General features: G+C 43.1%; 2 protein-coding genes and 1 pseudogene across 3 annotated transcripts; all 3 read left to right on the top strand.

The window, feature by feature from the left end:
• Positions 1–10661: 10661 nt before the first annotated feature.
• Positions 10662–37651, top strand: CLSPN (claspin). Its single transcript, XM_037827747.1, has 25 exons — positions 10662–10813; positions 13796–13904; positions 14414–14862; positions 15416–15577; positions 16265–16342; positions 16648–16720; positions 17276–17384; positions 17575–18149; positions 22372–22563; positions 27512–27747; positions 28714–28892; positions 28988–29052; positions 29597–29796; positions 30134–30288; positions 30863–31089; positions 31634–31745; positions 32063–32138; positions 32338–32438; positions 34810–34974; positions 35082–35203; positions 35452–35579; positions 36041–36146; positions 36736–36818; positions 37064–37225; positions 37541–37651. Exons 1-25 carry the CDS (start codon positions 10790–10792, stop codon positions 37649–37651), a joined length of 3999 nt encoding a protein of 1332 aa, XP_037683675.1. The 5' UTR covers positions 10662–10789.
• Positions 37652–37657: 6 nt separating this feature from the next.
• Positions 37658–48682, top strand: LOC119514253 (annotated as a pseudogene).
• Positions 48396–53976, top strand: C2H1orf216 (chromosome 2 C1orf216 homolog). 2 transcript variants are annotated; one of them, XM_037817682.1, is made up of 3 exons: positions 48396–48586; positions 51572–52292; positions 52893–53976. In XM_037817682.1, the coding sequence occupies exon 2, from the start codon at positions 51577–51579 to the stop codon at positions 52264–52266; it is 690 nt and encodes a 229-aa protein (XP_037673610.1). In that variant the 5' UTR covers positions 48396–48586; positions 51572–51576; the 3' UTR covers positions 52267–52292; positions 52893–53976. The 2 variants fall into 2 exon arrangements, with proteins under 2 accessions (XP_037673610.1, XP_037673620.1); XM_037817692.1 differs by having other exon boundaries at positions 51572–52282.
• Positions 53977–71525: the final 17549 nt, after the last annotated feature.

Consider the following 71525-nt stretch of genomic DNA (forward strand, 5'->3'; position numbering starts at 1 on the left):
TAGAGTGTCTTTAGCAATTCGAGGCATCTTCCCTTTCCAAATAAATTTGATAACTAGCTTTTCCAAGTCTGCAAAGTAGGTTGTTGGGATTTTGATTGGGATTGCATTGAATCTGTAGATGAGTTTGGGTAGAATTGACATCTTAATGACATTTAGCCTTCCTATCCATGAACATGGAATATTTTTCCATCTTTTAAGGTCCCCTTCTATTTCTTTTAGTAGAGTTATGTAGTTTTCTTTGTATAGGTCTTTTACATCTTTGGTTAAGTTTATTCCTAGGTACTTGATTTTTTTTAGTTGCTATTGAAAATGGTATCTTTTTCTTGAGTGTCTCTTCAGTTTGTTCATTTCTAGCATATAGAAACATTACTGACTTATGTGCATTAACCTTGTATCCCGCTACTTTGCTAAATTTGTTTATTAGCTCTAGTAGCTGCATCGTCGATTTCTCAGGGTTTTCTAGATATAAGATCATATCATCTGCAAACAATGACAGTTTTACTTCTTCTTTTCCAATTTGGATGCCTTTTATTTCTTTGTCTTGCCGGATTGCCCTGGCTAGCACTTCCAGCACAATGTTGAATAACAGTGGTGATAGCGGGCATCCTTGTCTTGTTCCTGATCTTAGAGGGAAGGCTTTCAGTCTGTCACCATTGAGTACTATGCTGGCTGTGGGTTTTTCATACATGCTCTTTATCATGTTGAGGAAGTTTCCTTCAATTCCTACCTTTTGAAGTGTTTTTATCAAAAACGGATGTTGGATTTTGTCAAATGCTTTTTCAGCATCTATTGAGATGATCAATTGATTTTTCCCTTTTGACTTGTTAATGTGTTGTAATACATTGATTGATTTTCTTATGTTGAACCATCCTTGCATGCCTGGAATGAACCCCACTTGGTCATGGTGTATGATTTTTTTAATGTGTCTTTGGATTCGATTTGCAAGTATTTTGTTGAGGATTTTTGCATCTATATTCATTAGGGAGATTGGCCGGTAGTTTTCCTTTTTTGTAGCATCTTTGCCTGGTTTTGGTATTAGATTGATGTTAGCTTCATAAAATGAGTTAGGTAGTGTTCCATTTTCTTCAATGTTTTGAAAGAGTTTGAGTAAGATTGGTGTCAGTTCTTTCTGGAAAGTTTGGTAGAATTCCCCTGTGAAGCCATCTGGCCCTGGGCATTTATTTGTGGGAAGATTTTTGATGACTGATTGGATCTCTTTGCTTGTGATGGGTTGGTTGAGGTCTTCTATTTCTTCTCTGGTCAGTCTAGGTTGTTCATATGTTTCCAGGAAATTGTCCATTTCCTCTACATTATCCAGTTTGTTGCCATACAGTTGTTCATAGTATCCTCTTATAATTTTTTTAATTTCTTCAGGATCTGCAGTTATGTCACCTTTTTCATTCATTATTTTGTTTATATGGGTCTTCTCTCTTTTTGATTTTGTCAGTCTAGCTAGGGGCTTGTCAATCTTGTTGATCTTCTCAAAGAACCAACTTTTGGTGGTATTTATCCTCTCTATTGTTTTTTTGTTCTCTATGTCATTTATTTCTGGTTTAATCCTTGTTATTTCTTTTCTTGTACTTGGTTTAGGATTGGTTTGCTGTTCATTTTCTAGCTTCTTAAGTTGATCCATTAGTTCTTTGATTTTGGCTCTTTCTTCCTTTTTAATATATGCGTTTAGTGCTATAAATTTCCCCCTTAGCACTGCTTTTGCTGCATCCCATAGGTTTTGGTATGTTGTGTTCTCATTTTCATTCGTCTCTATATATTTAGCAATTTCTCTTGCTATTTCTTCTTTAACCCACTGATTGTTTAGGAGTGTGTTGTTTAACCTCCAGGTATTTGTGAATTTTCTAAGTCTCTGATGGTTATTGACTTCTAATTGTATTCCATTGTGGTCAGAGAATGTGCTTTGAATAATTTCAATCTTTTTAAATTTATTGAGGCTTGTTTTATGTCCCAGCATATGATCTATTCTGGAGAAAGTTCCATGAGCACTAGAAAAGTATGTGTATCCTGGTGATTTGGGATGTAATGTCCTGTATATGTCTGTTAAATCTAATTCATTTATCAGATTGTTTAGGTTTTCAATTTCCTTATTGGTCTTCTGTCTGGTTGATCTATCTATAGGAGAGAGTGATGTGTTGAAGTCTCCCACAATTATTGTGGAAACATCAATTGCTTCCTTTAGTTTTGCCAGTGTTTCTCTCATGTATTTTGTGGCACCTTGGTTGGGTGTGTAGACATTTACGATTGTTATTTCTTCTTGCTGAATTGCCCCTTTAATTAGTACGTAGTGTCCTTCTTTGTCTCTCAAAACATCCCTGCATTTGAAGTCTATTTTATCTGAGATTAATATTGCTACACCTGCTTTCTTTTGGCTGTAGCTTGCATGAAATATTTTTTCCATCCTTTCACTTTCAGTTTCTTTGTGTCCCTGTGTCTAAGATGAGTCTCTTGTATGCAACATATTGATGGTTCATTTTTTTTGATCCATTCTGCGAATCTATATCTTTTAATTGGGGAGTTTAATCCATTTACATTCAACGTTATAACCGTGAAGGCATTTCTTGAATCAGCCATCTTATCCTTTGGTTTATGTTTGTCATATTTTTCCCCTCTGTCTATTAATATCCTTTATTGTACCCATACCGAATCTCTTTAGTACTGAACCTTTCTCCAAGTCTCTCTGTCCTTTCTTTGTTTCTCTGTCTGTAGGGCTCCCTTTAGTATCTCCAGTAGGGCAGGTCTCTTGTTAGCAAATTCTCTCAGCATTTGTTTGTCTGTGAAAAATTTAAGCTCTCCCTCAAATTTGAAGGAGAGCTTTGCTGGATAAAGTATTCTTGGCTGGAAATGTTTCTCACTCAGAATTTTAAATATATCGTGCCACTGCCTTCTTGCCTCCATGGTGGCTGCTGAGTAGTCACTACTTAGTCTTATGCTGTTTCCTTTGTATGTGGTGAATTGCTTTTTTCTTGCTGCTTTCAGAACTTGCTCCTTCTCTTCTGTGTTTGATAGTGTGATCAGTATATGTCTCGGAGTGGGTTTATTTGGATTTATTCTATTTGGAGTTCACTGAGCATTTATGATTTGTGTATTTATGTTGTTTAGAAGATTTGGGAAGTTTTCCCCAACAATTTCTTTGAATACTCTTCCTAGACCTTTGTCCTTTTCTTCCCCTTCTGGGACACCAATGAGTCTTATATTTGGACGTTTCATATTATCTATCATATCCCTGAGGTCCCTTTCGATTTTTTCAATTTTTTTCCCCATTCTTTCTTTTATGCTTTCATTTTCCATTCTGTCATCTTCCAGGTCACTGATTCGTTGTTCAACTTCCTCTAGTCTTGTACTATGAGTGTCCAGAATCTTTTTAATTTGGTCAACAGTTTCTTTAATTTCCATAAGATCATCCATTTTTTTATTTAGTCTTGCAATGTCTTCTTTATGCTCTTCTAGGGTCTTCTTGATTTCCTTTATCTCCCGTACTATGGTCTCATTGTTCATCTTTAGTTCTTTGAGTAGCTGCTCTAGGTGCTGTGTCTCTTCTGGTCTTTTGATTTGGGTGCTTGGGCTTGGGTTATCCATATCGTCTGGTTTTTTCATATGCTTTATAATTTTCTGTTGTTTTTGGCCTCGTGGCATTTGCTGAACTTGATAGGGTTCTTTTAGGATTTGTAGACCAATTGAAGTCCTTATCTCTAATTTATCAGCTCTACAGCTTCGTGGAGTACACTTTCTCTAACTAACCAGCAGGTGGCGTCCACGAGCCACCTGTTCTCCACAAGCCAGTTCTCCCCTGCTTAGCCTTTTTGGTGAGTGGGGGAGTGAGTCTTGTGGGGTCCAATTGGTGTACCAAGCTTGCGTGTGTAGTTGGTGTTGCCTGCCCTGTATATGGGGCGTGTTTCTGGGCAGTCAGGGAGGGGGGCGTGGCTCTAACAATCAAATCTCCCTGGTGATCCTAGATTTTTAAAGCTGCTGCAATAGTCTAATCCTTCCGTTCAGTCCCGCCACAGTTTGTCTCTGCCACTGACCCACAAGTCCTTGGTATTGGCGTATGGCTCCTGAGACTTGCAAGTGGGCCCCTCTTCCAGGCCGTGCACCCCGGGTCCTCTGTTGAGGGATGACTGTGCTATGTCACAGGTGAGTGCCGTCCCCCCAGGGCAGTTCTGGGCTGCTGGGCTGTGTAGGGAGGCTCCCAGTCTGCTGAAATGATAGCTGAATGGGGCTTTGTTAATTCACACTGCTCTACCTTCCCAACTCTGGGACAATCAGCTGAGGTTGCAGGGAAGGCTAATGTCCATGCCCAGTTTTGTGGTGTGTGCCTGTTATTTGAAGCACTTCCGTCACACTGGGTTGTCTGGGGCAGTTCTGGGCTATGGGGCTGGTGATGGGCAGGAGTGTTTCCTGTCCACCAGGATGATGGCTGTGAGCGGACACCCCCCTTTTCTTGGGAAGTTGTGGTGTTTAGTGAATTTTCTCAGCCATTGGATTATTGCATTTTGTCTCAGAGCTCTCCTAGTTCTGCTCTTGACTTGACCTGCCCAAATAGCAAGTCTTTGAAGCTTTCTGTATTGGGCTTCTTAGAGTAATTGTTTTAGAAAAAGAAAAAACGATTAAAAAAAAAAAAAAAAAAAAAAAGGGCCCCCCTCGGAGATCTAATGGGTTATTGAAATGCTAAGAGACAAAGCAACCAGGGCCATTAAGGAAAGGTCCACAGGGCAGAGAGATCAGCTTTTCTTCAGGATTTGCATATGCGCCTCAGGGCCCTTCCCCTTTCTATGTTCACCAGAACTCCAAAAATCCTCCGCTTTTATTTTGGAGTTTTTCGTGTTGTTTTTTTTTCTATGCCTGTCTCCTCTCTGCTGGGCTGGCTGCTCTCAGATTCTCTGGTGTCTGGTCTCAGTCTATCTATGGTTGGAGTTTGCGTCAGTAGAATGAGTTTCCGATAAGAACTGCCACTGCAGTTCTCCCTTCTCCTTCCCGGAGCTGACAGCCCCTCCTCCCCCGGGACTGAGCCTGGCAGGGAGGGGCGCGGGTCCCCTGGCCGCAAAAACTTACAGATTTCGCTGATCTCAGCAGTTCCACGTTTTCATGATTGTTGTGTGAAGTATGCCCAAAGTCAGATTGCTCTGTGGTGTCCAGTCCACGCAGTTCCTGGCTTTCTACCTACTTTCCTGTAGGAGTAACTAAAACATACCAAGTGTCAGGTTTTGAAAACACTCATGCTCTTATATAAACTGAAGCAAAAAACCTGAGGAAAAATTGCATGAAGCAGGGCAGAAGAATTGCCCTTATAAATTTTTCCTAGTAGGTAGCTAGGAAGGGGAAATACAAAAAGAACGAAATACAAAAAGCAGCTGAGTTAAGGTTTAGGGTGCTGCAAAGGTAGCAGTTTGGAAACAGAATGCAGAGGCAGACCTGGGCCTGGGGAGCACCACTTGAGTTACCAGAGACGCTAAGAGACCACTGTGATTTGGACAATGGATGGACAGGGGTGAGCTAGGAAGGGGAAATCTTTCTTTTCTACGTATTAACTTGGGCCAAGATAAAGTGAATCTGTATTTGGAATTAGCAACCTGTATTCTCAATTTTGGTGAATGGTACCATAATCCACTCACCAATCCAGAAGACTGGGAGTCACCCTTGACTCCTCTATGTCCCTTGTCCCTCAAAGTTTATCATCCAACAAGACCTGTCATTTTTTTCAGTCCATCCCCTCCTATCCATTATTACCACATTGATTTATTTCAGGTCCCCATAATCTCCCATTTAGACAACTGCCTTCCTACCTCCATCTAATCCCCTTCCAATCCATCCTTCACTCCGCTGCCAAGATAATCTTTCTCAAACATATATCTGTCAAACACATTTATCAACATGCATCATCTCATTCTCTTCTTTACCACTGTCCCTCTAGCTGTCCAGTGCATACTCTTTCTAAAGACTAAACCCTAAGCACAGCATTCGAGACACTTTGTTCCCTGTTTAACTTTCAGCCTTTGTGCAGGCTACTCCCCCCACTATCCTGTCCCCCCCCTTCTATGATTTCCTCATACTGACCTACTTTTAGTTCCCCAAATATAACATGCTTTATCAAGCCTCTACACATGCCTGGCATGCCTTCTCCTCCCCATGTTGGCCTGCAGAACTCCAATTCATCTTCAAAACTCAGCTCAGCAGTCATCTCTTGCTGACCTTCCCAAGGCAAAGCCAGTTTTCCCTGCCTCAGGCCCCCACAGCCACTTGCACGCACTTCTACTATTGCATAATCTTGTTTGCTTGCTTGTCTCCAACCCAGCAATGCGAAGCTGTCTGAGAACAAGACTGTATTTTATTTATCTTTATATTCTCAGCATCTAGAATAGGCTTAAAATAGGTGCTCAAGATTTCTGGAATAAGTGGATGAATATTTTACAGGTACTTTAGGTTGCCACAAATTGTGGTAAAGGAGCTTCTGCACACAATAGCTGATGGTATGTGCTGTTATGCCTGGTGAAAAGGCCCTGGTACTTCTCATTTTTGTTTTTTAGGCTATGGTATTTTAATCATTCATTCAACAATTATTTATTAAGCATCTACCATGTGTCAGTCCTGTGCCAATTTTAAAGGTCAGGGGGTTAACTACAGTAAGCAAGAAAAACAGCCCTGGGATAAAAGTGCTGGACAAAACAAGGGGAAAGGGATGTACCTATTTACTGTTGGTGGGCAAGTAGAATGGAGTAGACTGTCTGGAGGACAGTGTGCTGGTTCCACAAGAAGCTAAGTATGTGGGTGCCATAGGGTCCTGCAACCTCATTATGAGATATATTCTTGGAAGATCTGAAAGCAGGGACATGAAGGACATTTGCTCACTGATGTTTATGGAGGCAGTATTCATGATTTCAAATGGAGTTGAGAGGTCACTCGGGAGGGCATTATGCACTATATAGATATTCCTTTTTAGGTTTTAGTGTATAGGAATAGCTAGCAGGAAATACCTGGAACTGTCGAACTGCAACCCAGTAGCCTTGATTCTTGAAGATTGTATGACTATGTAGCTTACATGATGTGACAATGTGATTGTGAAAACCTTGTGGCTCACACTCCCTTTATCCAGTGTATGGATGGATGAGTAGAAAAATGGGGACAAAAACTAAATGAAAAATAGGGTGGGATGGGGGGCAGATGGAATGATTTGGGTGTTCTTTTTTACTTTAATTTTTTATTCTTATTTTTATTCTTTTTTGTGTAAGGTAAATGTTCAAAAATTGATTGTGGTGATGAATGCACAACTATATGATGGTACTGTGAACAGCTGATTGTAAACCATGGATGATTGTATGGTATGTGAATATATATCAATAAAACTGAAGGGGGGGAAGGGAGGGAGAGAGGGAGGGAGGAAGGAAGGAAGGAAGAAAGTAAGGAAAAAAGAAAGAAAAACTGCCCTGGCCTTCAAGCAGGGCAATCTCCAAAAGAAGCTTTATAACTATATAGAATGATGGGATGCGATTGTTTTTGAAATCAGATACTGGAAGATGCAAGCATTTCACCCCACCAAAGGAAAGTTTAAGTATCTTTTTGAGCAATCCTAAAGAATTGGTTTTAGGATAAGTGCCTGCTAACCATAGACCGATTGACGTAACCAAGACATGCCACATGGTGGCAGTGCTTCCGAAGGATGAAGATTAAAAACCCTTGTTTGGTGATTATAGAGGTCTAGGACTTTAAAAGCGAAGCAAGTAGTTCTCAAACATCACTCCTAAAGAACAGCAGCACTAGAAACTTAAACATGGTAGCCTTTCTCAATCTGCAGACAAGATTAAATAAAAGATATAATTTAGTCAATTTTCTCCTTCCAAACTTTCTTAAACCTTTGGGACCTGCTTTTTATTCTCTGCCAGTGAACAAATATAAATAGAACACTTTGGACTGGGCTGAGTATGTTAAGTTCCATGGCTTATTATTTCACGGACATGTAGAATTGCTTTTTTTTTTTTTTTATAAAAAGGGGGTTTATTTGGCTACACAGTTACAGTCTTAAGGCCATAAAGTGTCCAAGGTAACACATCAGTAACCAGGTACCTTCACTGGAGGATGGCCAATGGCATCCGGAAAACCTCTGTTAGCTGGGAAGGCATGTGGCTGGCATCTGCTCCAAAGTTCTGGTTTCAAAATGGCTTTCTCCCAGGACGTTCCTCTCTAGCAAGCTTGCTCCTCTTCAAAACGTCACTCACAGCTGCACTCCCTAGAATTGCTTTTTAATACTGATTTGTGTGCTGGAATGATAGATCCTACTAGTAAAAACTTTTCTGAATTTATATCACCAGATTAAAATCATCAGTATCACAAAGTATTTCCTATAAGTACCATACTTCCAGGTGCTCTGTCAGTTAAACCCATTTGAGAATCATGATCTGATCCAATGTCTATAAATGAGAAAACAAGGCTCTGAAAAGTTAAATGACTTACATAAGGCCACAAAGCCATCTATGGGGACAGGCTCAGGCTAATCCCTTTAAACAATCCAGATCTTTCCCTTGCTGCCACCTTCCACCTTCATAAAAGGGTACTCTAGGAACTTTGTCTTCCTTTCTTCACCTCTCATTCATTACTCAACCTATTGCAAACTACCTTCTGCCTCCACACCCAACAAGATCCTATCATCCATCCTCTTTTCCTCTCAGGTCTCACTCTATCCACTTTTTATACTTTTATTATTAATTTCAAACTGATGATTCCCAAATACGCATCTATATAGCACTCCTCCTCATATTTAGAGGGCTAAGATTTTGGGGGGGCTTACTCCATGCTGGAAATGTTATGTCTCATCTTATTTAATCTTCACAGTAAATTTGTAACTTAAATAATATTGTTATCTCCATTTTAGCAGATGAGAAAACTTAGCTTTAAAAGGTTAGTAACTGGTATAGCTCTACCTGACTGCAGGGATCATAGAGGCCATCAGAGAGACTTTGTCTGAGTAGTCTTTGCATTCTTCCTCCTTCCCATTCTGGTTTCCCAATAACATTTATCACTGTCTGCAATTTTATTTACATCTATTTGTTTATTTTTGCTCCAAAAGGACAGGCACTTTGTGTTATTTACCAATAGCCATTCTCTAAATTAAGCGTGCATCAAAATGATCTCAAGGGCTTGTTAAAACACATAGTGGTGGGATCTGCCCCCAAAGTTTCTGATTTAGTATGCCTGAAGCGGGGCCTGAGAATTGCATTTCTAACAAGTTTCCAGGTGATGCTGATGCTGCTTGCTGGTCTGGGGACCACACGTTGGGAACCAAGGACCTAGAATATTTCTGGCGTATAGTAGGGGAATCAATAAATATTTGTTGAACTAATTAATTTACTTGACAACTATATTATTCCTCCTGAATTCCCTCTTGAAGTGAATAAATGAGAAAATACTCCTGATATTAGTATTTTCAGATCTCTTTGCAGCTTGTGAAAGACATTTTCAACTCCCTACTGGCCATCCAGCAAACATCAAACTCAACTTGTCCAATCATTTGCACCTCAAACCTGCTCTGCTTATCTCATCATCATCTCTACGCAGTCATCCAAATTCAAAATTTCTGATACTTCCAACTCTTTCATTCCACTATTGAATCAGTCTCTAAGTCTTGTTGATTCTACCAATAAATGTCTCTTAAACATTTCACTGCCTGCACCTTAGAAAACTTGGAAGAGGGAGCCAGTGGATAGGATGACCAAGTATCCGAGGTTGCCTGGGACTGTGGCAGGAGTCCCGAGATGCGGGAGTTTCAGTGCTGAAACTGGGAAGGTCCTGGGCAAACTGGGACAGTTGGTCACCCTACCAGTGGCTAGAACTGGGGGTGGGGGAGGCGGGGGAGATGGTAAATACTCTGATCCTTCTTTCCTTGTGCCCTTTGATCTCCTCCTGGTGCCTTCCAGTAGCCTAACCCAACCTGAAGCCTGAGGGTAAGGGAGTTGGACTAAAGCACTTGGAGAGTTAATCTTGCTTGGACACAGAGCAGGGCAAAGAAAGGACAGAGAATGGACCTGAAGTGGCAACAAGATAACCAACGCAGGGGCAAAACTGGAATTAGAATTGTCTGGGATTAGTCTGACTCCAGAGTTGTTATTCTTTTTGCTTTGTCCAAAGATAGAAGTGGAATGGGTGTTTTCTGTATCCTCAAATTAATCTATCCAAGGATAGTCTTTGGTATGTAAGCAGACCGCAATGTTTTCCTTTTGGTGCTCAATGGCGTGAATGTCATGTAAAAAAAGAGGCAGACAGAATATAGCTGCTCAAGGGCTGGAGTCATTGGAGAAGTCTCCCACAGGAGCCTGGGACTCCCCCTGGAAAGATTCAGAACACCCTCGGGTGCCCTGGCTGGAGGGCTCACTCCTCAGATTACGCTGGATAGGAGATACCGAGCCACGGCAAGGGTCAAAGGTCAAAGATTACCAGTAGCGAGGTACCTTCTTGCAAGGCCAGAAACCCGACCGCCCGGCTCCTAGCGCACCTCCACGCTAGCGCGTGCTCAGCTGACTAGAGAAACAGCGAACCGCCAACCCAACCCAGATTATACTGTCAAGCTGACTCGGAGGCGCTTAGTGATTGGTAAAACGGAGTGGGGGCGGGGATGCAGATAGAAAGCCTCTTCCCGATTGGTGCAAATCATTGAAGGTCGGGCCTCCGCTCCGGCTGGGCGCGAAAGCTCGAAGGGTACAGCGGGACTGGAGACGGCGGGAGCGGCTACACACAGACTGAAGGAACCGGAGAGCTGCCTCATCCAGAGCGGAGCGCTGGAGAAGCTAGAATCATGACGGGAGAGGTGGCTTCTGCGGTAAGCGTAAACACATCCCTCTAACAGGGCTGCTGAGGCCTGGCGCCGAGGGACGGGGAGGGCAGGGATAGAGACCAGCAGAGCCGAGTTCGCCTGGCTCAGAGGACTACAGCTCCCGGCGTGCCCCGCTGTCGGCTCCAGTGGCCCCGGGGACTCTGGCGAGACTTTTCCGCGGGCGGTTTCCTACAGGTCCCGGCTTCCCGCGCTCCGGCTCTCCTCGACGAGTTTCTCCTAGTTTTTGCGGCGCGTCCTGCGGGCCGCCAATTCGCTCTCTAGCGCGTGCCCTCCTCTCCTCTACTCGCCTCCCTGCTTTGGCGCGTTTCCTGACGCAGGAGCTCTTCCTCTTACAGCGCCCCAAAAGAGGAAGACCCAGGCCGAACCGGGTCTCTGGAGTGCAGGGCAGGATTCTGGGTAGAGGCAACAATGTTGCGGAGTTCCAGATTGGGTCTGGAAGGGGCCTTTGGTGTTATCTCGCTGACACCCCCATCGCCCCGCCCACGTTCTCCGACTGGGCCCAAAGTGGGGAAGTAACAGTTTCAAGCCCTCCCGGCTGATGGCTGACATTTGGGCTTAGAAACGACTTTTCCAGAAACCTATTCTTTCCTGAGGTGCAAAATTTAAGGTGGCAGAAAACAAAACAAAACAAAAAACACCGAAACAGCAATAACAACAACCAAAAAAACCCACCCACTTGTATATATTTAATGTAGTATTTTAAAAATCAAAATTAATGCAAAAAATTCCGTGATTTGATATTGAACAAAATACCAAATAAAGACAAGATCCACCCTGCCTCACTCTCCTCACTGTAATGCAGGCCTTGATTGCAATCCAATCAAACTATTTACAGAAACGGGCAACTGATCCCATGAGCCATAGTTTGCCACTTTGATGCTGTAAACGATATTGCACTAAAATATTATTTATCTTGATTACTGAGTGTTTCGACATGTCACTATCTCACCCTGTTTCTGGTCCTGCCTTTGTTGCAGCTACTGCTGGAAATTGCCTGGAATAGAAAAAATTAAGAGCCTCGTGTTTTGAGCTGTGTGTTTACCCACACTATTTTCTGAATCTGCAAACAGAACGAATAGTCTTCCCCTTATTGGATTGTTGGGAGGATGATCAGCACATACCTGATGATCCTCAGTGGTTCCTCAGTACATGTTACCTTTTGTTATTATTTTAATAGTTGTATCAAACATTCACATCAGTTGAATAAATAGTTATTTGAGAAACCACCAGGGTAAGGGGTAAGGCCTTCTGCCTTGCTACATTACAGATGTTAATATTTTCCCCCTTATTAAGAAGCTTTAATTCAGAGCCCTGAGACCACTAAGGAGGAATCAGACCTGGCATCTAGGGTCAGCTTTGTTACTAACTGGTCAAGTCATCTAACACACCTCTCGTTAGATTTTTCTGGTTTGTGACTTTAAAAAAGTTTTTTTATAAACCTCTACAAATTTAGAAAGATTGATAAAATGAACCCATCACCCAATTCCAGCAATTTTCAAATCATGGTCAATCTTGTTTCTTCTATATCCTTACCCACTGCCCCCACAAACCGGATTATTTGGAAACAAATCCAAGACATCATATCATTTCATCCACACGTAATTCAGTATGAATCTCTAAAAGCTAAGGGCTGTCTTAGTTTGTCAGGGCTGCCATAACAAACATCACAGACTGGTTGGCTAAAACAACAGGAATGTACTATTTCACGGTTTTAGAGGCAAGACATCCAAAATCAAGATGTTGGCAGGATCCTGCTTTCTCTGTAGTCTGTGACATTCTGGTAGAGGCTTGCAGGCAATGCATAACTTAATCTCTGCCTGCATCACATGGCCATCTGTCTCTTGTCTCCTGCTGACTGTCCACATTTACTCTGCTTATTATAAGGACTCCAAGTCATACTGGATTAAGGTCTGCCCTGATTCTGTTTGGCCTCACCATAACTAATAACATCTTCAAAAATCCTGTTTACAAATGCATTCCCATTGACAGGACCAGGGTTAGCATCTGACCATGTTTTTGTTGGGGACATGATCCATCCCATAACAGGGCTTTTTGAAAAAACATAAACTACAATTCTATTAACATACTAAAGTTTTAATTGCTAAAATTGAAATTTTAGAATTTCTGCTTAATATTAAATATCTAGTCAGAGTTTAGATTTCTTTGACTTAAGTGTTTTTCAACCTTGTTTGAATCAGATCCAAACAAGGTCTGTATATTGAAATTGTTGATAAATATCTTAACTCTCTCTAATCTATAGGTCCTCCTCCCTCTCTTTTTTCTTGCAATTTATTTGTTAGAGAAACAAATATAGTTTGTCCTGTTGAGTTTCCCACATTCTGGATTGCATGTATGTGATATTACTTAACATGTTCCTCTGTCCCCTGTATTTCCTTTAAATGGGTAGTTAGCTATAGAGACTTGATCAGATTCAGATTTGAATGTTTTGGCAAGAATGCTTCCTAGGTGGTTTGAGTACTTCTATCAGGCAGCACATAAGTCTGGTTGTTTCTCTTTTCTTGTGATGTTACTAGCCATTGAGGATCATTGCCTATATCTGTTATTTGATAGGGGGTTGCTAAGATTCTGATGGTCTAATTCTACTGTTTTTTTTTCATTGATTAGCTAGGATATTTCTCTAAGGGGAAACTTCCTCTCATCAATCATCTGGGTACCCTGAAATTATTGTTCACTGTTGTTCACACAGGAAAAACATAATAAATGCTTGATTCTTTTTCATTTATTTATCATGATTAAAAATAATGAGTTGGTTCTATAGCATCCTTCAGAGGCAACCAATGAATTTTTGTTTGTTTTTGGCCGGTAATTCTTAATGCAGTCCCTTCATTGAACCATTGTATTGGTTTCTTCCTTGTTTCTGATCCACCTATGATGATCTGTGTATCATTAGGTATCGGTGCTTTCCGTCACCTGCTCACTAATGCAAAGTATATTCACATTTTGTAGGTTCACCTAGAAATCAGTGATCCAAAACTCATTTCACATGACGAAGCAAATAGTCCTTCAGACAGTGGACAGGGCAGCTGTGAAACAGTTGGGCCCTTGAACGAAAGAGGTTTGTAGTATTTGGTAATAGAACATAGGAGCCTATTTTGTAAGTGGATTGGATTAATTTCATTATTCTCCTGATTTATTAAATTATTAATGCCCTAATCTTATTGTTTGTTTTGTTATAAAAGCAAAATAACAATGTTTGTACCTTTTTGAAAATGTCTCTATTATATTATTGAATGTATAGAATGTTCAGAAGTTACCATATTGGCCTGGTTGAACACATTTATCCTCTAATAAAGAGATTTTTAACACCTGTCCGAAGGATTAGAACAACTTGGCACATTGTAAATATATATAATTACATTTCTCAGCAAGAGGCATTTTTCCAGGGAAAATGTTTTTCAAAATGTATTTTTAGAGTTTCTTTGCTACATTCAGTTCTTAGTGGTAGTTACAAAATCTCACAAGGTAATGTCTCACTTGTATAATTGCATATATTTTTGCAAAGTAGGGGGACAAGGAGGAAGGACAAATGATTGTATACCTTTTAAAAAATTGTGTTTCCTCCAGATTCTGATGAAGAGATTTTTGTGAGTAAAAAATTGAAAAACAGGAAAGTACTACAAGACAGTGACTCTGAAACAGAGGACACAAAAGCCTCTCCAGAGAAAACTACCTATGACAGGGCAGAAGAGGAAAATAAAGAGAATTTATATGCTGGAAAAAATGGAAAAGCCAGAAGGATTTATAAAACTCTGGCAGACAGTGATGAAAATGACACTGAGGAGTCTTTGTATCAGGAAAATCTTAAAACCCAAGTGACACCTTGCTTTGAGCGGAGTCTCCAATCTGAAAAATCTGAGGACTTTACACTTGACAGACAGCTTGCCAAAAAACTCATACGTGATAAAGAAGGAACAGGAGGAAAAGCAAAAGTAAAATCAAAGAGAAGACTTGAGAAAGAGGAAAAAAAGATGGAAAAAATTAGGCGGTTAAAAAAGAAGGAAACAAAGAATGAGGTACATTTTAAGGAATAATTTGCTGTTTCTAAGGCAGATTAACATTTTAGAAAATTTGCTTTCAGTCCTCAAGGTTGTTCCTGAACTCAGAATATAGTTTTGCATTGGAAGTTATGGGTTATATGATTTGAAATGTGTTGATCTCATTTTCTGTTTCAGATACTCAGAGGAGGCCTCCAAATGAATGGGTTGTGGTTTTCTTTGTGAGCACAGATAGTAATTCTTTACTGCTTCTGAACTGATGAAAATATATTTCAAAGGAAGATTTTTATGCATCCATCAGTCAAGTTTTATAAACTAGTTAGTAAATAAATACTTCACTGTTTTTCAAAAACTATTTACTGGTTATTAAGTTTATTTTGGACAGTTATATAAAATCACAGCTTGAACTTCAAAGGATAACTGTAGTTTAGAATGTTCTAGAATGCCATATCATATAACTTGTCTGTTGCAACATGGGCTTTTTCTGGCCTGATCCAAATTGCCATATGATGTTTTGAAATACTGGATTTTTAAATGATTGGATTGTGCTTTTTCTTTATGCATTATCCAGGAAGATGAAGTGAAACAGCCGTTTAATGACAGTGGCTGTCTTCTTATGGATAAAGACCTTTTTGAAAGCGGGTTGGAGGAGGAAAATAACTCTCCATTGGACGATGAGGAGTCATTAGAATCAATAAGGACAGCCATGAAAAACAAAGTAAAAAAGCACAAGGCAAGTAAAGGACGATTGCAGTCAGAGCTAAACCAGCTGGGCTTCTAACCTTTGCTTTATTTTTTGATTTACAGTTGGTATCTTAATTTTTTTTTTTTAACTGAAGAAAAACGTGTAAATTGATTTGAGTTTTTCAGCTGTTAATTTTGGAAACTTGCAGTACAGGTGATAGACATGCTAACTTGTTCGGAAACTAGTACTTTGTTATTGCTCTTTTAAGAATGTAAAAAAAAAAGAGTAAGATACTTAATGTTATGGTAACAAGCAGGTAAATAATAGGGCAGAGGTATAAATTTTACAATCTTGTGGCCTCTGAGAACGAACCTTACAGTTTTAGGAAGGAAATCAAAGACAGGCATCAGTTAAAGCATCATTTCCTTAGTGTCTGGAAGTATAATTGTTCTTCCTAACGTTCTCTTTAGTTCCCTGGGAGTCATTGTCCCTCCTTGGGGAACAGTGTAAGACAGAGGTATGAGAAATGAGGATCCAAGCTCCATTTGAGACCTCTGGTTTATTTTTCCAGCCATTTTTGGATACTGTGTCTTTAAAAATTGCCATTTTATAATTTCTGATTTCTTACTTACGCAGCACGAAGTGATGTTGGAGTACAAAAGCAATCAAGTAAGAAACATCCTCTTATATCACATTAATTTTTGTCCATTTTAATCAACTTGCGGTCTCTTTTAGAAAAAGGAACCGTTGTTGGAGAGTGGAGTCTATCCAATTGAAGAAGAAAGTGAGTTATCAGAAGGCACCATGAGGAAGGTAAGGTTGAGCTGTGTGTAGTCATGTAGCCTCTGAGCTCTTTCCATTGTGATTGTGGGCTTCTGTGTCTGTTGTATTTTCCTGGTACCCAACTTACTGCTTTGCACATAATAAGGGCACACATAGATTGGCATGAATAAATTCTCTGAGACTTGTGAATAAATGAAATCCTTGAGTTTAGATTGTATTGAATTTGTTAGTGCTTACTGCTCCATCATCTTTTTTATGGAGAGAGCAAACTCTTGAAGGATGAATACCTTTCTGGAAAACACCATTAACGTAGTCTTGCATTTTGTTTCTTTAAGGAAAGGAAGGCAGCCAAGTTAAGTAAGGAAGCGTTAAAAAAACTGCATAGTGAGACTCAGCGCCTTATTCGAGGTAATACAAACCTGTATAGTAAATTTTGTAAGCTCAGTTTGGATGTTGGGGATTTATGTGTTCTTTTCTTCTTTTTTAACATTCCTTATATGAACTTGGATTAGAATATCAAAGTTAGAATTATTGGTGAGTGGACACTGTCCTAAAGCCCTTGGAACATTAATATAAACTGTGCATAGTTCCAGAACTGCAGTAGTGGTAAGAAAGTTTTTTTTTAATGGTTGTCTGTGGACTGGCTGCATCAGGATCCCTTTGAGAGCTTTTCAAATAAATACATTCTTAGGCTCCACAGAGAGTCTAATTCAGTAGCTTTGAAGTGGGGTCTGAGACTCTGTATTTTTAAAAAGCTTCCTGGATCATTTTGATTTCACAATCAGGTTTAAAAGCTAGTGGTCTTCCAGGGGAGCTCTTTTGTACTTATTGCCTGCCTTTGTTAAAATGGTGTTTTTTTTTTCTATTTCTGATGATGGCCTTGGCTGTACTGATTGGTTAACTGAATATGACATTTTCAGAACATACAGTGTTTGTATTTGCTTGTTTTATTCCATTTTATAGAGTCTGCACTTAATCTTCCTTATCATATGCCTGAGAATAAAACCATTCATGATTTCTTCAAACGTAAACCCCGGCCCACTTGCCAGGGAAATGCCATGGCACTACTGAAGTAAGAACCCTCTTTCCTTCTGATTATAATTTTCTTAAACATTCAGTTTTTTGACAAGCTTCTAGAGTAAAAAAATTTAGATTCCTCACTCCCTTAAAACTGATGTAATTGATTTTCATTGTATGCTAAGGTTTGAGAATGTTTTACATTTAGGATAATTTTCAAATCCAGCTCATTTTCGCTTCTCCAGGTCATCTAAGTATCAGTCAGGCCACAAGAGAGAAATCATAGACACTGCAAATACAACTGAAATGAATGTTGATCACCATGGCAAAGGTTCTGAACAGACAGCAGGCACAGAATATGAAGAAGTTAATCCACTCCCTGCAGTTTCACAGGAACCCCAGATCACTGCTGCCTCAGATGAGTCTTGCAGTAAGGATTTGGTGGGAAGTGAAGAGGTAGAAATTCAAGAGAAACAGAAGCAGGATAATCCTAGACCTTCACCTGGGGACAGCTCAGTGGAGCAACAGGAACCCAGCTTTCTAATGAGCAAGGAGGGCCAGGAGTATCAGGCTGGAGCACTTGTGGCACTTGAACCTCATGCTTTGGAAGGAGAAGAAGGCCTGAATAAAGGAGAAGCGGACAGAAAGGTGGAAGAGCCCGGGCAGCAAGCTAAATTGACAGCAGCTGTGCCACCTGAAAAAGGGAGACGGTTCACTCTGGATAGGCTTAAGCAACTGGGAATAGATGTTTCTGTTAAACCTCGGCTGGGGGCCGATGATGATTCCTTTGTGATACTTGATGAACCTGAAACCAACCAAGGTAATCCTTTGAATTGTGGGAAGTCTCCCATGGGGGATTTATCCCGGCAGCTTTCAATTATTTGTCACTGTGGAAAACAGGGAATACAGGAGAAACCAATAACCACACATGATCTTATTCAACATATGTACTCGATACAGGTAGAATCTCATTTTAGTAAATTTAATAGGCTATCAGAATTATCTAAACCTTGTTTAAAATGGAAGCCTGTTGATAGATAATATACAAAAGAGGTACATTGCTGTTCTGTTATGGTCTTTAGGAATTTACTTCTTCCTTTCCAAACTGAATTCTAAGTTTTTCTATGATCCTGTGTCAAATTTCAAGATATTCATAAAAACATTGAATTTATCATAGCTAAAGAGTAATGTTTAGGTTCAGTAAATTGTCTGCAAAACTGAATTTTTTTTTCACTCATTCAACAAATGTTAAACTATGCAAAATGCCGGAGGTCATACCAAGATAAAGCTGACATTTTCTCCTACACTTAAAGTGCTTACATGCAAATAACAATAATGAAAGAAAGAAAGTTGTCAGTGACATCTATAATGAGTGCCTCACTGAATTGGAAAAAAATAAATAATCTGAAGAAAAGGGAAAAGTATTCTTTGCTAAAAGAAACATTTAGAATAAAGTGCTGTGGGAGTTCAGAGAAGGGATAAATGTGTGGTGAAAGGAAGGTTTGAAAAGCAAGTGCATGTATTTACTTGTTCACTGTCTTCCCCTTTATACTATGAATAGGAAGCTTGTTCTTTTTCTCTACTCTATCCCCAGTCCTTCCACAGTGGACAGCACAATTCTAGGCATTTGTATTTACTGAATGAATGAATGAGCCTTCAAAACTGAACTGTGTATCACCACATTGATAATCTTCCCTGACTCTTAGGAAGAGTGAGGTGCTCCCTCCTCTGTGTCGAGGCAGTATGTCCTGGTAGGTAAAAGCTTAGGCTCTGTAGCCAGATCAGGGTTTCACTCTGGGCTGGCTCTGCTACTTAATCTTACTTTGAGTATGTTATTTGACCTCTCTAAGGCATGTTTTTTAAAAAAAATGAAATAATAGCACTATCTGACTCACAGGGCTATAATGAAAATTTGTTGAAATAATGCAGCAAATGGATAGTATAAAGAAGTACTCTTTATATATGTATAATGCTCTCCATATAAATATATATATATATAAATATATATAGTGCTTTATATAATAGTGCTTCTTGGATCAAGAACTCTCCATTAAATAGCTTATTGTTGACAGATGCTAGGTCACAGTATCTGGCATGTAAAATATCCTCAGTGATTCTTTGCTGATTGAATGGATGGACTTGGTGAAAGTGGAGGGGGCATTCCTGGAAGGGTCAGATAGAGCTTTGCATAGTGCTTATTGGGTGGATGTGTAGGTTAGTTTGACCAGAACAGGAGGTGAGTGTGAAGGCCTTCTGTAGCAGAATCAGCTAGCATCACTAGCAAAGAAGCATGAGAATAAGCTATTGCCCAGAATGCTGAGGGAATATTTGTTATATGGGGACAAGAAGTTAACTATAAACAGTCCCAGACTAAGAGTCAGGGAAGGGAAGAAACATTTTTTGAGTACTTAAAATATCAGATACGTCTAAATTGTGTTCTATGGGACCAGAAGTTGTATCAACACAGTCCTGGGCTGTGAGACAGGAAAAGGATGAAACTTTACTTATTTATTTATTTATTTTTGGAGATGCTATACTAGATATTGATAGATTTCTTATTTGTTGTCTTAATTTTCATAGCCCCAATGTTATTTTGCAAATGAAGAGACTGAGGCTTGGAGAGGTTGGGTAATTTTTCCAACATTACACTTAGCTTATTAAGGGACCTAGCACAGTGCCTGACACATGGTAAGAACTTATTTTGAACTTAGAACATGATTTCCTTTGGAAATAATATTTAGATGAATATTTTGGATTCCTAGACCAGCCCATTCCATGATATACCTGGAGTTTAGTATCAGCATTCATTCATCCATGCAATAAACTTTGATTTAGCTCTGGGTTAGGTGTTGAGTCCCTGCGCTCAAGGGAATTAAAGTGTAGTTGGAGGGATCGATAGGCAACAGACCATTATAGTACTGGATGGTAAGCTCTGTGATCAAGGTATACACTTGTGGAACATGCATTGGGAGTTTAGGGGAGAGGCATTTCACTTGGACTGAGGAGTCAGGGAAGCTTCTAGAAAGATCTGATTGATACCAGAACTTAGTCCTGAAAGCCAAGTAGGGGATGCCAAGGAAGAGATGTGAGGAGGGCTTTCTTGGTGGAGGAGACAGACCTGCAAAAGGCACAGAAATGAGAAAACATAGGGTCTTCCAGCTGGTTGAAGTCAAGATTGAAAGGGGATTGGCAACCAAGGGTGAGCAGAGGATAGGATGCAGGGCTTTGAGGTCATGCTAGGAGCTTGGAGCTTGGAGCTTGGACTAGCCTTTGTTCTCAGAGGATCATTAAAAGGTTTTTTGCAAGGGGAAATAACTCAATCAGATGTTCATTTTAGGAAGTTCAATCTGTGGCAGGTGCATTGGGAAGGGTTAAGAGCAAAGACAGTGGGAACAGCTCAGTTTCCTTAACCTCACGTTAGAATAAGGTTTACATGAGAGAATGCATGTAGATTTAATTTTTGGGGTGCCAGAAATATTTTACTCTTGCTCTCTGCAACAGGATAGGAGGTAATCTCTACTCTTATTTCCTCTGGGAAATAAATTTCTGGTCTATGAGCAATGGGAATGAGAACAGTTCTAGATCCAAGCTACTGGTAGAGACGAGCTGGGGCAGAGACTTTTCACTTAGAGAAGAGATAAAAAGTGCTGGGAAAAAAACTGGTGGAAGAGAGGAGCTTAAATAGAGATTCTAGGACTAGGAGTTTGGTGGTTGAGTCACATAGTAAAAGGCAAGAAAAGTGGGTGCTCCAGTGGGTTGGTAGGTTAAGAACTTTCAGCATCCTAGAGTTTGCAGATATGAACAAAGCCACCTCCTTCCTCACTATTATTTTACTTCCTGAGTAATCTCCCTATCAATCCCATTTCTTTAATTCTTTTCAGTAATGACCTGCCTATTTCTGTTCCCTTTCTACTGCCACCACCAGTTAGTTCCAATCCTATTACCTTACTGGACCACCATAAAATAACATGCAGATTTAAAGCGTCCCTCTCTACTCTTGTTTGAACTGTGTTTTTGCTGCTAATAATGTTAGGGATTCAGTTCTCTCTACTAAGACCCTCTAGGGAAAGAAAAACTATCTGTAGATGCTAATCAAAAAGCTACTAAAGTATGATTCAAGTTCAGTTTTTAAAAATTAACTGAAATTGGAGTATCCTGGATATTTTATCATGGAAGAGGAGAAGGCCACATGAAAATTTCCAGAGTCTCTTAGCCGCAAAGGAGGTTTTTCTCCTTCTCCTTTCCTTTCTCTGTATAACTGCCAGCTCTCTCACAACATATCACACTGTGGTTTGAAGTGTTAAGCAGAGTGAGCAGGGTTTGGTCCCAGGCAGCAGCTGATTCAGGAAGAAGGACTTTCTAAGCAATCACTTTAGGGAATGTGAGAAAGGACCCTATGGCCATTAGACCGCTGAACTTACTGATCCCAGTGTATATATTCCCATTGTTCACAGGTTGAGTGTGTGGTTTCAGGGGATGCCTGTAAGTGGGATTTTCTTGTCTGGTTGTACTTGTAAAATAGTTTCTTGCACCAAAAAACTAGCCAATCCTGCCCCTGAATTTCATCATTAACTAGACTGATCTTCATTTTCTTGTTCCTTTCTTGTTTTCAATCTTGCCCCTATTTAGTAAGATTGCTAATAAAGAGTGAAATGATCAAAATAGGGAATAGAAAAGAGGAGACTGAAACCCATGAAAGATTAAGCCCTTGAATAATTGAGGATTATATTTGCTTCTACCAGTTTAATACACTTTTTTACAGTTATACGTATTTAGAAATGTCAGTTCTAAATTTCTATTTAAAAAGTCTATGATTTTTGAAACATACCAGGGAAAAACAGTTGCAGCAGTCCATCAGTACCAGTTAAAGTTATGTGAATTTGACATGAGGAGTTAGTAGCAAAGGAATTTGGGGTTTCTCTTTGTGTCCTCCCCCCTCCCCCATAACTTTGTTATAACTTCCTTCATAATTCTTGACGGGAATCTTAAAGGCAAGAGTTTAAGCATCACACACTGACAGACTTGTTGGCCTTTGGGTTTAGAACTGGAAGCCTTGAAGCAGCGTTTCTGGAAGCATGCTCATCCAGCAGCCAGGCCCAGGCCTGCTCAGAAGGTGAATGTGAACATCGTAGTGAAAGATGTGGGCACTGATGGAAAGGAAGAGCTGAAGGCAGGTGTGGTACCCGTGACCCTGGAAGCTGAGATGCTAGATGGAGCAAGCCATACAAAGCCAGGTATTTGAGTCCGCATCTTTTTGGGTTTTGCTTTGTACTCTGATAGGTTTTTATGGCTCTTGAAGATCCAATAGTGAAAAGTTATAGAATCTTTTTCCTCAAAGATTTTGGTAATTGGACAGCAGTACCTCCTCTCACTTGATTCACATGTAGCATTGCCCACAGGTATGGGGTGGGCGAGATGGCTTTGTTTCTTAAAATAACATTTTGTTATTTTAAGAAACGTAAATAAATCCATTCTATAAAATACATAGAATAAACAAAATATATCCACAGTCCTGTACCAAAGATGACTATTATAACCATATTTGTGTATTTATCTTTTTAAACTCTCCACATACATGTATGCATTTATTAACTTATTTTAAAATGTGATTATACCATGCATTCTGCTTTGTAATCTGCTTTTTTTGATTTAACAATATATTAGGGACAAATTAGAGACAAGTCTTTCGTCCCTCCCCCCCTCAATGCAGTGTGTGTGTGTGTGTGTGTGTGTGTGTGTGTGTGTAAGAAGTTAAAACACTGAAAGATAAAAAATGGAAAATTAGTCTCTTCAGGTAACTGTTAACAACTTCTTGTGTGTCCTTTTAGGGATATTTATATGCATATACTATTGTGGATGTGAACTGGAAACTTACTCTCTGCCAGGCTCTCATTTAATCCTCACAACCCCATGAGGTAGATGATATTAGTATCCTCATTTTATGTATGAAGAAATGACATGCGGAACATGTAAACAACATGCTCGAGTTTATACAGCTAATAAGTGGTAGAACTAGCAGCCTAACCAAGACCATCTAATTCCAGAGCTTAGACACTTAACTACCTTTTTTTTTTTGACTTTTTACTTTGAAATGCTTTCAAGGACAGTTACAAAAATAATACAGACCCACAAGAGAACTCCAATATACCCCTACACCTCCAGATGCCCAGATCCACCAATTTTAACATTTTGCCACATTTGCTGTATCATTCCCAACCCCTTCCCTCATCTGTCCATGTAGCCATCAATCCATTTTCTGAACACTTGCATGCAGGTTGTATACATCATGCTCCCTGGACACTTAATACTGCTACCTACATTTCCTAAGACATTCACTTATGTAACCATCTTAAGTTACGTAAGTTCTTAAGTTCAAGAAATGTACATTGATATAAAGGTTATAGTCTATATTCCAGTTTTTCATATGTCTCAATAATGTCTCTTTGAGCATCTTCTTCCCCTTGCCAGTTCCCATCCAGGGTTGTGTATTGCATTTAATTGTTATTATCTCTTTAATTGTTCTTTTTCTTTCCTTCCTTCTTCCCTCTCACGCTGTGGGACATATACTTGCCCAATGCAACCACTCCCGGGCTTACCATTCAATGGGATTAATCTCATCCACAATATTACTTTCCATTACTAAAACTTTCTCCTCTCCCCGAACAGAAACCATACACTATTAGGCATTAACTCCCTATTCCCCTGTCCCCTGGAACCTGTATTCTAATTTTTGTCTCTAAAAGTTTGCATATTCTCTGATATTTTCTTTGTAGTTACCAAGGGGCTTCAATCTAACATTCTAAATCTATAACAATCTCATTTGCTTTGGTACAAACTTAACTTCAATATTATATACAAACTATGTCACTATACCCCTCCGTTCCCCCATCTTTATGTAGTTCTTTTCACAAACTACGTTATGAGTCAAAAACCATTGATTTATCATTACATTGCCTTTTAGGTCCTGTAGGATGTAAAAAGTAGAGTTACAAACCAAAAATACAATAGTACTGGCATTTATATTTACCCATGTTATTACCCTCACTGGAGATCTTTATTTCGTTTAGCTTTGATCTATTGTCTATTGTTCTTTCCTTTCAACCTGCAGAATTCTTTTCAGTATCCCTTGTAGGCTTGGTCTAGTGGTGATGAACTCCCTCAGCTTTTGTGTATCTGGGAATGTCTTAATCTCTTCCTTATTTTTTTTTTTCTTTCTTATTTTTGAAAGACAATTTTGCCAGATACAGAGTTCTTGGTTGGAAGTTTTTTGCTTTCCCACTGCCTTCTTGCCTCCATGGTTTCCCATGAAAAATCCGCACTTAACCTTATTGAGGCCTCCTTGCTTTTCTCTTGTGGCTTTTAGAATTCTTTCTTCATCTTTGGCATTCAACAGCTTGGTTGTAACATGGCGCAGTGTGGGTCTATTCGAGTTTATCCTGTTTGAAGTTCATTGGGCATCTTGATGTGTTTATTCATGTCTTTTGTTAAATTTGGGAGGTTTTCAGCCATTATTTCCTTGGATATTCTCTCTGTCCCTTTCTCTCTTTCTACTACTCCTGTAACTCCCACAGTGCATGTATTAGTATGTGTCCCATAGGTTCTTCAGGTTCTGTTCATTTTTCTTTCTCTTTTCTTTCTCTTCCTTAGACTGAAGTATTTCAATTGTCTTATCTTCAAGTCATCTGATTCTTTCTTCTGCCAGCTCCAATCTGCTATTGAACTCCTCTAGGGAATTCTTTATTTCTGCTAGTGTGCTCTTCAGTTCTGTTGGTTCCTTTTCATAATTTCCATCTCTCTGTTGACATTCTCTGTGTTCATCTATCATTTTACTTTAGTTCTTTGTTCATGTTTTCCTTTATCCATGTTTTCCTTTAGCTCTTTGAGCATATTTAGGACCATTTTTTTTTTTAAGTCTTTGTCTATTATATCCCAGGTCTGGTTCTCCTCCTTGATGGTTTCTGATGTTTTAATTTTCTCCTTTAACTGGGCAATTTTTTTCTGTTTCTTTGTATGTTTTGTAACCTTTTGTTGACATTTTGATATTTTAATCCGTTATCACTAAAATTTTGACTCTGAGGTGTCTGTTTCTTAAGCTTGTATCCAGCTAGTGTTATTACAGCACTTTCCTTGAAAGCCAGGAGCCAACAACAGCAACAAACGCAACAACAAGAAAGAATAAGGAAAAAAAAGAAAACTCTTTTTCCCAATATTTGCATATTGACCTGTGTGAGTGCTCTCCTTCAGAGCTTACTCATACAGTGAGTTCAGAGAATAGTTCCAGGCCAAAGCATAGGGGCCTCCCTGATCCTTTCTGCAATGCATCTTTATCTTGGGCGTTCTAGTTTGCTAATGCTGCTAGAATGCAAAACATCAGGAATGGACTGGCTTTTATAAAAGGGGGTTTATTTGGTTACACATTTACAGTCTTAAGGCCATAAAGTGTCCAAGGTAACAAATCAGCAATCTGGTACCTTCACTGGAGGATGGCCAATGGTGTCCGGAAAATCTCTTGTTAGCTGGGAAGTCATGTGGCTAGTGTCTGCTCCAGAGTTCTGGTTTCAAAATGGCTTTCTCCCAGGACGTTCCTCTCTAGGCTGCAGTTCCTCAAAAATGTCACTCTTAGTTGCTCTTGGGGTATTTGTCCTCTCTTAGTTTCTCCAGAGCAAGAGTCTGCTTTCAATGGCCGTCTTCAAAATGTCTCTCATCTGCAGCTCCTGTGCTTTCTTCAAAATGTTCCTCTTGGCTGTAGCTCCCTTCAAAGTGTTACTCTCAGCTGCACTGAGTTCTCTCTGCCCATCAGCTCATTTATATGGCTCCACTGATCAAGGCCACGCCTCCTTGGAAATATCTTACCAGTTATCACCTACAGTTGGGTGGGGCACATTTCCATGCAGACAACCTAATCCAAACGTTCCAACTTAATCCCCACTAATATGTCTGCCCCACAAGATTGCATCAAAGAATATGGCTTTTTCTGGGGGACATAATACATTCAAACCAGCACATTGGGCATGCGCTTTGGCCCTATGAATTCCTGCCTTTACATGCTACCCTAAGAAACAGTTTTCTCAAAGTCCTTGGCACTGCACTGTAAATCCTACAGCCTGCAACCCCTTGCCCCAGGCAGCACGACTTGACTGTTCTCCCACAGTGTTGTGTAGGAGAGCTCAGTGAACTGCCTTCTACATGCCGGGCAAGTTCCGGGATGATGAGTCTCTCAGGCCACCACCAGACAGGTTCAGCCAGACATACATGATCCCAGCATGATGGTTACCCTGCTCCCTTTGGAACCAGGACCAAGAATCTGCACTGGGAATGTGGGCTGGCTCAATGCCAAGCCAGTGAGGGGTGGGGGAGGACTAGCCAGGATGCCGCAATTTCTTACCACTTTTAAGTAGCTTTTTCCTTGATTTGGTACTTGCCTTGTTACTGCAAGTGCAACACTGTTAACTGTTTTCTGCCAGTTCATGCTGGTTGTTCAAAGCTTCTTTGGAGGGACAGAGCCCTGAAGTATCTCACTCTGCCTCTTGATCAGGGCAGGGCCCATTTTAGTGCTTTTGAAGTTTTCTTAAACAGCTACGTAATATTCCAATGTATGACTATAACATGATTTGTTTAGCCATACTCCTAATGATGGACATCTTGTTTGTTTAGTTTTGGTTATTTCATAAAATATTGCATCCTAGTATCATATATTTATTTGTATATCTAAATGAAAGATTCCTTGCAGTTGAATTATTGAGTCAAATTTTGATATATGTATCGTCTAATTGTCCTTCAAAGAAGTTGCACCAATTTACACTCTAAATCTAGTGTATAAGAGTTCCTGTTTCCTCTTGTCAGTAATGGATATTATCAAACTTTCTAATTTTTGCCAAAATATTATGTGGAAAATGGTATCTCATTATTTCAACTTGTATCTCTTTAATTAGAAGTGAGTTTAAGCCTTATAATCTCTGAATGGTATATTATCCCAGGGTGTAGGACATTATGGAAGTTCTCTTTGACACTTCAGCTCATAATAATCCCCATATGTTACAAAAGCCTAGTGTCTAAAGGTCTCTGATTTTCCTTTTGGAATGTAACTGGAACACTTCTGAAGTTGCCTAAAATGCATACTTAACATTATTGTATATGTTGTCAGTCATTATGTCTAAAGCATTTTTACATATTCCTCTGCAGGTGAAAAACTTCAGGTGCTGAAAGCTAAACTGCAAGAAGCAATGAAACTCCGAAGGCTGGAGGAACGCCAAAAGCGCCAGGCATTATTTAAATGGGATAATGAAGATGGGTTTGTGGAGGAAGATGAGGAGGAAGAAGAGGAAGAAATGACAGATGAATCTGAAGAAGAAGAAGAGGAGGAGGAAAAAGAATTAGAGGACGAGGAGGAAAAAGAAGAGGAGAAAGTCAATCAGGAGGTTTCTGGCAATTGTGTAACTTTTTTACCTTTTTAATATCTGCTCCCAAGTCATGATGAATAAAGGAAATAGAAAATCAGATCTGAATCAGAGTATAATAAACATATTCAATTGTACGAAAGATTTTAGAGGTGGAGATGAAGGTAGCTACGTCATGTGTACCTAGATCCTAGATTGTTCAGTTCTTTTAGCACCATCGACCAACTGCAGTTCACAGAGCCATATCCTGGGCTTCTATCTGTTTGTTTCCATACTTTAATATAAGGCTAATATTGAAGTGGCTTTTCATTAATAAGGACTTTCATCTTTGTCTGTTTTTTATTTAGGTTTCTTTCCTTAGAATAAAAAGCATTCTTATCCTTGGGCAGGTAGAGGTCTGGATCCATTCTCAGGCAGAGACCTTTCTGAGTTAATTTCATTATACCTTGAGTAGGGTTTCTGTAGAGGGTCTCTGGCCCTTGTTCCAAAATGTTGTTTTCCACCTAGGAAAGATAGGTGATAGGATTAAGTATGAAAAAAAAAAAAAGCTTTCTTGTTTGGGTGCTGGGGTCACTTGAAAGCAGTAGTTAATACTTGATCCTGGTAGAAGATGAAGGAAGTGTTGTCTGAGCTGGCCAGCACATCACAATCTGTGGTTGGTTTGACATCAGTAGTCCTGCAATCTCAGACTAATCATTTAGCTTCTTATTGTCCAAATAAAATGATAATCTAGACTTCCTTTATAATCTTGTAGCAATATTGGGAGGGTAAAAGTAAAATAATCAGAATAAAGTAAGCAAAATAAAAATAAGGGTATAAAAAAGAGCTCTAAAAGTGACAGAGAAAATTATATTGATGATAATGGTCAGATCGAACTTCCGTCAAGTTTATCTTTTCAGATTTAAGTTGTGACCTGTAAATAAGCAGCCATATTTTAAAATTTTTTGACTTGTATTTTTTTGTTCTTGGGTGACTTCATTGATAAAGATTGAAGAATTCCTTCTTAGTAGTGAAGAAATGGAAACCAAAGATGAAAAAGAAATGGATAAAGAGAACAATGATGGCAGTAATGAAATTGGCAAGTCAGTCAGCCTTCTCTCTGTTCCCAAGCCTCTCTCGTCAGATTCTACCTTACTTCTATTTAAGGACAACTCTTCTAAGATGGGGTAAGCAATTCTCTCTAAGGAAAGGTAAGATTCCCTTGGATTTTCCTCTCTTGTTAGATGCAGGAATAGGTACTCTTTACTTTCTCATTTTGCAGTTACTTTCCTGCTGAAGAAAAGTCAGAAACAGATGAAAACTCAGGCAAAAGGTCTAGCAAACTTGGTGAGTAGTGACTTCTATTCAGAATTTGATTTTTCTCTGGTTCTTCAGCTTTGCTGCTTACAATTCCATTAGATTCCATTTTTTTAATCTTGGTGACTTTTTTCTGTCTTCCATGTGTCAATGATAGGGATTTATGAAATAGAAAATTTTTCTCAGTCCATTTTCTTTATGGTTGACCATGGACATATAATAGGACACAGAAGTGTATTGATTGAGTGAACCAGTGAACCATGAGGTATTTCTATCACATGTAGATCAAAGGGAGATGTATAATTGATTGGATAATGGAGACAGTGATCATAGGCATAAGACAAGGTGAGAGAAAGAAAGGAACTTTAGGTGTCAACTTAGCTCAGAGTGATAAACCCTGATTGTATAATGCTATTTCAGTACTGTAATTTACCTTCAACTTAATGTTTTGAAATATAATTTGAGGCACTGACCTATGAATTTTACCTGACAGTTTCATTTTCAACTCTTTTTCCTAAACAAATCCACCACGTTTCTGAAATCACACACTTAAAATTTATTTCTCTTTGTTTAGATGAAGATGATTCATGCTCATTGCTGACAAAGGAGAGCAGCCACAACAGCAGCTTTGAGCTGATTGGCTCCACAATTCCATCCTATCAACCTTGCAACAGACAGACAGGCCGGGGGATGAGTTTTTTCCCTGCAGCAGGAGGCTTTAGATCTCCTTCCCCTGGGCTGTTTCGAGCCAGCTTGATCAGCTCAGCTTCTAAGGTATGATGGTAATGGTTTTCTAATCTCCTCCTTTTGCTTCCCACATGGCTAAATAAAGTGTGTCCACACCAACCAACTCCCATCACATTGGTACTGAGCTTATGTAGTTCAGTTTAGAAGAGCCACCCCCTTTGTGTATAAAAACAAGCTTCATCCAGTGATCTTACTTTCTTGGAGGTATTTTTCTTTATGCTTCTCTTGGCTATGCATTGTCCTCCTCAACTGCAATTGCCTGAGAGTAGATTAAATGTTGCAAATAGCAACTTCTGTTGTTGTCATGACGGTGAATGACATTTGTTAAATGTTTTGTTTTTGTTTTGTTTTGTTTTGGTGCCAGAGTTCAGGGAAGCTGTCTGAGCCTTCACTTCCCATAGAAGATTCCCAGGATCTGTATAACACCTCCCCAGAGCCTAAGACACTTTTCCTAGGAGCAGGAGACTTCCAGTTCTGTTTAGAAGATGACACTCAGAGCCAACTGTTGGATGCAGATGGGTAGGTAGTTTTATGTTTCTGTGGGTGGGAATGGTGCTGGGTACTGCTTAATTTTGTTTAAAAATAAAGTGAGCTTCTGTCACTCCATCTGTGCTTTCTCTTCTGAGAAAGAGAAGGTGTACAGACCATTAGTATTACATTCTACCAGTTTAAACAAAGTCTCCAGAAAATAAAACGTAAATGGCTCTTACTGGCATTCTGATCCTTCGATCTCTGCCTTTTTTGGAATGCATAGATCTTGTATTGTAAGGGCATCAAATTTCCCTGTATCCCTCCTATTACATTATGATTGTTGGGTAGGATTGAGAATGACCTGTGGCATACTGCATGGACTTAACACCAAGTCTTACTGTAGCATCATCTGAAACCAGAAATTACCCTTTACCTTTGAAATTACATTTAATTTTAAATAAATCTCCCCTCTCTCATTAGATTAGCACAAGGCTATTGAATCTTTTGTTTTCTGGTTTAGAATCAGCTTTGAACTTTGGTGTTAGAAATGAGTTCAGAGTTTTTCACCCACTAATTTGCTTCTTCTCTGGAGAATTTCTTACACTATTCATGGTGCTTGCAGGTTCTTAAATGTTAGGAACCACAGGAATCAGTACCAGGCTTTGAAGCCTCAATTGCCACTGGCCAGTATGGATGAGAATGCCATGGATGCTAACATGGATGAGCTGTTGGATTTGTGTACCGGAAAGTTCACGTCTCAGGATGAAAAACCTCTATCCAGGAAGAGTGACAAGAAAGAGAACATGGAGGAACTTCTGAATCTTTGTTCAGGAAAATTCACTTCTCAGGGTAAATATCAATGGAGCACGTCAGGCTTACCACAGCCAAAAACCTGAAGTCAGCATCCTTGAAAAGAACCCTCTATCTTCAGGTGAACAGCTCCCAGTAAACAGCTGGAATCGTACATATAGATTGAATTCACTGCCTAGTGACATTTAGAACTCTCACTTTCTTAAGGTGGTAAAGTGTTAATTGAGACTGCTTTAGCGTTAGCCATGTGATTTGTCATTTTGGTTAATGTAAGTACAAAGCTTAGAACAGTGTCTGATGCATAGTAAATTTCATATAAATGCTAACATTATTTCCACCTGTACTCCCCACCCACCCACCTACAACATAGGCTTTCTGAGGACTGGGATCTTTGTTTTGTTCACTGCTATATCCTTAGTACTTGGTGCACATAGTAAGTGTGAAGTAAGGATTTGTTGAATAAATGAGTAGTGGGCTCTTTTTGGCAAGCTTACCTCAGAATTTTATTGAACTGGCATGTCTTCAGATGCCTGGGAAAAGCTGTCATTCCTTAACGACCAATCTTTTCCTTGTTGTGATGTAGATGCTTCCGCTCTGGTTCCTTCAGAGTTAAATAAGCAGGAGAAGGAGAGCAACACTGGTGACCCAATGGAAGAAGCACTTGCTCTTTGCTCAGGCTCTTTCCCAATGGACAGGTGAGTCTTCTGATTGGTAGGAACTTGGGAAGGCCCAGTCTTATAAAATCCTGGAATTAGGTTCTCTGGGCTTGGTGGTAACAGTCATTTCAGCAGCTTCATATCTTGAGAGGCTTACAGTGGGTGGAGTCACATTTGCATAGTAAGGAAATTATACTTTCATTTAGCTAGTGGACAACAGGGAAAAAAGATAAGGTACCTTGTTTGCTGGTGCTCAGAGAGATTGTTGGTGCTAAGAAGATATTTTAAATTCTTAACTGAGGTGGCTGCTTATAGTTTGCTTTCAACAACTTATTGTTTGGTTGATTTGCATTTAGGGAAGATGAAGCTGAAGAGGAGGAATTTGGAGACTTTCAGCTTTTCCCAAATGACAATGAGTTTGATAGTGATGAGGTAAGTATGAAGCTAACAAAGTAATTATAACTGAACTTGGGTTTTTCTTTCTTATATGAGTTTTTGAGAACTCTGTTTGGCATCTTATCAGAAGCGGTTTCCTAGAATGAGGTATTTTGGCAGAAGTTTATAAATCCTGTTCCAGTTGAGGATGTATTTTATTCCGTTTAACTCTGGGTATGATGCTGTGATTTTGCAGGATGAACACAGTGACTCTGATGATGAAGATCTGGCATTGGAAGGCCATGAAGATGATGAGGAAGAGCTCCTGAAGCAATCTGAGAAGTTGAAAAGACAAATGTATGTGTTGTGTCCATTCCATTCAATTGCTAGAAAGTTCTCCAGACAGTTGAGTTAAATCTTGTCTCCTTTTTACCAAAATCTGCTGGTTCCATTTGCTTTTTGTGATTAGCACAAATTAAACAAAATCTTTCCACATGACATCCCTTGAGTATTTGAAGATGGTCATGTCGTAAGTGATTTCTATACTAAAGATCTGTAAGTTCCTGCAGCTGTTTCTCACATGACCTTGCTTCTAGACTAACCGAACTCAGATTTTCTTTCTTTTATGAGTTCTTGAGAATTCTGAGTTTGGCATCTTATCAGAAGAGGTTTCCAGGGTGTCCTAAATGTTCTTTTTATTGTTAGGTGTTGTTCTGGTTTGCTAATTCTGCTGTTATGCAAAATACCAGAAATGGATTGACTTTTATAAAGGGGGTTTATCTGATTACAAATTTACAGTCTGAAGGCCATAAAAATGCCCAGATTAAGGCATCAACAATAGGGTGCCTTCACTGAAGAACACCAATGGCATCTGGAAAACCTCTGTTAGCTGGGAAAGCATGTGGCTGGTATCTGCTGGCTCCTAGATTGAATTTTAAAATGGCGTTCTCCAAAATGTCAGTGTCAGCTTTCAACAGCCGTCTTCAAAATGTGTGTCTAAGCTGCAGCACTCAGCTCCTTCTGTTGGAGCATTTATATAGGACTCCAGTGATTAAATCAAAGACCCATGCTGAATGGGCGGGGCCACATTTCCATGGAAACATTCAATCAAGAGGTCACACACTAATCAAAGGTGTCAGTCACAGTTGAGTGGGCCACATCTCCATGGAAACACTCAGTCAAAACGTTCCAACACTAATACGTCTGCACCCACAAGATTGCACCAAAGAACATGGCCTTTTTGGGGGACATAATACATCCAAACCGGCACAAATGTGGCACAAGTGCTGAATATGGTGATACAACTACATCCCTTGTTTGAGATGTTTACTACTTACAATATAACCAAAGATTGTAGCTGCTGGGTCAACTCTAGATCCTGAGGATCTAAAAGACAACTAAAATTCTCTGGGTCTTTTTTCGTATGAACTGCTGTCATTCCAGGTCTCTCATCCTCGTCTTAGGCAAATGACCCCTTTTATTTTTTGAGTGTTTTGTTGCTGTTGTTCTGATCATGAAAATAAAACACTTATTTTAGAATACATAAAAGAATGTAGAAATATTTAAATAAAAAAATCAGCCATGTCTACCATCCAGAATATATGTGAAAGTGTTAATGGTGGTGATTTCATTTCTTATGCATATGTTTTATATAGTTAAGATCATGCTGCGTTTACAGTTTTTTTGTATGTATAATTTTGCATCTTGCTTCCCCCCTCCTTAACATATCCATAAGCATTTTCCCATGACATTAAAAAAGTTTTATAAAGAAAATTATAATAGATATTCCATATTATATTATGTGTGCATGACTTTTGGAAGTCACATATAGGACACTTATTGATCCCTATTAGATTTATAGCATTGCTTTTAGCCCATCATTCCATTCTGTTAGGTTCAGTTTGGGATTATAATTTGTCATCTGTCAAATTAACTATATAATACAGCTTTGGGTTATCCATAGATTTTTCTAAGGTAGTGATTCCTAGACCTTATTCAACTAAAGAGCTCTTTGTTCAAATGAAATCTTATAAAGAGTGACAGCTGAAAGTTGAATTGCTCAAAGAGTGTTGGGGTGGGTAAGAAGATTGGAACTTTAGCCAGTGGTCCCTGAAAGAATTTCCCAGGGACCTTAGGATTTAGAGTAACTTGGCTTAAAAAAAAAAAAACAGATTTTTTAGAAAGCCTCCAAATTCCTGCCTCTCATGACCAGGATTGTAGCTGCTGGGTCAACTCTAGACAGAAAGGTGATAGACTAACTCTTCTTATAGCCCATCAAAAGGTTCCAACACTAATACTATTTCTGGTTTATCTCCTAAGGCTGGTGTGCCTGGTGCAAAACAAAAATAGTTTGAACATTCTGGCAGGTGTGTCCAAATGTATAGAGGAGGTTAAGAGTTCTGGCTTTCAAGTCACCCAACCTAGGTTGAATCCAGGCTACCTCCTAGGTGTGTGACCTACCTTGGGCAAGTTGTTTAATCTCTCTGAACCTCAGTTCTCTCAACTGTAAAATGAAGGGGAGATCCCTGAAATAATGTGATAATTCCTGTAAAGCACAGTTCTTGGAACATAGTACGTAGTGAATGATGGGCTTTTCAGTATGTTAAGATGTATTATTATAAATGTAAGTTTATTGTTATTAGAGGCTCTAAATTCTGCTTCTCTGATTGGCTTCCTGTTCTGTGTATATTCATTGTTGTATTTTCAAATCTTCAAAATTGTTTTCCAGGAGATTGAAGAAGTACCTGGAGGATGAGGCAGAGGTGTCGGGGAGTGATGTGGGAAGTGAAGATGAGTATGAGGGGGAAGAGATCGATGAATATGAAGAAGATATAATTGATGAAGCACTTCCTTCTGATGAGGAACTGCAGAATCAAATCAAGAAAATACACATGTCAGTATCCCAGGAAGCCCTTCTTAGGGATGGGGTGCTTCTTAATACAGACCCTACAACCAGTCAGAATAGCCCTGCTTTTGAACACTGTATCTCTCCTGTTGTAGGAAAACCCTGTTGGATGACGATAAGCGACAACTACGTTTATACCAAGAGAGGTATCTTGCTGATGGGGATCTGCACAGTGATGGTCCTGGGCGCATGAGGAAATTCCGATGGAAAAACATAGGTATCTTGGTTTTTGCCTTTAAAGCAAGTGATCACAAGGTACATGTTTGTCCATTTTACGATGGCAATAGGAAATCAAAACTGTAACAGATTATGGTGGACGACCTGGCTGTAACCATCGTTTTCTCTTAGTGGTTTGGAAAAGTTTATTCAGTATACGGGAAATGATAAGGGTTCATTTTGTATCTGTCCATGCACTCTCTCCAGTGGGGATTGCAGAATGCTGATAGCCTTAACTCTTTGCTTTAGATGATGCTTCCCAGATGGACTTGTTTCACAGAGATTCTGATGATGATCAGGTTGAAGAACACTTTGATGAGACAGAAGCCAGATGGAGAAAGGAGAGAATTGAACGAGAGCAGTGGCTTCGGGATCAGGTAGGAAGTCTGCAAGAACGTTGCTTAATCTGACCCTAGTTTATGAGGAGGCGACCCAGTCACTTAGCCTATCATGATAGATTCAAAATCTTAGGCAACATATTGCTGTCTCTTTTAATTCCTTCTGTGTTTTGAAGTAACATTATCATTATCATTATCATTGCTTAATCTGACCCTAGTTTATGAGGAGACGACCCAGTCACTTAGCCTATCATGATAGATTCAAAATCTTAGGCAACATATTGCTGTCTCTTTTAATTCCTTCTGTGTTTTGAAGTAACATTATCATTAGCAATTCCCTTTGTGTTTGTCCAAAATAAGTTATCTGTTTGAGGCAGCAAACGGTTGCAAAAAGGAAAGCAAATGCTATCCTGGGTTCCCTAGCTTTATAACCCAGGCTTGCTAGCTGTGTGGGAGAGCTGTAGACTTTTCTGTTTATGCTATATGATTTTTATTTTTAGGCACAGCAGGGGAAAATTGCAACTGAAGAAGAAGAAGAAATAGGAGAAGACAGTCAGTTTATGATGCTGGCCAAGAAAGTTACAGCCAGAACGCTGCAGAAGAATGGTGAGCTTTCAGTCTTCCTTAAGTTCTAGCCCCCTGGATTGTTAGTGGTGGAGTCTTGGATGTGATTCTAGCCTTTGGAGACTGTTGAAGTTTAGTCATAGGCCTGGGGCATATTGTCTTAAAGAGGCTCTGCAGAGAAGGGGAGAGACAGTATACTTGGATATTAGACTATTGGGCATTAGAGGTTGTACTTGGGAGTATATAGCTAGTTTTGCTTTATGTTTGAAGGCAGCGCAGAGTAGTAAATTCCGGCTTCTTTATTTAGTTGCCCAGGATTATATTATGTTAGAGCTGGGATTTGAACCAAGGTATACCCAGCTCTAGAGCTGAAGCTCTTACATACTATTCCACACTCTTATCACTCTCCTGTTTTTCTTGTTATTACTCTTAATAGTTAGTTGATCAATTCAATTTAGTTGTTTGTGTTCTTGGAGCCACTCCTTATAGTTTGAGAGTCACCATTATAAAAATAATGAGTTCCTATGGCTTTAACTTATTGGTTTAGTTACAAGTCTCCTTAGCTTGTGTGGATTTAAAAGTACTTACACCCAGCTTTTCCTAGAACTGGCCTCTCTCTTTTTCTCTTCAGCCAATCGCACTATGGTTATTCAGGAATCAAAGTCTTTGCTTGGAAACCCCTTTGACATCATCAGATCGGGGAGTGCCCGCCAGGTTGGTTGGGGACATTTTCAGCCCAAGGTCTTGGTCTGTGGGTTATAAAGGCCCAGATCAAGGTAAGGGAATATTCTCTGCCATTATGGGAGAGAGTTGACATGGGAAATGGAAGTAGATGTCAAAGGAGCCTGCTATTTATTACCTATCTGAATGGAGGAGGAATATGTCCTTGAAATATGTGGGGAGAGGTAGGGAGAAACTGGCACTTGGGATTTGATATTGAGCAATGCTTCTTTCCTCAGCTGAAGGCAGGCTCACTGCTAAATCAACCCAAAGCTGTGCTTCAGAAACTGGCTGCCCTCTCTGACCTCAACCCTAGTGCTCCCCGAAATTCAAGAAACTTTGTCTTTCATACACTTTCTCCTGTCAAGGCTGAGGCAGCAAAGGAATCCTCTAAGCCTCAGGTATGGAATTGGAAAACTGATTTGGTGCCTTCCAAAACCAGAATTTATTCATTTAATTTTAATTTAAAAAATATTTCTGGCTTAAAAGCTTATGCTGCAGTTTTGGAATCCTGTACTCCCCAATGAGGTACAAGGGGATTGCTCTCCCCAATAGGCCATTGGCTTTTAAACTTACCTGGAAAGTATATTTTTCTCTTTTTTCTGTTGTTTATCATCCATGAGTTAACTATGAGTTGCTTAAGAGCTGATTGAATGTAAGTATTTGTATGAGGCTGTTGGTCTTGAGCTGGCCCTGATACCCTCTCTGCTTTCTAGGTGAGGAGAAGAGGTCCATCTGTAGTGACACCCCCTTCACCTAAGCGCCTCAAAACAGATGATAGTAATTCAGGATTGAAGCAAAGCATATTCAAATTCTTGGAAAGCTAACATCAGCAACTTTACTGCCAGCGCCTACGTTGAGACTGCTTTGAGAAGTTCCTGGCACTGAAGGTTGGAATCAATGCTTATGCTGATGATCCATTTCTTCTTCCTTCATAATCAATGCATTAAGGATTGTGGATGGAGATTCTAATTCTTTCCACTGCACAGTTCTGCGTATCTCTTTCCTTTCCTCATATTATTTCCTGGGTTGACCACTAATCTTAATTCTGCAGTGTTTATATTATAAATTCATGAGATACTTGGGAGAAGTCTCACTTTTTCCATTAAACACTTGACATTTTATCCTAGCAGCTTCCGGGGTGTTACCTCTTTGTGATAGGTAGGTAAAGGGGGAGGCAGAAGAATGAGTGTGGCATTATGGAAAATTACAGAAAGTGGTGAATGTTAATACCAGAATGACTCCTCCACACCTGTAGGATCAGCACCCCAGTAAACAGGACTCAGTGGGAGAGACCTCTTGGAGGACCAAGGAACCAATCAGATCAGCTGTGATAATAGTCTTGTCCCTCCTGTTTTCCTGTTTGCTTCTGCCCAAGGCAGCCTCAGATTCCCAATTAACTACAATAAGGGCTCAAATTGGTACCCAAGTCAGTAAGACCTTGGATCTAATTTTCTGGCGTGTGGGGATGAAGATAAAGGTCTACACCCAGTGCCTGGCCCCATTAGATATTTCCTGGGGCAGAAAGGTCTCTCCTGGGACTTAATTCTCAATTTTGAAACACTGTTGCTCAAGGACCTCCTTTTCTTCCCATCCTGATGAGAAAAATATAACCATTATTTATTGCATTCTCCTGTGTTGACTACATTGCCCTAACCAGCCAGAGGACATTTTAATAATTCATTACTTATTTGGAGAGAAGACTACCATGGAGTTTAACCAAAATATAGTTGAACTGCCATGAGGCTTTCAGAATTTTAGATTTTTTTTCCCTTCCAAACTGAGCATTGATGCTGCTTTGGAAAAATATTCCATGTGAATGCTGTGGTTTCATTTCAGGCTCTGGACTTGGGAAGTTGGATGAGATTGTCCCAGGTTTTTACTGGGAGATGGAGAACACCAGTTTAATTGATGAAATTGGTGTGTAAGTTTTCTACAGTTTTTTTCCCTAATATTCAAGATGCTGACTTGGACAGAACTCATGTTTGTATATTTGTAATCTTGTAATGGGGAAAATGTGTATAAAGACATTTTAATGTATATGTAGTTTTTCAATAAATGTCAACGCCTTGAAGGCAGGATTTTCTGTCCAGCTTGAATGTTCATTCTGAGGTGAATGCCTGTCTAAAGTTGAGGAGCATTTCATATTCAGACTCTCTCTCTCCCAGGGAAGCCCTCTGGGTCTAGAGTGAAAACTGCTGTAGTTGTCCCCTCCCTGGCTCCTCAGCCCAGGATACTGATCAAATTAACTTACCAAGTGGTTTGCAGTTCCATGCAGGTGAGGAGAATTTACATAAGCGGTCTCTGTTATATCCCACAATGGGCTTTTTCTTGTTAGCTGACTTTGTGTGTGCTTCATTATAGCTGTGGGCTTAAGGTGAATTATTGCTCCTCCCCTTAGGCTCTCTAAACAGTCCCCAAGGCTAAGCAGCCCTTGCTGGGCAAAAGAGAACTGGGCAGGAGGGCTAGATATTTCTCTCCTCTTGCTTTTCTATGTGCCATTTTGGGGAAAGATGGAGAAGAGGGTTTGGAGCTGACCAACACTGAGGATAAGAAAATCAGTTGCCTGAGAAATCTGGGGAGCAAATGGTTTCTGTTCTAGGCTCCAGGGAGAAAGCACTCTCTTTGGAGAAAGAAAAGTTGAGTCTTAAGCTCTGGGTCACCTCTCATGTCAATTTAACTGCCATAAGGGCTTTCTGCTCCTGCCCGCTCGCCAGACAGCCACATCTTTTTGTGCAGTGCCAGCCACATCTCTGAGAAAGGATGGTGAAGGTCAGAATAAACGGATTTGGCCGTATTGGGCGCCTGGTCAGCAGGGCTGCTGTAAACTCCGGCAAAGTGCAGGTTGTGACCATTAATGACCCCTTCACTGACTTCAACTACATGGTCTACATGTTCCAATATGATTCCACCCATGGCAAATTCAAAGACACCGTCAAGGTTGAGAATGGGAAGCTTGTCATCAATGGGAATCACATGACTACCTTCCAGGAGCGAGATCCCACCAATATCAAATGGGGTGATGCTGGTGCTGAATATGTTGTGGAGTGCACTGGTGTCTTCACAACCATGGAGAAGGCTGGGGCTCACTTGAAGGGTGGCGCCAAAAGAGTCATCTTCTCTGCCCCTTTGGCTGGTGCCCCCATGTTTGTGATAGGCGTGAACCACAAGAAGTATGACAACTCCCTCAAGATCATCAGCAGTGCTTCCTGCACCACCAACTGCCTGGCCCTCCTGGCCAAGGACATCCATGAAAACTTTGGCATCGTGGAGGGACTCATGACCACCGTCCATGCCATCACTGCCATCCAGAAGACTGTGGATGGCCCCTCTGGGTAAATGTTGTGTGACAGCTATGGGGCTGCCCAGAACATCATCCCTGCATCAGCTTGTTGGCATGGCCTCTGCGTTCCCACCCCTAACGTATCTGTCATGGATCTGACCTGCCAACTAGAGAAAGGAGCCAAATACGATGACATCCAGAAGGTGGCGAAGCAGCGTCAGAGGGCCCCCTGAAGGGCATCCTGGGCTACACTGAGGACCAGGTTGTATCCTGCAACTTTAACAGTGACACTCTCTCATCCACCTTTGCTGCTGGGGCTGGCGTAGCCCACAATGACCACTTCGTCAAGCTCATTTCCTGGTATGACAGTGAATTTGGCTATAGCAACAGGGTGGTGGACCTTAGGTCTACCTGGCCTCCAAGCAATAAGAGACTCTGGACCACCAGCCCCAGGAACAGCATGAGTGGAAGAGAGAGGCCATCAGCTGCTGGGGAGTCCTGGCCCCAAATCAGTCCCCTGACACTGAGCACCCCCCATCCTCCACAGCTTCCATCCCCAACCCCTGAGGAAGGGCAGGAGCCAAGAACCCTGCTTTGTCATGTACCATCAATAAAGTACAACCAGCCAAAAAAAAATATATATATATATATATATATGTCTGTGTGTGTGTGTGTGTGTGTGTGTGTGTGTGTATTATATCAGCTATAAGGCAAGCTAAGCCTTGACCTTGGTGACAGGGTTGAAGTAGAGAGTCGGGGTGACCTGACCCATATGCTCTGTGGGCAAAGCATTGAACCATCAGTGTCAGTTTTGTTTTAATGAGTGGAGACCCAGGGCCTGTCGCTAAAACTGGCTAGGGCTCAGTTTCACTAGCTTGGAAAAGACATACCTTAGGGATGAGAGCCCAAGAGTCTGGGCAATAAAGAGTATGCTCAGGTTCAGTCTTTGCCTCTTCCTTGTTTTCCACACTGGAGTATGGGCACAGTATTTACTTAATTTAAATCAGTCTCTAATCTCATCCCATTAATTCAGTCCACTGTTGCGCAAGCCATTCTAGGGTCTTCTCCATGAAACATCTGATTATATTCTCTGAAGCGTGAAACAGGTTAGAGACAAGGTACTCACAGCTTCCTAAGGAATTCCTCCTCTTCCAACTGCTTCTCTACAACCTTTCCCCACTTTGAGAATTTCTAATGGCTCTGGCTGGAAGAATTTAGTGGGTGTTTTGGTTTTAATCATTGGGGCTACGTCACATAACTCTTGAGGCTTCCTGTCCTGGGTCTTGTGTACTTGAGGATAGGGGAGAATATTTGGGGGAGGAATATTGCCATGGAAATATTTGATTATATTATCTTTGAGACAGTATTGTATCTTCTGCATTTGTATCCAACTCTGCCTGGTACACAGCTTAGAATGTAGTAGTCCCAGTAAATGTTAAGTGAATAGCACTGTACCTTTCTGAGCTTCCGTTTATCTATAAAATGAGAATGGTAATTCATGCCTGTCTCAATTATTGCAAGGCTTAATTTGGAAAATGTGAGTGCATTATGTCAAGTGCTATTCTGCATGCATGCATAAGGATTGCCAGTATCACAGCTGCATCATTTTCTGTGGACCACTCCTTAACGGCCCCTTGTCTCAGAAGCATCTCAAAGTTAACAACTCTAAAAATTTGATCTTCCTTCCCTATAAACCTGCTCATCTGCTGTGTTTCCCATTTCAGGAACAGGTACATACCCAGTCACTCAGACTGGAAACCAGAAAGGCATGCTTGATGCCTCCTTCCTTGTCCCTAAACTCTAGCTTCCTCAGAGACACCTTTCCTGACCACCCTACCCCTTTCTTAAGGTGACCTCCGTCAGTTTCCTGTTCTTTTTCTTTCAGATCTTTTATCACAATTTGCCATCTTAATGTTTGTTTTAGGCCTGCCTTCCCCATTAAACTGTAAGCTCTGCAAAAGCAGAGATCATGTCTGTTTTGTTAAAATTTGTGTGCTTTGGGTAGCATAATGCCTAGCACATGGGAGGCCTGGAACAGCTAATAGTAAAAAACTTGGAGCTGAATTTCTTACAAAGGAGCCTTCGAATGTGGCTTCTCTGAGCCTTCTAGTGGGGTAGAAATATAGGTAGTTGGTAAGGGAGCCTTTGAGACTTTGCTCTAGCTTAAAAGTGGCAAGACCTTGGGTAAGTCATTCTCTCTGAAACTTTTTCCTCAACCTGCAAATGAGGCTGATGTGAAATGGCTTCATTTAGCTCACAGGGTTATGGGTAAAGGCTGCTCCAATGCTGGCTCACCCACTACTGAGGAAGGGGTGGGGCTGGCTGAGTGGGAAGGAGAGGCTGAACCTCTAGAAAACTCCATACCCCACCGGCCCATGAGCCTCTCCCAGGAGCCAGTGGTGACTTGCTGTGTGCTGGGACTTGGGAGGGTGGTAGGATCGAGGTCTGTTTGCATGTCTGGGCTCTAGTGGTGAGCTGGGAAAACAGGTACAGCTTTGTGTTTGGCTGGTACAGCCTCAGATTTTACCTGGAGACCAGGTGCCAAACCTCTCTGTCCCCAGTGGTTGTATTTTCTTGATTTGTACTGTCCCTGTCCTTTCCATCCCCTCTTTCTGTCTTCTCTCCTCTCACCTTAAAGGCTTTTCATTTTCAGCTTATTGATTTAGGTCTTCCCTGTGGTGGGATACATAATGGGAAAAGGGGGTTCGAAGGAACTATAGCCTGAGGGTGATCAGAGAAGGCTATGGGATTGGACACCTGGGTTCTTTCATTTTATAGGGAACCACAGCCTGGAATGCAACAGGGCTCTATGGTATTCTTGATGGCTGGTGGGCTAGGATGGGGGTGAAGAGACAGCTCCTAGCTTCAGGCAGGAAAATCACTGGGTCCAGTCTGAGGGGTAGAAAGTGCTAGGGCAGAGTTGGGAGTCTGAGTTGTGATTTTTCAGCCCTCGTGTCTTTCTCAGAGGCTGAGGGAAGGAAAAAGCTGACTGCCCACCCCTCTCTTTGTCTTGTCTAATTTAACTTACGTTATTTATCAAATAGACAGGTTATTTGGAAAACCAGATGGACCCAGGCAAAAATCATCTGTGTTTTCCAAATGTGAAAAATTAGGTTCTGGGGGCCAGGAGGGAAGGGGTGTGTGTGTGTGTGTGTGTGTGTGTGTGTGTGTGTGTGTGTGTGTGTGTGTGTGTGTGTAGTTGGAAGGGAGCAGGGAGCAAGGAGTGGTGAGGAGGTTTTATATCTCTGTAGGCAGACCTAGAAATTGTTCCATGACATCCAGGCCCCTCCCTCTCTTTTTCCCTCAAGTTTTTTATGATTGGAATCTAAATGAGAAAACTAAAATCTTCATGTTGATGGCTGGGAGTGCTGAGAGTTTTAATTGACTGAGGAAGAGAATGCATCGAGGCCATAGTAGAGTAGCAGCTGACAGCTTTCCAAGCCCTCATCCCCTTCCACATAGCGGGTAGGTTAGCAAGAAGTGCAGGGTACAGAGAGGTTTTTGGAGCAGAAATCTCCACCTTTGTCCCTTCAATGTTATTATCCTAGAACGATTGCAGCAGATACGGAAGTTAGACATTAGGGAAGAACTTAATTACCCTCTCATAACTGCCTGATGGTTGGATGACCAAAGAACATGGGGATTAAGGGCTGTCTAGCCATTAAATATCCAGAGAAGGCGCTACCCCAGCATCCTCCTGGGTGACGGTGGCTCTCCAGAGCTACATCTTGGAACTCAGGTAGTGACATTATGAGGAAGGAATTGAAGAAGGCTCTGAAGGCATACCCTTGGCTGCAATAGAGAAAATGTTCTGATACAAAGCAGGGAGGGAACTGTCCCTCTGCGTACACACATGCACACACACAGAACAGAGCCAAGACCTTTCTGGCCTCAAGAGTCTTTGGCAGCAGCAACAGTAATTGTCCCATTGTGTGTCTTTTTTTTTTTTTGTCATTGGACTGTGAAAGTCACTTAAGTTGATCTCATCTGGGCTAATAATAGCTTCACAGTTACGAGGATTAAATAAAAAGCATTTGGCACAGAGTAAAAGGCCTGGCACATAGTAAAACTCCGTGAATGCTTGTTGAATGAATGAATCCATGAATCTGCTGACCATTTCCAAGGGTCTGTGTGCCAAGGCACTGAGGCTTGTGGTCTCTGCCACAGAGCCGGGAGCCTGAGACACTCTCTAACCCTGCCTTTCTTTTAATACATGTTTAATGAGTGTCTGTGGTGTACGGGATAGACACTGTGGACACTGGATGCGTCACCCCATCCCGCTTCTGTGAAGTACTTGTTGGCCTAGCTGCCATCAGTGCTGTCTGCAGACAGACAGCTGCAGTGGTCAGCCCTTTGGGGATTGGCTGCAGAGAGCCCCTGACTCAAGGTTATGCCCCTTTCCAGCACAGTCCACATCCAATGCCTGCAGAAGTATAAAGGCCTGATCATCTTGGCTCATTTTGGGCCAACTCCATTCTAGCTTCAGAACTCCTTGTGGGCTTGGCTGTGGCTGTCACTGCCCTCTACTGTAGCTCCACTTCTTCATCTGCCCACGCTTTCCTTCCCCTCCCTTGCACAGATGTTGATCTCAAGGGCATCCTTAATAAATGTCCTGCACGCCAAACTGTCTCAGAGAAATCCAACCTGTGATTGGGCTAGTCCTGGTGGCCAAGGTTTTAGGATGGGAAACAACCAAGCCCTACTCTCATACAGTTTCTTTGCAGCATTTGGAGGAGTTGCTGCTGGTTCTTTAAGCCCACCAGAGGGCAGTAGCATCCTATCAACCTGCCCTGCAGAGGTTCAGAGGCGTGGGCTTGAGCCTTCACCCTGCACAACCGCCCTCTGCCCCCCATCCCCACCACCAGCATTGGGCAGTATCACATCCTTTGGTGAGTCCACTTTCCTGTCCAAGGGAAGGAAACTTTCTGAAATTGTCTAGGCCTTGGTTTTGCCAGGTTCCCCTCCCTGCTCCCCAGCCATGAAGGCCAATAACTCTTCCTACTGCAACCCCTTCCTTCCCCCTCCCCAGCTGGGCAATCTCCTTGCCCAGCATCTCCCACGTCTCAAGATTACCACCCACAATAGATTTGTTTTCTGTGTGACAAGGTAATTATGAGCTTGGGGCCAAGAGGCCCAGGGGCCAGTCTGAGAATGGTCACTTCAATCTGGCTCTCCCTGTTCTGCTAACATTATTGATTTTTTGTTTTATTTATTATTTTTGTGTGTGTGTGATCTGGCCCTGGTGAGATGAGGTATGGAGGCGGGAGGACAAGAGCAAATTTATTCTTGTCACAATTTAGCTTCTTGAAAGCACCCACCCACCCGAGATTGCTTTTTTATCTACTAGTCTTAATATCTTTGTTTGCCTGACTTCATTCTATTTCCTAGTCCCCAAAGTTCTCCCAAAGAATCTTCTGGAAATTGGAAACAAATGTGGCAGAGGGAGAGGGTCTAGGAAGAGAAGAGGGGACACAAGGACGGTACCTTATGTTAGCAGCCATTAGCATCCAGCAATCCTTTATTGCATTCCCACTACCTATGTTTCTAAGCTAAACTCCCCCAACTCCCTGCTTCTTTCTCTGCCCTTCCCTCTTGGGGCAATCCTGAGACCTGCCATGCTATGTGCCCTTTTTTCCCCCCTGTATCAGTTTCTCAAGCTGTGAAATGGGTTTGAAAAAAATCTGAGCAGGAAGCTTTCAAAGAGAATAAGGTTGAGATTGGGTACAGCCAATTCAAAGGGCCATTCCTGCCTGAATTTCAGCTACTAAAGACCTCCCCTAATGTACTCTACTTCCTTAGGGAAGAAGTGGGGCAAGCTTTACAAGTGGAAGGCAATAAATTATGAGTGGCAGGGGGCACTCTGAACAGTGGCGATTGCCTGGGGAATCAGCTGAGGGTGAGGGCGATTTGTGGGGCCACGTTCCCCCTGCCCATTTTTTCAGTGCTTGCCAGGAGAATGAATAAATTATTGTTCAGGGATGGGATGCAGCTGCCCAGCTCCTCCCCTCGGCACATGCCCCGACTCCAGCTCCTCCATTGAGGACTGCTCGAGCAGAGCAATTTATACACCCAGCTCCCCAAATCCTATTGAGGCCTCCCCCTCCGCATGAGCCACCAGCTCCAAGCCCATTCATCCTGGCCCTTTGTGCTGGGGGTTAAGTGGTTACATGTGGGGGGCACCCAGAAAGGACCTGTCAGGCCCTGAAAGACCATGCTGATGCTGTGCCATCCTATTGATGATGAATGGGATGGGTGGAGGAGAGGTGGGCGGCCAGAGGATGGGGTGGGGGAGAGGGCATAGGGATTATGGGTCCCACAGAGGCAGCTGCTAGGAAGGGGGTGGAACAGGCACCCCCTTCTCTCATTTCTCCTTCCTTCACCTCCTCCACCCAGCCCACTCCCTCTGTTTTGGGCTCTGGAATGCTCAACCACCTCAGGACCTTAGATTTTGCTTTTCTGGTTTCTTGGTGGAAGAGGAGGTTGAGAAAGGGCATTTACTGTGGGTTGCATTAGAGAGAAAGAGCATACACTCTCTCTCATTCTTCCTGCAGCTCCAAACACCCGTTGTTTTGCCTTTATTTCTCAGGAGGGGAGAATTTATCTCCTAGGTTCATCTAGTGCAGTGTATTTGAAACTGCCCAGTTGAGCTTTACACGCTTCCTCAGAGGCCCTTCAGGAGCCATTTAGCATGGAGGGGTTCAGGGGAAGAGAGAAAGTCTCAGACTGGGTGTATTGCAATGATTTTTATTGGGAAGGGAAAAAAAAAAAAGATTCCAAGGCTTCAAAAGAAGAAGGCTGTAAAACCTCTGATTTGACAGACCTTCCCCTCACTTAACAGCTGAGAAAAACAGCCATATTGGGAGTGGGGGGACGGACGGGTCTTACCAAAGTGACCACACAGCCATTCCTCGGTAGACTAAGGGGCACTTTACCTTTAAGAGGCAGCTGAGAAATGGATGAACAAAACAACTAGGTCACAGGCCTCCTAGGCCTTTCTTCCTTTAGATGAGCCAATTCTGGGGAATGACTTTCCTTCTAATCTGCCTTAAGGGCTCTCTAGTGTATCAAAGGGCCTCCAGGGCTGTGCCTGACCTTGGGAGCCCCAGTAACACTGTTTAAGACTATAAGGTATTTAACAATTGTAAAGGCATATTCTCTCTAGTTAACCCAAAAGGGTTAAAATGACTTGGCTAAGTTCCGAAAGCCACACAGGGAAGTTGACAGATAATGTGAGCTCAGGAAAAGAGAAGAAACCTGGTAGCACCTTGGGGGACAGCCTCAATTATCTCCATTCTGCCCACAGTTCCTTGGAAAGGTGGTCCAGACTTTCCACAACTGCTCCAACCTTATCCTTCAGCCTTGTCTCCTGCCTCCATTTCCCCCCAAGCTCCAGCCACACCAGCCTACTCTGTTCCCGAAACACACTGAATATGTGGTCCCCTTGCCTTCTCCCCTTTATGGTAGTGAGCAGACTCATCCTTCAAGGCCTGGCTCAAATAGCACCACTGTGAAGCCTTTCTTTACCCTCCTTTGTACTCATTACATTTGCCTCCTAGCTTTGTTGCAGGACCCACCACATGGCATAACCCACTCTTTTCTGTGTCTGTTACCCTTTCCAAGCTGGATGCTTCCCAAGGCCGTGAGCAGGTCTGATTCTGCTCTGAATCCCCAGTGCAATACCTGGTGCAGAGTCGGTGCTCTAACCCTGGGCTGAATGCGAATGGATGACGGGAAGGGGCAAGGTCCTTGAGGTGGGAACACCTTGATCCTACTACCTCTTTCTTCCTGGGAGTATTAGCCTTGAGAAATCATCTCCCTATGAAAGAACTCTTATGCCTACTCTTATTTCCTGGAGTACAAATTACTCTCGCCTTCCGTTGTCTCCTTGCCTGACACCCTAGCCTGAGCGCCTGGTCCTTAACCCCAGCCCTGTCCCAGAGTGGTTTCTCTCTTCTCTTAAAACGTAACTGGAGCGGCAGGCTGACGGCAGAACGCGCAGAGCCCTGAGGCTGCTGCCTTCAGGATTTTCCCGGCAAGGGGAAGCCACTGATCGGTTCTAAGCCGCAGGGCTGGTGACATGATCAGACTTTAATTTTGAAAATGTCACCGTGTCCGCAGTGAGGCGAAGCGGTGCAGTGAATGCCTTTAGGAGATAAACCAGACCGGGCGGCCCGGAAAGACAGCCGGAGGGTGGGGCCTGCGGTTCCGGCTCACTGGGCCGAGGCGCGCAGCTCCGCGGAAAACCGAACCGGCCCACGTGGGCCCGGCTGCCCCGCCCCGCCGCGCTGACGCCGCGCGCCTCTGCAGTCTGGGCCTGGGGCTGGGCGCGCTACCCCGGGACCTCGCGCCCTGCGCCCCGCACCCAGGCCCGCGTGGGCGCCCAGGCCGACACACCCAGCCCCAGCGCGGAGTGACGAGTTCCCGCAGGGGGCCGCGGCGGAACCAGGACCAGCAGCGCCGGGGCGGGCGCCTCTCGGCAGTGAGTCGGGGCCGGGAGAGGGAGGGATTGCGGCCCAGCCGCGGGAGGGGGGAGGGGTTGCGGCCTTCGCCCAGCTGCCTCGTCTGGGGAGATTAGGGAAGGGTAGTCTCTGTCTTGTCTCGTGGGGATTGTCTTCTTCTCCGGCAAGGCTAGGCAGGAAGGGAAGCCTCCTGCCCGCATACATCCTTACAGAGCCCCCCCCACCGCGGGCAGATTGCGGATTAGTTTAGGGAGAGGCTTGTCCTGGAGTGTCTGGGCTCCCATTTTGCCCCCATCCTTGATAATCCGTGATCCTTAGCGCCACCCTCACACCATCCTAGCTTCCTTCGTGGCCACGCCCAAGCCTAGGAAAAAGGAAAATGTGGGGTGAGGGAGGATCTCCAGGCACCTTCCGGCAAGCCTTGCCTAAAGGGAGGTGGGGGTGAGGGAGGAGGTGAGGAGGGTATGCAGGTTACAAAGGGACCTTCCCCCAGGACTTCTACCGGCTGCGGATGTGGGGAGGGACTCTATATACTATAGATTCCATATACTATATATTATAGCACCTGTTGTGCATATAATATCCCTTACTCTTACTGATTCTCAATTTCTCTAATCCCAGTAATAAGTGTTCAGAAGAAATCTCTTGTCAATTCAAACCCTAATTTGGGTAAAAGCCAGTTATTGGGTTTTAGGGAAGGGTGGTGTGGCATGCCCAGTCTCCAGGGCCTCTGTATAGAGCAAACCAGGGACAGGGACACGAGATCGTAGACATATTCTACGATCGTATCTATGATCATGTCTACATGATCTTGTAGATCATGTCTGCAAGATCGTAGACGTTCCACGGGGACTGGAAGTGAAGAGGGTGAGCTCAGAGGGAAGGTTTGTCAGTTGGGGTAGGGGGTGGGGCAGGTTCCTTGGGGCAGAGGAGGGAACTGAAACCAGCTCTTCCAGCCCTTGGCAGTTACAAGTAGACACCTGCTACCACCTTCTTGGGCATGGAAATCCTAGGGGCGTCCCTGCCTCCCCCATTCACTCAGTCAGCAAGTATGGACTGACATCTGCTAAGTGCCAGGCTCTGTGCTGGGTCCTGAGGATGTGATGGAGGCTATCAAGGAGCAACCAGAATAATTGGGGACCAGATGTACAAGGTACTATTACAAGATAATTGAAAAAACAGTTGAATGGACATTTATTGAGCTTCAACTGTGTGCCAGGAACAGGAAGCAAGCATGGATAATCTAGTGTGTGTCCAGGGCAGTGGAGACCTAGAGGAAGGCATATTTAACTGTGTTTGTATATATCATAGTGGGGAAGGGTATCAGGGGAGACTTCAGAGAGGTGGAGAAATTAGAACTGAGTTTTGGAGTAGGTGAAGGAATTTGCTGGGTGGAGAAGGGAGGGTCTTAGAGGGAGAGGAGAAGGGTATTGTAAGCCAGGGAGCTGCATGAAAAGAGTAACTGTGTTTCTGAGTTCTCTGAGCAGTTTGGTGTGGTGGGAGGGCCAGAGTGGCAAGAAGCAAGTCAGGAGGGGTGAGCAGAGGGGGATCAAGCAGGACCTTCTTGGCCAAGTAGAGAGGTGTAGCAGCAGTTCACTGGGGGCACACCAGCTGCAATGAATCAAATTTATAAAAAAAGAACACCCAAATCACCCCCCATCCCACCCTATTTTTGATTTAGGTTTTGTCCCCATTTTTCTACTCATCCATCCATACACTGGATAAAGAGAGTGCGATCCACAGGGTTCTCACAATTACACTGTCACCTCTTGTAAGCTACATTGTTATACAATCGTCTTCAAGAGTCAAGACTACTGGGTTGGAGTTTGGTAGTTTCAGGTATTTACTTCTAGCTCTTCCAATATATTAAAACCTAAAAAGTGTCATCTATATAGTACGTAAGAATGTCCACCAGAGTGAACTCTCAACTCCATTTGAAATCTCTCAGCCACTGAAACTTTATTTCTTTTCATCTTGCATCCCCCTTTTGATCAAGAAGATGTTCTCCATCCCATGATGCTGGGTCCAAATTCATCCCCAGGAGTCATATCCTGCATTGTCAGGGAGATTTACACCCCAGGGAGTCAGGTCCCACGTAGAGGGGAGGGCAGCGAGATCACCCACCAAGGTGGCTTAGTTAGAGAGAGAGGGCCACATCTGAGCAACAAAGAGGCACTCGGGGAGACTCTTACACACAATTATAAGCAGGTTTAGCCTTTCCTTTGTAGTAATGAGCTTCATAGGGGCCAGCCCCAAGACAGAGGGCTCAGCACATCAAGCCATCAATCCCCAATGTTTGTGAGAACATCAGCAACAATCCAGGTGAGGAAGTCCAGCACCTTTGCATCCTCCCCCAGCTCTTCAGGGGGGCCCCGAATATATATTTTTATTCTTCACCCAAATTACTTTAGGATGTACACACAGGTTTTTAAAGAGGAAGAATCATCAGAATTTGTGCCCCAATTAGATGAGGGGCAGGAAGGAGAGTGAAGAGGCTGGGTTGCTCCCAGATTTCTAACTGGAGTGACTGAATGGATTGTGGAGCCAAATGACTGAGGGCACTAAAAACAGACAGCTGGTTTGGATGAGTAGAATTTGGAGAGCCTGTGAGACATCTAGGTTAAGGGGTGTCTTTGGCAGTTAGAGAACAGTTGAATCGGGCTGGAGACAGATCTGGCATTCACCAACATATGGATGGCTTGAAGATACAGCAGAGGATGGGGTCATCAGGGGAGAATACATAGAGTTAGGGAGAAGACAACCTGCCTCAGAGGGCTGAGGACACCAGCATTTAAGGGATGGGCAGAGGAAAACCCCTGTGCTGGAGACTGAGAAGGAACATTCAGAGAAGGAGGACGGAAACCAGGAAGTGGGGGTGTTATCAGGGTCAAAGGAGAGGGACTGAAAGGGAGCAGCCAGCCTCATCCTTGCTGCATTATGTTAGCATGACTTCAGACATCCCACCCTGTCCTGCTATGACTCATTCGTCTGCTTACCCCTTACAGACCAGATGTTCGCCATTCAGCTGGGGCTAGCTGAGGGGGGCCAGTTCCTGGGGAGCCCACCTCCTGGGGTATGTCAGCCCAACTTCCAACCAGACAGCAATTCCAACTTCATGGCAAGTGTCAAGGATGCCAATGAAAACTGGCATGGGCTGCCAGGCAAAGTGGAATCCATCCTGATGGGGAGTTCCCCTGCGTTGTCCTCTGACAAGGAGGACTTCCAGGCCCCTGGACTCCCCGAGGAGGAGGTCCGCAGCCCTCCAGAGGGGGCAGAGATCCCCAGGGCTCAGCTTGAGAAGATGAGCGGTGCCAGCACAGTCTGCTCCCCACTGGAGGACAACAGCTATGCCAGCAGCTCCCTAAGTATCAACAGTCCCAGCAGCAGCCCTGAGCCGGCCTGTGGAACTCCTCGAGGCCCTGGCCCTCCAGATCCTCTTCTGCCCTCGGTGGCCCATGCAGTGCAGCAGCTGCAGGCCCAGGAGCGCTACAAAGAGCGGGAGAAGGAGAAGCACCATGTGCATTTGGTGATGTACCGTCGCCTGGCCCTGCTCCAATGGATCCGTGGCCTGCGGCACCAACTGGTTGACCAGCAGGCCCGTCTGCAGGAGAGCTTTGACACCATCCTGGACAACCGAAAAGAGCTTATCCGTTGTCTCCAGCAGGGGGCAGCACCATCCCGACCCCAAGACCAGAGCTAAGGGTGTGCTCCCACAGGTGTGCAAGGGTATGTGTGTGTTTACAGTGTGTGTGTGTATATATGTGCGTGATTGTGACAAGTAAATACATGATTATATGCTGGCATGAGAGTGCATATATGCCATCATGTTGGACAGATATGCAGATGTGTTCAGGCATGTGTGAATAAGCACCTTGTGTATGAAATTAAGTATGCTGTGGATGCACATGTACATACACAAACTAACTTAAGTGCAGACCTATGCGTGTATGTAAGAATGAACATATGTGTATGTATAGCATGTATGTAGCAGTGAGTAAGTTTGTATATGCATACATGGACAGTTACCCATCAGTGTGTATATGTGCACAAGTGAGGTCATATATATGCAAAACATGTGTGTGCATATGAGTGAGTTTGAGTTTGCAGGCTTGTTTTGGGTGTACATGAGCAAGCCCTTGTGAGTGCAAGTGTATGTGCAAGGGTGCATGTGTGCAGGTACAGGCATGTGAATGCATGTATTAGGAGTATGTGTATTTGCAGGCAGACATATGAGCAGGTGTACACACATATATATTCAATTGCTTGTGTGTAACATCTGTCTGTACCCTGCTACCCATGGCCCACCCCAGCTTTTTTCCTCCACAGGGTTCTACTCTTTCCTGGAGAGAGAAGGCTAGCCTGCTGTCATTTATCTGAAGGTTATGGCTGATCCATTCTCCTTCTTTCTTCTCCTCACCCATCCAAGACCTCGCTCTGCTAAGGCTGTTGTCCCTGATGGTGGATTTGTGTAAGAGGTTTGATGCCTGCTTTGGCCTACCATGTTTAATTTGGCTGTGATTTTGTCATGGCAGCTGGCAGAGAATTGGTATCAGGAAGGAGTACAGGAGATGGTGATGGAGACCGTGACAGAGTTGGGGGGTGGGGATCAGAGAAGGAGATAGGAGACTGTCCTTCCTGAAGTCTACCTTTGGACAGCTGGGGGATGGGGTGGGAGAAATGCCAGTTCAGAACCCTGTGAAGAATAGGAGAATGGGAGTTCTAAAATATCAGTCCCCAAACAAACTAGATCTCTCCACTGGGAAAGGAGCTGTTGAAAACCATTTTGATTTAAGCTTCTGATGAAAAGGAATGTGTGTTTATAAGCTTGCAAATAATGAACAAGGTGTTCCAAGAGTATTGAGAAAAATCTCTCTTCTCTTTCTGCCTCTGCCTCTCTGTGCCTCTATGGCTTTGGCAACATTCAATTGGTTTGGTCCATTTCGCGGAAATCAGACTGAGTCGGGGAGCCAGAGCTCAGCTTTCTGAGGTGGCAGAAGGGAGTGTCAGAAAAGCCTTAGGAAGCTCTTAGGATATTGGGTGATACCCCCTTCCATCACTGCATGGGGTTGACAGCCTCCAGCAGAAGCTCCTTGAGGTGGAGAGGGGGTGTGTCCTGGGGAGAACCAAGGACCAAGGTAGCTAAGCTCTCTGGGAGCCAAGAGAATGTAAGATCCTGGTGGGTGAGCAGTGGCATAATGGCGAAATGCTGGCCCTCATTCTCTCTACCTGCAAAATGTGGGGCCTCTTCTTGGTCTGTCTCTAAGTAGTTCCATCCCTGGGAAGTGAATGAAAGGTATAAGGAATGGGTGAAACATGGGCCATGGGGACTTTGTGTCTAGCTTATGCATGTTGAATGTGAACTTCAACTCTGGACCAACCCCAGATGAATAAATGGGGCCAGAGAAATGAATTTCTTGAGTATGTGTTTCTTATTCTACTTGTTGTCTGGTGACCTCTTTTCCTTTTGAGGATGGTCCTGGGCTTGGGTGGTGAAGGGCCAGGGATGGGGGGGAAGACACCAGGGTAGAGGAATTTAGACTCCTCTGCCTGGCAGTCTGATGGGAATGGAGAGGTCTCTGTTTTCAGGGGCTTCCCAGTCTGATAGGGGAGACTTTGCTTCTGCCTTGAGAACCTCATATGGAGTGGAGAGTCTTGGTAGCCACTGTGGAAGAGTCCCTGAACCAACAGAGACTTCCCTCTCAATGAGTTACCCAAGACATTAATAATTCTTGTCATCTCTACATTTGACACTTAAACAGAACACTATTGAACCAGTTTTAGCAAATTCCACTAATAGCCAAATTTGAATCACTTTATCCGTGGAGATTTCTAACAGTGAGACAACATCAAGCCCTCAGACGGCCAGATGGTGACTTTTCAGAAGGGATCCCTTTCCTAGATGCATGAAGGCTCTTGGGCACACAACCGGTGGTTAAGGGCACAGACTCGGAAACAAGAGCCCCTGAATTTGGATCTTGGCTTCATGGGTTTCTGTCTCTGTGAACTTGGGCAAGTCAATTAAGTTTTCTGTGCCTCAGTTTCCTCATCTTAACATGGGGATAATAGTAGTACCTACCTCATAGGGTTGTTGCCAGTTAAGTGAAATACATACATGTGTAAAATATTTAGAACTGTACCTGATACATTGTAAACTTCATTAATGAGAGTTATTATTATAAATAGTACTTCTGGGATGCACACTTAACTTTTACATCAAAAAATGTTTCAAATATTTCCTTAAGGAATTTCAACCTAAAACCTGAAAGACATCTTAAAAGAAAAGTTTTTAAAAACTAAAGCTGCCTAGTATTCCTTTCCATAAATGAACTTTCTGAGTTGAGAAAAAGATTAAGGCCAGACCAAGGAAACAGCATTGTGGATTGTAGGTTTCCAGTCATTGAAGATCTAGGGACAGGCCCAGCCCCTGGGGAGACAGAGGGTTGGGGGAGGAAACTGGCAGGAGCAGGGACTAAGAGCCACAGCCAGGCCAGCAGAGTTTAGAGCAGGGAAACTGAGGTAGGAGCCCAGTGAATGAGCCAACCCAGCCAAAGATTACGCTTCCCCACCAGGTATGCTGATTGTGGGAAATGAGGAGGCTGCTCCTGAACCTGCAGTATGGAACAGAGAGACCTGCTCCAGAGACTGTCTAGACAGCCTCAGTTTCTTCACCCGTGGTAACTGTAAGGACTGAATGAGAAAAGGAACCTGAAGATGCTTTGAATGCATTAAAAAATAATAATAATAAGCTTCTGCTCTGCATAAGCCCTATGTTACATGAGGAGGACTGATCCAGGGCCAGGGGAGGCTGCCCTGTCCCCAAACAGCTCTTGTCTGTACAGGCAGAATAGACTTGTACCCCAAAGACTCATGCACAAAACCACTCCAGGCCCGAGAGGAGGAGCCAGCCTTAGACTTCTATACCTGGGAGGTTGTTTCGATATCTTTGGGGAAGGAATTTCTTAATCCCTGGGATAGTGAGGGTACAGGCACTAGAAAAAGGTTGGGCCAATCAGTCACCTCCCTCCCCTCGACCTCTGTCCTGACCAAATGAAATCCCATGACCAGTAGTAAGGAAGTCTAACTGGTTTTTGGGTGCTGCATGAGGAGTCTTGCTGGGTAGGAAGAACCAGGGATGAGACTGAGCCAAGACCCAGAGACCAGCACAGCAGAGGCCTGAGCAGACTTCCAAGGACAGGACTGACGCAAGGAAGGGTTTGGCTGGTAGTGCAGGGCTGGGGAGAAAAACGGGCTGGATCTATTGAGAACTTCCTCTCCAGGGACCCCAAATAGGTCAGGGACCCCAACTTTCTCTCCAAAGACCCCAAATAGGTCCGCAAGTCTCGGGGCAGGGGCAGGAAGTGAGCTGGACACTGAGAAAGAGTGTAAAGAGTTGGGGATAAGGGGCCTTCAGAATATGGTAGGTGGGCTCGCCAGTCCAGGGCCTGGCATATCAGGACTCTGTATAGTGACTGTCTGTAAGGATTCTAAGCACCCTCCCACCCCATGTTTCCTACAACCCTCACCCACAACCCACTATTAGTGCCTTCTAATGACAGCATGAACAGGGAACAAGGGGGAATGAGAGCTGTGAGGGCAGTTCAGGAAGGCTTCCTGGAGGAGGAGGAGCCTGGAGAATGAGTAGAAATTGGCTAGTGGTTTCTAGTGCAGAGTGAACCCAGATGTATTGGATCCTGCATTTACTATTTAGCCTCAATTTCCTTAACTGTAAAGTGGGAGCAATAGTAGTTATATGAGGGTTACCTGAGTTAAAATATGTGGAGGGTTTAGACTTGAGTCTGGCTCATAGGAAGTAGTCCAGCTGTTATTATCTGACTAGGAGAGGTCAAGGAGGCCCTAGAGGTAGGTGAGGCAGCCAGGCTGTTGGGCTGTACATTTAGCACAGCTAAAGAGCCTTGAGTCCCAGAATCATTAATCCAATGCTGGTAGTGAGAAGAGGAGCACAAGATGGAGAAGTACTGGGTTCTGAACCAGGACCGGAATCCACACTTGTATATGTGCCCGCACTCACCAGGCACTCTCAGACATAAGTACACCAGACCACACACCAATGCATGTACACCAATGCATGCACACACACGCACAATCTCTCATATTCACAAATGCATGTTCACAGACACAGACTGACATGCATGTTCCTCCCCCCCCCCTTTCAGAAATAAGACTGCACCTGGCCTGAACATTTCCACACCCCAGCGGCCCCATTTGACCTCCAGTCTGCTGTAGTTTAGGAAGTGTGATCACGTCTCCTCTCCAGGCCTAAAGGCTTTTTTAGCCAAACCCTATCTTTGCCCAGGTCCTCTTTCACACCCTTCCCCCGAATTTCCAGCCGCGGAACCTGTCGATCACCTGCCGGCCAGATTCCCATTTATCACAACAGATTTGAGAAGAGACTCATCTGGTTGAGGGACAGGCCGGGGGAAGGGAGAAGAGGGCCTGGGCAGAAATGGGGTTCATCGCACAGAGGCCTCAGGTGTCAGAGCCAGTGGAGGAGACGCTGTGTCCCCGAGGGTTGGAAAGGGGGCTTGGGGCTGAGATGGGCGCTGTCCAAGGGGCGCGGGGAGTTGGAGGCGGGGGGAGCGTGAGCTTGCCCCATGTGAGGCGGGAGAGGGGAGCCGGGCCTTCAGCTGGTGTTCAGTGGTCCCCGGGCGGGGCCCGTCCCCCGAAAGGCGCAGACAAAGGGGCGGGCTTCTGGGGCCGCGGCGTCGCGGCACAAAGCTGGGGACCGGCAGGGCCAAGCCCGCCCCAGGCGCCGCCCCGCACAGGGTTGTTGATCCGCACGATTCGGAGCGACGTTTCCTGCGCCTAATCCCAACAAGCATGAAAACGGCTGGAGCCAGCCCGCCAGCAGGCCCTTTGTCCCGGCCCCTCGAGGGACATCTGCAGCCAAGATCCCCTTCCCCTTTTGTGTCTCCTCCGCCCGCCCCACCTCAGCTGCCTGGAAGGCCGCGAACAGTCTCAGGGCTTTCGCCCCTGGCACTTGGGCACACAAAGCGGGGCAGCGCCCCTAATCTGGGGGAGGGGAAGGATTAACCCCAGGGTCTGCAGAGAGAGGTGGGGGCCATGAGGGGAAAGAGAGCGGCTGCCGGCTATGCGTCCCGCTGTGAGTGCAGGGGTATGGGGGCGGGGGGTGTGTGTGTGATGTGGGAGTGCAAGTGAGAACATGGTTGTGACATTGGATTTGTGGGCGTGCATGTATGAGTGTGTGTGAGTTAGCGGGCTGACGGGGACTCGGGTTGCTCCGCATGCTTCTGGGACTCCTGTCTATGCTGTACCTGAGTACCAGCCCCCATCATTCAGTGCTCTCAGAGCAACAAACCTAACCCTATACCTTGAGGCTCCCCTGGGTTCTCCGGGGTCCTCTTCACACTCCTCGTGGGGATCTGGTCCACTCCTTGCTTCAGTTCCTGCTATCCTCAGAGCTCTCAGGCCTCTGTCTCCAGGAGGGCCTCTGCCTCCAGCTCCACTGGAACACCCACAAACACCTGGAATCTCCCCAGTCTGAAATTGAGCTCATCTTCTCTCCACCCACAAACCTGCTTCTCCTCCACCCACAGTCACCCGGGGAGGGAGCCTCAGGCCACCAATGTCACTCCTCACACCCATCCATCACCAAGTCCACCCCATCCATCACCTCTCCAGCCCATACCCTCCTCCCACCACCTTGGTTCAGATACTGTCATCTCTCACCTGGACAACTAGAACATCTGGTGGTTTGGCCCCACCATTGATTTGCCACACTGCATAGGAGTGGGCTTTAAAGAGTCGGCTTTTAAAAGACAAATAGTGTTTGGTGGTTCCTGAGGAAATTAAACCTAGAATTAATCACCATGTGCTCCAGCAATTCCACTCCTAGGTATACAACCAAAGGAACTGAAAGCAGAAACTTGAACAGATATTTGCACACCAATGTTCATAGCAGCATTTTTTACAATGGCCAGAATGTGGAAGCTATCCAAGTAAGTGTTCACAAAAATGTGGTGTATACATAAACGGAATGTTTTTCAGTCGTAGAAAGAAATGAAGTTCAACAATATGGATGAACCCTGAAGATATCTTGCTGAGTGAAATAAGCCAGACCCAAAAGGACAGATATTGTATGATTTCACTTACATGAAATACCTAGATTAAGCAAATTCATAGAGATAGAAAGTGGATTAGAAATTACCAAGGGCTGGAGAGAGGGGGGAGGGGGAGTTATTGCTTAATGGGTATAGAGTTTCTGTTTGGGATGACGAAAAAGTTTTGGTAATGGTTGGTGGTAATGGTAGCACAGTATCTTGACTGTAAATAACACCGTGGAATTGTAGACATGAAAGGGGTTAAAATGGCAAATTTTGTATTATATATTGGTTACAACAATACAATTAAAAAAAAAAAGATAAATATGGCCATATCACTTGTTCTAGTTTGCTAATGCTGCGGAATGCAAAACACCAGAGACGGATTGGCTTTTTTAAAAAAGGGGTTTATCTGGCTACACAGTTACAGTCTTAAGGCCATAAAGTGTCCAAGGTAACACATCAGCAATTGGGTACCTTCACTGGAGGATGGCCAATGGCGTCTGGAAAACCTCTGTTAGCTGGGAAGGCATGTGGCTGGTGTCTGCTCCAAAATTCTGGTTTCAAAATGGCTTTCTCCCAGGACATTCCTCTCTGGCAAGCTTGTTCCTCTTCAAAACGTCACTCACAGCTGCACTGAGTTCCTTCTGTTTGAGTCAGCTCATTTATATGGCTCCACTGATCAGGTCCCATCCTGAATGGGTGGGGCCATGCCTCCATGGGAATATCTCATCAGAGTCATCACCCACAGCTGGGTGGGGCACATTCCAAGCAAATCTAATCAGCACCAAAACGTCTGCCCCACAAGACTACATCAATGGTGTTTGGAGGACACAATACATTCAAACTGGCACAACATGCTACATAGCTTATGCTCTAGTGGACTGCTTCCTTTCTCTTATGGGAAGATGGAGGAAAGTGAAGGTGCCACGTATTCTGCTTCCTGGGCCTGGAGGTCCCCTTCCAGTATTTACAGATCACTCTATCCCTGCTCCTGCTGCCATCCTCCAACTCTAGAATTGAAAATCCAAATTCATTCCTACCCCCAAACTCATCCAGATGGGAGAGCAGACTCTTCTGAGTTGACTTTCTGGCTCCACCCTGCCCCCACCTTGCCTCAGGTGCAATCATCACTTTCATTTCCATAATAAAGCTTCTTTTATATGAGCCATTCAGATACCCACTTGATACTTAATAAGATTTTCTGGCTTGGAGGGATCAGAATGATTAGGCACCCATCTACCAGATGAGAAGACTGAGGTAGGGGGAGAGGAAAGGGAGATTTTTCTGGCTCCTTGGAAATGGCAAATTACCAGTACCTTGTCTTTTTATAATACTGACCATTTTCCAAATCACTTCCATTCTAGTTATTTGGCCATGAAGTAGGTACAATCAATCCCGTTTTTCAGTGGAGAAGCTATAGCCAAGATCAAGCAGCGTTAATTGTTGAAGCTGACCTTGTGACTCTGAGTTCATCACCCAGGGAGGCAGGAATGGTATGGTCACGATAGCCTTGTAAACTTTGCCCAGAGAAGGGTACTGACTCTCAAGAGTCCCTCACTATTAGCAGCCTATAGCTCTGCTCCCAATTTTATAATTACATCCCCTTTGCTTGCTCAAAAGGTTTACAGTTTATAGAACCCTTTCCCTCTATTATCTCATTGTTTTCTCATGACTACCTTGAGAAGTAGGCATCTGCATGGCAACTTTACAGAAGACAAAATAGAGGTTCAAAGAGGGTAAGTGCTTGTGCTAGAGCTAGGATCTTTGCTTGCTCAACTATTCCACCACCCAGGCCTCCTCTGAATCCCATGGCAATGAATATAGCAGGATTAAAGGAAAGGCCTGAGTTGCTAGCTCAGTGGGGGTGCCGTTTGGATAACTGTTTGAGTTGGGACTGTCCTAGGCAATGCATCTTTGACCCCCAATACAAAATACCAATAGCACTGCCCACCCAATTATTGAAACAACCAAAACATATCTCTCATATTTTAAAAAGCCCTCTGTGGAGGTGGTATTTCCCTCCCCTCCAGCCCACCCCCATCCCCACTCTTGCCACTTAGAATCAGCTTTGGACACTGGTCCCCTTCTACCGTCCCACCCCTTTGCACTCCCCTTCCCACCCAGGGCAGTTCCAGTATTCCTTCCTCCTGGACTCTCTCAGCAAGAGTCCCTGAGGCTTGGGCCCCCATCCTGCCTCTGAGGCCCGAGGAGGCTGTTTCTTTAAGGAGGCTGGTTCCCAGGACTTAGGGGTAGTGGTGATAGGAGGAGAGGGGGGAAGGTCCCTGCAGGCCTTACCTAATCGCCACACTCTGCATTATTACCCGCCTAACGCAGCGTGCTTTTAAATAAAATATGCAAAGATTTCCCTCTCAAATTATCTCCCTGGGCAAGCTAGCTCAACTCCAGCTTGTTAATGGAAAATATGCAAATAGGGCCCCCCACCCCTCTTCTCCAGCCCCTGGGCTCTGGACAGCTAATGTGCTTTTCTCCTCTCTGGGAAGTTCACTGTTTCCATTGAAAACCATTTTATTCGGGGAGTGGGGGACGAGGGAGAGTAATAGAAAGGAGGGAACATCTCAGGTAGGAGCCTCACCTGGAAGGTAGGGGAGATGGATTGCAGAAGTTTGGAGAAACTGCACTGTTGTGGAGCCTGCCCCTATGTGAGCTTCATTTTCCTCCTCTGAGATTTCAGTTAAACCTTCCCAGAACTGTTTTGAGGCTGAACCATGAGGAAGGCAAGGAGCCTGGCACTAGGTACCTGCATCTTTCCACTTTAAACTTGGTATGTCTTGGGGGAAACAGGGATGGGTAAAGCAAACAAGGACTCTGTCCTCATGAAGCTCACAATCTATCAGGAAAAAAGACTAGATCATTAAAAAAAAATTTAAAGCAACTGTAAGTCACTTTAATCAAGCAATCAAAATCAACATTGTCATAATAGGACAAACCAACATGCGCCACCTGATGAAAGACACACCATGCCAGTTTGGCCCAAAACACTGTGTTCTTTAATACAGTCTTGTGGGGGCAGATGTGTTATGTTGATTAGGTTTGAATATTTGGATTAGGTTGTTTCCATGGAGATGTGACCTACCCAGCTGTTGGTAATATCTTTGATTAGATTATTTCCATGGAGGTGTGGCCCTGCCCATTCAGCATGAGTCTTAATTAAATCACTGGAGGCCTATAATAGCTCAGACAGAAGGAGCTTGCAGCTGAGAGAGACATTTCAGAGACGGCCATTGAAAGCAGACTTTTGCTGACATTTTAGAGATACTAGCCCAGAGTTTGCCCTGAGAAGCTAAGCCTAGAGACATTTTGGAACACCATTTTGAAACGCAACCTGAGAGCAAGTGGACACCAGCCACGTGCCTTCCGAGCTAACAGAGGTATTCTGGATGCCAATGGCCTTTCTCCAGTGAAAGTATACCCTACTGTTGATGCCTTTGTCTGGACATTTTCATGGCCATAGGACTGTAACTTTGTAACCAAATAAGCCGCCTTTATAAAAGCCAATCCATTTCTGGTATTTTGCATAACAGCGGCATTAGCAAACTGGAACACACTATCACCTGGGTAGCATTGCTGCCCAAAATGCAGAAACTGAGGAATTCAGAACCAGGAGGATATAAATAATCAGACAAACCCTAATCAAAGTCAGGCATACAACAGCTGGCATATGGTCTCCAAATTATCAATGTCATGAAAAAGAACTAACCATTCCCAGATTACAGAGGACTAGAGTAAGGACAACTAAATGCAATGCATGATCCTAGATCAGATACTAGATTGAGAAAAATTGCTATAAAGGACATTATTGGAACAAATGGTAAAATTTGAATATGGATTTTATTATTTTATTGTCTCAATCTTAAATTTCTGAACGTGATCATTATATTATAGTTTTATAGAAGGATTTCCTTGTTTTTAGGAGAAATACAAGCAAGTGTTTAGGAGTAAAAGATCATGAGGTTTGCAACTTAGTCTCAGATAGTTCAGAGAACCAATGTGATGAATTGATGAATTAGGTGAAAGGTTTAGGGCTGTTCCTAGAATTAATCTTGCAACTTTTCTTGGGCATATAGTAAGTCTGAAATTTTTTGAAATAAAAAGTTGAAAAAAGAAAAAACAGTTATAATTTGCTTTTTACAAAATCATACTGTAACTATGATTTTTAAGTCCTTGTTTTTAGACACACTTGCTAAATAAACCATTCACAGATGAAATGAAATGTCCTGCATTATTTGCTTCAAAATATTACAGGATTCAAAATAATACAAGATTGGCTGTGAGGTGGTAATTGTTGAAGTTGGGTGGAAAGAGTACTCTTTTTGTTTGCTTGAAATTTTCCATAACTAAGAGAATTGTTTTTAAAGAAAAGCAATTATAAGAAATGTGGTGTCAGGAGAGAAGTATAGGTCTAGCAGGAGAACACCATTTAGTCAAGGGATTAGGGAAGGCTTTCTAGGAGAGAGAGGTGTTTAAGCAGAGACTCTGAGTGATGCCTAAGTGGGCTGAGCAGGGATGAGGTAGGAAAGAGCTCTTCAGGCCAAGGGTCCAACAGATGCTGGGGGTGAGAGGGAGCATGGTGGGGTTTGTAGGACTCAAAAGAGGTAAGTTGGACAGGAAAAGGCAAGTGGAGGGTGGAGAGAGATGGGGCTAGAGAAGACCTTGCAGACCTGGACTTTGGGATGTTATGCTGGGGGTGATGGAGAGTGTAAGCAGGGAGGTACAGGATCAGATTTGCATTTGAGAAAGACCACTTTTGGTGCTGTGCAGGCAGTGAACAGGCAGGTACAGGGTTGGGGAGAGTTAGAAGCTCCCGTTCTGTGAGCTGGATCTGAATCACCTCCCTCACCCCAGCTTTCCTGACCCTCCCTTCCCAGTTCCTGCTATCCCTTCCCAACTAAGGGATATAGTTTCTGACCCATCTCCAAAGCCCTGATGGCTGTTGTCCACATCTCCATTTCCATTCCCCACCATCGTCACAGGAAAGCAGTGTGGCTGGTGGTTGAGAGTTCGGAGTCTGGAGCCAGGTGGCCTGGATTTGGATTTCACCTCTGCCCCTTACTAGCTGATGAACTTGGATAAATTTCCTTATCTCAATTTCATCAAAAATAAAATAAGGATGATATTACTATTTACCTCTCAGGGAGCTTGTGAGAATCAAATGCAGTGATAAATGTCAATTTCTTAGAACAGTGCCTAACCCATAGTAAGTATTCACTAAGTGTTCATTGTTATCATCAATATTGACAACTGATTTTCTAATCTGTACCTCCCAAAGGATGTAGATGGATGGAAAGAGAAAAGAAGACAGGCTCTCTGTCCTTAAAATACTCAGCCTCACTGGGCAGATGGAACACAGATCAAAAAGAATAGTTTTTATTCAACTGACAAGGCCCCAATCAAGATGGCAGAGTGAGATACTTCAGGGCTCCCCAAAAAAGCTTTGAGCAACCAGGAACTGGCAGAAACATCTTTCTCAAAACTCCAGAAAATAAAGGACTGCAGTAACAGGGTGAGCACCAAATCAAGAAAAAGTCTACTTAAAAGCGGTCGAATCTTGTGGTACCCTGGATGACCACCCCTGCCCCTCTATTCCTTCCCCCAGCTCAGCACAGAGCTGGCCATGATTCCAGAACAGATTCCTGATTTGGGTTCCAGAGGGGGCACAGAAGCCCTCCTGTACATACTGGGAGCATGTATGTCTGCTCCAATCTGTCTGGTGGTGGCCTGAGGGACTTGCCATCCTGGAACTTGTCCTGTGGGTAGAAGTCAGTTCACAGAGCTCTCTGACAGAACACTGTAGGAGAACAGTCAAGTCGTGCTGCCTAAGGCAAGGGATTGCTGGCTGTAGGACACACACTACAGTGCCTGGGACCGTGAGGAACTTTTTGCTAGGAAGAAGGGACATTTGTATCCATGTAAACAGGGGAATTCCTAGGGCCACACACACACATGCCCAAGACAAGATACATAGCAGAAAGGATCAGGGAGGCCCCTACACGTTGGCCTGAAGCTATTGTCTAAACTCATTGTATGGGTAAGCTCTGAGGGAGAACACTTGCACAGGTCAATCTGCAAATACTGGCAAAAGTGTTTTTTCTTTTCTTTTTTACCTTCTTTTTTTTGTTTGTTTGTTTTGTTTTCTTTTGTTAGCTCCTGGTATTCAAGGAAAGCTCTGTCATAACATTAGCTGGTTATAAGCTTAAGGAACAGATGCCTCAGAATCCAAAATCCAGCAATAACACATTAAAATATCAAAATGTCCAAATATCAACAAAAAGTTACAAAACATATAAAGAAACAGGAAGCAATGGCTGAGGCAAAGGAGAAAATTAAAGCCTTAGAAATCATCAATGAGGAGGACCAGACTTGAAACATTTCAAACACTTTAAAAAATGGCTCTAAATAGACCCACACTGCACCATGTTATAATCAGACTGTCGAATGCCAAAGGTAAAGACAGAATTCTGAAAGTCGCAGGGAGAAGCAACTGTGTCACAATCTCAATAGAGTTAAATGCTGATTTTTCGTGGGAAACCATGGAGGCAAGAAGGCAGTGGGTTGACATATTTAAAGTGCTGAAAGCAAAAAATTTCCAACCAAGAATTCCACATCCAGCAAAATTGTCTTTCAAAAATAAGGGAGAGATTAAGACATTCCCAGATACACAAAAGCTGAGGGAGTTCATCACCACTAGACCAGGCCTACAAGGGATATTGAAAAGAATTCTGCAGGTTGAAAGGAAAGAACAATAAACAATAGATCAAAGCTGAATGAAGAATAAAGATCTTCAGTGAGGGTAATGACATGGGTAAATATAAATGCCAGCACTATTGTCCTTTTGGTTTAACTCCAGTTTTTATGTCATACAGGACCTAAAAGGCAATGTGATGATAAATCAATGGTTTTTGACTCATAATGTATAAACATGTAATTTGTGACAAGAACTACATAAAGGTGGGGAGACAGAGGGGTATAGGAACATAGCTTGTGTATACTATTGAAGTTAAGTTGGTAACAAAGCAAATGATATTGTTATAGATTTTGGTTGCTAGATTGAAGTCCCATGGTAACTGCAAGGAAATCAGAAAATATGCAAACTCATGGAGACATAAATTAGATTACAGTTTGCTAGGGAGGATGGGCAGGGGGAATGTGAAGTTAATGCAAAATGGTTGTAGGGTTTCTCTTTGGGGAGATGGTAAGTTTGTATGGATTGTGGTGAGGATACTCCAATATTGTGACTATGGTTAATCCCATTGAATGATATACTTGGGTGTGGTTGAGATGGGAAAGTTTATGTTATATATAATTTTTTCAAATTCCCACAATTTGAAAAAAAAAGAAAGAGCAAGCCACTAAGAGACAATGACAATTAAATGCAATATATGTTCCTGGATTGGGGATCTAGAAGGCAGGAGAAAAGGCTCAAAGAGTTATTATTGGAACATATGAAAAAATTGGAGTATAGACTGACATTCATATCAAGGTTAAATTTCTTAAGCTTGATCACTGCACTTAAGGTGGTTACATAAGTGAATATCCTTGTTCTTTGGAAAGGTACATGGCAGTTAATAAATGTTCAAGGAGCATGATGTATACAACTACACTCAAGTGTTCAAAAAATGAATTGATAAATTGACAGATAGTCAGATGGATAAATAGATGGATGTATAAATAGATAAAAGAAAGAAAGAAATAGGAAATGTGGCAAAATGTTAAAATTGATGGATCTGGGTATTTGGGAAGGGGTAGGAAAATGTTGGAGTTCTCTGGAGTTTGTGTTATTTTTATATCTCTTCTGTAAGCTTGAAAGTATTTCAAAATAAAAAGTTTAAAAAAAGATTAGTGTCAAAACACTGTATTATTGTATCATTTACAATATGAAATATCTGGAAACAATTAGGAATTTATATGTCATATGATTTCAACCATATTTTAGAAAGGATAGGAAAAAAACGCTCCAAGGAAATACACTGAAATGTTTACAGTGGTTACCTCTAGATGGTGCTATTTGGGCATGCTTTAAATTTTTTTTAAACTATGTATTTTGTTTTTTTTCAAAAATATCTAATAATATGCATGAATTACTTTTTAATGGGAACATTTCAATCTTATTTTGTTAAAGAAAACATTGCTTTTAGTTAAAAATGAATAATGGTGAATATGATTAGCCATCAGGGAAATGCTAATCAAACCCACAATGAAATACCACTTCACATCCACTAGAATGGCTGGGATCAAAAAAACCAGATCATAACAAGTGTTGTCAAGAAACTTAAGAAAGGGGACTCCTTGTATACTGCTGCTGGGAATGTAAAATGCTGAAGCTGCTGTGGAAAACAATCTGGCAGTTCTTCAAAAGTTTAAACATATAGTTATCATAGAACCCAGCAATTCTACCCCTATGTATATACCCAAGAGAATTGAAAATATATGTTCACACAAAAGCTTGCACAAAAACATTCATAGCAGCATTATTTATCTATAATAGCCCCAATGGAAACAACCCAAATGTTCATCAGCTGATGAATGGATAAACAAAATGTGGTATATCCATTCAATAGAATATTGTTCAGCAATAAAAAGAAATGAAGTACTGATATATTCCACAATGTGGAGAAGCCTTGAAAACATTATGCTAAGTGAAAGAAGCCAGACACAAAAGACCGTATTGTATGATTCCATTCATATGAGAGGCCCAGACTGGGTGAATCTATAGAGACAGAAATTAGGTTAGTGACTGTTTAGGGCTGGGGATTTGAGTGGAAGTGAGGAGTGATTTCTAACAAGTCTGGGGATTCTTTTGGGGTGATGAAAATGTTCTAAAATTGGTTGTGATGATTGCACAACTCTGTGAATATGCAAAAAACCATTGACTTGTAAATTTTAAATAGGCGAATTGTATAGTATGTAGAGTAAATCTCAATAAACCTTCTAAGTTCTTGCTGGTCCAAGGTCTAACAGCCCAAAAGGATGTCAGTGAACTTGGCTTAAAAGTGTCTTCTGATTCTGTTTACCATCCCAGAAAGAGCAATGTAGGGCCAATCAAAAGCTCCATACCCTTTTACCCAGCAGGAGCTCCTCCCTGTGGATGGTGGTCCCAGCCCCCAGCCCCAGTCTTGGCTCTGTCCCCCAGGCTCCTGGCTCAGTCCAGGAAGGCAGACCCATCCAGCTCTGCATTATCCACAGCCTCTAGATACAGACCGCATGGAGCCTCTGGTGACCTTTGCAAGAAAAATCTCAGCAGGACGATGGAGACAGAAGCCTGATTGGAGGGACCAGTGGGGTGAGCAGAAGCTGAGAAAATCAAGACAGTGAATGTCAGCAACATAACTTCATTCAAAAGTAATTGCCACTTTTGTAAAGGTTGGATGGCACAACATTGTGAATGTCATCATATATACCACTGAATTGTGTACTTGAAGATAGGAAATTTTGTTTTGTATATATTTTATCACAATACAAAAATTTTTTAAAAAGTACTTGCCACAATCTCCACCCTTGTGAGAGTGCGTCACTGACTGCTGCCTGGGCCAATCAGACCTAAGTGACTTCTTGCAATCCAAACTCAGCGGCAGCGCACAAAGAGGTGATTGTTCACACCAACCATCAGCGCTCAGGAACTAAACCAAGATTGTGTCTGTAGGTGATGTGGTGCTTTGTAAGTCACAATCGAAAAAGGAATTACTTGTGGTTGGTGACTATGAAATAATGAGTTTATACCTATCGCAAAAATGTTCACAAGTGTGGCAAAAGAACTCAAGTTCTGGTTTTGGAAGGATTGGACTCTTTGACTTGGGTAATCTGTCTTTTGGGAAAAAAGGAAGAACCTGCACTTGTGTTGGTAGACTTGACAGTGGTGCCTGGAAAAATGTGCAAAGAGCGGTTATAGCACTATCACTAAGTCAATGTTATCCTAGACTTGTACAGTTTACGGCCAGCACAATTGGACTGAGTGCCCTGAGTGGAGACACCTCCCAGCATCCTAGGAAACACATGAGGAGGGGCTCGACTTCTGTGGTCACTCAGGATGGGGGCTGGAATTATCTTTAATTAGAATATAACCTTGAAGGCACATGTGGTTGCCTTAGGGAGTCTCCAGTATATTTGTGGGCTGATGTGTACTCACCGGACACAAAGATCACCCTGTCCTCAAGCTGGTGAGGCACAAGGAAGGGCTTTCTCTCTAGTGCTGAAAGCTGGTGATGGCCCTTGCTGTTAGACTGGTATTTATACAACTCCCACTAGAGGTAGGCACTCTTCCCGAGCTGATGTGAATTTTGGTATGGGCTGTGAGGGATGGAATGGGTCCTGAGATGCTGACCTAGAGACAGCCCCACTATTCCCTGGCCCAGTAGTTCTGCTCAGCCCTCCTCCCACTGTCCCAATTCTGGGATTGGGGAAGGAAGACACAGCCCAGGGGTTAATGGCTCTATGGGTCCCTGATACCCCCATGTGTGTTGGGGAGGGGGAGGGAGAATTCATGAGCCTTCCCAGGTTCTAGTTTGGCCTCTTCTAAGAGCCTGAGCTGGGGCTCCTGAGGTTGAGGGTCTGACTAAATATCTGCTCTGGTGCTGTCAGCCACTTGCCTTGTTCTCCCCCTCCCCACTCTCACCTCTCTCGGTGACAGAACCGGCAGGGCCGGCCTGGCCAGAGACAGGGCTCCCTGGGTTTCCTCCAGGCAAGTTCATAAACAGTGGAAAAGCCCAGAGGAAAAGGCAACCCCATTCCTTCTCCAGGCCCCACCAACTCACAAACTGCCCCCTTTACATCCTCCCTCCCAGGGGATCCTTTGTGGAAATGGAAGTTGCTGGGGTGAGAGCCAGAATGGAGTAAGCCTCTGGCTCTTTATTAAAGAAGTGTGTGTGTGTGTGTGTGTGTGTGTGTGTGTGTGTGTGTAAGGAGAGAGGAGCGTGCTGAAAAATGAACGTGTCCCTTTTCCAATTTCCCTGCATCTCCCACCTCCCAGTCCTGCTCATCTGTGCAGGTGGACCCCAGGCTTGTCATTAAGTCTCTGTCTCTGACACCTCTGCAGCGTCTATGCCCCGGGCACCTCTGCCTCCCCTCCCCCTCCGCTCAGCTTCATCTGCACACTGTCGTGCAGCAAACCTGAGGCTGCTCCCTCCCACCCCTGCACCCCACCCAGCACCAGCCGTCAGAACCAGCCCTTCACAGAACATCTGCATCCTAGGCACTGGGCCCCTAGCTAGGAGGTGGAGGAGATGGAGGAAGGAAGGAGAGGAGTGGTGCAGAGAACATAACCCGAGCCTAGAGAGATAAAGCTTAGGGATGTGGGAGTCTGTCTGTCTGTCCATTCTTATACTAATCTACTGACACCTGCCCACCTGCCTACCTCTGTCTTCCTCCCTCTCTCTCTTTCTTTGTTTTTCTTTGTTCTTTTATTTATTTATCATTCATTCATTCTTCGTCTAACAGTTAAGTCTCTGTCAAATAGAACTACAAAACAATTACATATTACATTTCTTACATTTACATATAAGAACAACTTCCCAATCTCTACTTTTGGAAACATTTACTTTTGCCCACTATTCCCTGCTTATGCTTCCATTTCCTGCCCAGGAGGGTTTGGATCTTTCCCCCTTCTCTCTCTCTCTCTTTCTGATCACCTGCTCCACGCAGTCCCACCCCTGATATTACTGGCTCCCCCTTCTCACTAGCACCCAAATTCCTTCACCCTCAGCCTCCTGAAGCAGCTGCCTGATGAATACACATTGTGGACCCACTGAAGGCCGTGGGAGAGATTCCTCAAGGGGCACTCAGAGCTGCTCCCTCTCCTGTTTCCCAAATACTGCTGCAAACTGTCCCTACGTTCCCTCCCCAAGCCCCTGCCCATTTTGCTCCTCTCCAACTCCTCACCCTACCCAGCCATGGATGTGAACTCCCCCAACTTGCCCCACTTCTACTCAGAATCCTGGTTCTGATTTCTCATTCTGCGTAAGGCCAACAACTCCTTTGAATTTGACCCTGGCTTTCTCTAGCCTTTGTGAAGCATCTTTTCTTTCCTGCATCTTCAGTCTCTCTCACCTGCACTGTTTCCTTCCCTCAGCCCACAAACACCCTTCCTCCCCTACCCCCTTGTCCCACTACCACCAGCCCAGATCTCTGCAAGATCACACTTCAGAGGGAGGACCTCTTATCTTCCCCTCTCTATCACCCGCCCCCCCATTCACTCTTCACTTCACAACAATTAAGCTTTTGCCCCCACTACTCACTGAAACAGCTCTCGCCAGGGGAATCTATGACCTCCAAGTCTTCAAATGTAATGGTTTCCATTAAGTCCTTATTTTACTTGTCCACAATGCAGTATTTAATAAGATACAGTTGATTCCCTTCCTTGAAATCTTTTCTCTCTTGTCTTCTGGGACTTCATTGTCTTCTTGTTCTCATCATACCTCTGTAAAAATTTCTTCCTAGCACTTCTGCTCAAGATGGCAGTCTGAGCTGGCATTTTGCTCTAATAAAATCGAAACGCAGGATAGATTTTTTTTAATTAAAAAAATTTTTTAGCTGAGCCTCAGAATAACAAACGTCAAATTTCAGATGCCATAGCAACACTATGGATTCCTTCAGTGATACATGAGTGCTGAAGCATGTAGCTCATAAAAAGTTGAGATCTAAGCCTCAGGGCTAGGCTGTGTAGGCTGTGTGTGTGTGTGTGTGTGTGTGTGTGTGTGTGTAATATAACATATTTATGTGGAAGTGGGGCTTTTAACATTAGATACTGGGGCAGCAGTCAAGACTACAGGCTAGAATCAGACTCCCTTCTTAAAGCTGGGAGCATGTCCTGTTTGATAATTTGGGCTTAAAAAACTCTCTACCTGCCCATTGCCTGAAGGGTGTGGAC

The sequence above is a fragment of the Choloepus didactylus genome, chromosome 2 (genome assembly GCF_015220235.1).
Source record: "Choloepus didactylus isolate mChoDid1 chromosome 2, mChoDid1.pri, whole genome shotgun sequence".
NCBI lineage: Eukaryota > Metazoa > Chordata > Mammalia > Pilosa > Megalonychidae > Choloepus > Choloepus didactylus.

Bases quoted from the DNA above. Each gene is read 5' to 3' on its own strand.
- CLSPN (XM_037827747.1), top strand. From the start codon at position 10,790: ATGACGGGAGAGGTGGCTTCTGCG. The intron at 16,343-16,647 runs GTAAGGTTGAGC...TGTTTCTTTAAG, and splicing joins CAGAAGGCACCATGAGGAAG to GAAAGGAAGGCAGCCAAGTT. The intron at 16,721-17,275 runs GTAATACAAACC...TCCATTTTATAG, and splicing joins GACTCAGCGCCTTATTCGAG to AGTCTGCACTTAATCTTCCT.
- C2H1orf216 (XM_037817682.1), top strand. From the start codon at position 51,577: ATGTTCGCCATTCAGCTGGGGCTAGCTGAGGGGGGCCAGTTCCTGGGG.